The sequence below is a fragment of the Lynx canadensis genome, chromosome B4 (assembly GCF_007474595.2).
Source record: "Lynx canadensis isolate LIC74 chromosome B4, mLynCan4.pri.v2, whole genome shotgun sequence".
NCBI lineage: Eukaryota > Metazoa > Chordata > Mammalia > Carnivora > Felidae > Lynx > Lynx canadensis.
The window spans coordinates 80488030-80560118 of NC_044309.1; the positions used below are offsets into that span (position 1 = coordinate 80488030).

Consider the following 72089-nt stretch of genomic DNA (forward strand, 5'->3'; position numbering starts at 1 on the left):
GGGAGGAAGGGGTTTCAAATAATTTTCTTCCTTAGATAAGACCTGGAAAATTGGTTGTCTGGGATTGATCACCCCTTTCCACTGCCAGTCCGTCTTGTATATGTCAAGTATATGTTACTTTGAGAACATTTCTCAGTTGCCATGAATCCCTCAAGTTATGAATTCATAGCCCTTTGGATTCTATGGAGAATTCTTGTTCGTTCCTTCCCTTCCACTATGTTCATCTGTTTTGTTTCTTAAATTCCACATAGAGTGAAATCATATGATATTTGTCTTTCTCTGATTGACTTATTTCACTTAGCATAATACACTCTAGTTCCATTCACATTGTTGCAAATGGCAAGAATTCATTCTTTTTGATTGCCAAGTAATATTCCACCTTATATACATATACAATGTATATTGTATATATACAATGTATATATTCCATTGTGTGTGTACACACACACACACACACACACACACACACATATACAACATCTATTTTATACATTTGTCAGTCCATCGACATTTGAGTTCTTTCTATAATCTGGCTGGTTTTTAAATTTTTTTTTTTAATTTACATTCAAATAAGTTAGCATATAGTGCAACAATGATTTCAGGAGTACATTCCTTAATGCCCCTTACCCATTTAGCCCATCCCCTCTCCCACAATCCTTCCAGTAACCTTATGTTTATTCTCCATACTTAAGAGTCTCTTATGTTTTGTCCTCCTCCCTGTTTTTATATTATTTTGTTTCCCTTCCCTTGTGTTCATCTGTTCTGTATCTTAAAGTCCTCATATGAGTGAAGCCATATGATATTTATCGTTCTCTGACTGACTAATTTCGCTTAGCATAATACCCTCTAGTTCCATCCACATAGTTGCGAATGGCAAGATTTCATTCTTTTTTATTGAATCTGGCTGTTTTTGATAGTGCTACTCTAAATATTGGGGTGCATGTGCCCTTCGAGTCAACACTTTTGTATCTTTTGGATAAACACCTAGTAGTGCAATTGCTGGGTCATAGGGCAATTCTATTTTTTATTTTTTGAGGGACCTCCATTCTGTTTTCCAGAGTGGCTGCACCAGCTTGCATTCCCACCAGCATTCCCTTTCTCTGCATCTCCACCAGTATCTTTTGTTTCCTGAGTTGTTAATTATAGCCATTCTGACAGGTGTGAGGTGGTATCTCATTGTGGTTTTGATTTGTATTTCCCTGATGATGATGCCATCTGGATGACATCTGGATGTCTTCTTTGGAAAAGTGTCTATTCATGTCTTTTGCCCATTTCCTACCTTGATTGTTTGTTTTTTGGGGATTGAGTTTGATAAGTTCTTTATAGATTTGGAGTACTAACCCTTTATCCAATATGTCATTTGGAAATATCCTCTCCCATTCCGTCAGTTGCCTTTTAGTTTTGTTGATTGTTTCCTTTGCTCTACGGAAACTTTCCATCTTGATGAGATCCCAATAGTTCATTTTTGCTTTTGTTTTTCTTGTCTCCAGAGACATGTCCAGCAAGAAGTTACTTCGGCCAAGGTCAAAGAGGTTGTTGCCTGTTTTCTCCTCTAGGATTTTGATCGTTTCCTGTCTTAAATTTAGGTCTTTTATCTATTTTGAATTTATTTTATTTTATTTTATTTTTTTTTCAACGTTTATTTATTTTTGGGACAGAGAGAGACAGAGCATGAACGGGGGAGGGGCAGAGAGAGAGGGAGACACAGAATCGGAAACAGGCTCCAGGCTCCGAGCCATCAGCCCAGAGCCCGACGCGGGGCTCGAACTCACGGACCGGGAGATCGTGACCTGGCTGAAGTCGGACGCTTAACCGACTGCGCCACCCAGGCGCCCCTTGAATTTATTTTTGTGTATTCTGTAAGAAAGTGGTCCAGGTTCATTCTTCTGCATGTCACTGACCAGTTTTCCCAACACTGTTTGCAGAGACTGTCTTTTTTCCATTGGTTATTCTTTCCTGCTTTGTTGAAGATTAGTTGGCCATACATTTGTGGGTCCATTTCTGGGTTCTCTATTCTATCTCACTGATCTATGAGTCTGTTTTTGTGCCAGTACCATACTGTCTTGATGACTTCAGCTTTGTAATACAGTTTGAAGTCTGGAATTGTGGTGCTTCCAGCTTTGGTGTTCTTTTTCAACATTACTTTGGCTATTCAGGGTCTTTTGTGGTTCCATACAAATTTTAGAATTGTTTGTTCTAGCTCTGTGAAGAATGCTGGTACTATTTTGATAGGGATTGCATTGAATATGTAATTTGTTTTGGGTGGTATAGATGTTTTAACAATATTAATTCTACTAATCCATGAGCATGGAATGTTTTTTCCATTTCTTTGTGTCTTCTTCAATTTCTTTTTTTTTTTATTTTTTTTAATTTTTTTTTATTTTTTATTTTTTATATATATGAAATTTATTGACAACTAGGTTTCCATACAACACCCAGTGCTCATCCCAAAAGGTGCCCTCCTCAATACCCATCACCCACCCTCCCCTCCCTCCCACCCCCCATCAACCCTCAGTTTGTTCTCAGTTTTTTTTTTTAAATTTTTTTTTTCAACGTTTATTTATTTTTCTTGGGACAGAGAGAGACAGAGCATGAACGGGGGAGGGGCAGAGAGAGAGGGAGACACAGAATTGGAAACAGGCTCCAGGCTCTGAGCCATCAGCCCAGAGCCCGACGCGGGGCTCGAACTCACAGACCGCGAGATCGTGACCTGGCTGAAGTCGGACGCTTAACCGACTGCGCCACCCAGGCGCCCCTGTTCTCAGTTTTTAAGAGTCTCTTATGCTTTGGCTCTCTCCCACTCTAACCTCTTTTTTTTTTTTTTTCCTTCCCCTCCCCCATGGGTTCTTGTTTAGTTTCTCAGGATCCACATAAGAGTGAAACCATGTGGTATCTGTCTTTCTCTGTATGGCTTATTTCACTTAGCATTACACTCTCCAGTTCCATCCACGTTGCTACAAAAGGCCATATTTCATTTTTTCTCATTGCCACGTAGTATTCCATTGTGTATATATACCACAATTTCTTTATCCATTCATCAGTTGATGGACATTTAGGCTCTTTCCATAATTTGGCTATTGTTGAGAGTGCTGCTATAAACATTGGGGTACAAGTGCCCCTATGCATCAGTACTCCTGTATCCCTTGGGTAAATTCCTAGCAGTGCTATTGCTGGGTCATAGGGTAGGTCTATTTTTAATTTTCTGAGGAACCTCCACACTGCTTTCCAGAGCGGCTGCACCAATTTGCATTCCCACCAACAGTGCAAGAGGGTTCCCGTTTCTCCACATCCTCTCCAGCATCTATAGTCTCCTGATTTGTTCATTTTGGCCACTCTGACTGGCGTGAGGTGATACCTGAGTGTGGTTTTGATTTGTATTTCCCTGATAAGGAGCGACGCTGAACATCTTTTCATGTGCCTGTTGGCCATCTGGATGTCTTCTTTAGAGAAGTGTCTATTCATGTTTTCTGCCCATTTCTTCACTGGGTTATTTGTTTTTCGGGTGTGGAGTTTGGTGAGCTCTTTATAGATTTTAGATACTAGCCCTTTGTCTGATATGTCATTTGCAAATATCTTTTCCCATTCCGTTGGTTGCCTTTTAGTTTTGTTGGTTGTTTCCTTTGCTGTGCAGAAGCTTTTTATCTTCATAAGGTCCCAGTAATTCACTTTTGCTTTTAATTCCCTTGCCTTTGGGGATGTGTCAAGTAAGAGATTGCTACGGCTGAGGTCAGAGAGGTCTTTTCCTGCTTTCTCCTCTAAGGTTTTGATGGTTTCCTGTCTCACATTTAGGTCCTTTATCCATTTTGAGTTTATTTTTGTAAATGGTGTGAGAAAGTGGTCTAGTTTCAACCTTCTGCATGTTGCTGTCCAGTTCTCCCAGCACCATTTGTTAAAGAGGCTGTCTTTTTTCCATTGGATGTTCTTTCCTGCTTTGTCAAAGATGAGTTGGCTGTACGTTTGTGGGTCTAGTTCTGGGGTTTCTATTCTATTCCATTGGTCTGTGTGTCTGTTTTTGTGCCAATACCATGCTGTCTTGATGATGACAGCTTTGTAGTAGAGGCTAAAGTCTGGGATTGTGATGCCTCCTGCTTTGGTCTTCTTCTTCAAAATTCCTTTGGCTATTCGGGGCCTTTTGTGGTTCCATATGAATTTTAGGATTGCTTGTTCTAATTTCGAGAAGAATGCTGGTGCAATTTTGATTGGGATTGCATTGAATGTGTAGATAGCTTTGGGTAGTATTGACATTTTGACAATATTTATTTTTCCAATCCATGAGCAGGGAATGTCTTTCCATTTCTTTAAATCTTCTTCAATTACCTTCATAAGCTTTCTATAGTTTTCAGCATACAGATCCTTTACATCTTTGGTTAGATTTATTCCTAGGTATTTTATGCTTCTTGGTGCAATTGTGAATGGGATCAGTTTCTTTATTTGTCTTTCTGTTGCTTCATTGTTAGTGTATAAGAATGCAATTGATTTCTGTACATTGATTTTGTATCCTGCAACTTTGCTGAATTCATGTATCAGTTCTAGCAGACTTTTGGTGGAGTCTATCGGATTTTCCATGTATAATATCATGTCATCTGCAAAAAACGAAAGCTTGACTTCATCTTTGCCAATTTTGATGCCTTTGATTTCCTTTTGTTGTCTGATTGCTGATGCTAGAACTTCCAGCACTATGTTAAACAACAGCGGTGAGAGTGGGCATCCCTGTCGTGTTCCTGATCTCAGGGAAAAAGCTCTCAGTTTTTCCCCGTTGAGGATGATGTTAGCTGTGGGCTTTTCATAAATGGCTTTGATGATCTTTAAGTATGTTCCTTCTATCCCGACTTTCTCAAGGGTTTTTATTAAGAAAGGGTGCTGGATTTTGTCAAAGGCCTTTTCTGCATCGATTGACAGGATCATATGGTTCTTCTCTTTTTTTTTGTTAATGTGATGTATCACGTTGATTGATTTGCAAATGTTGAACCAGCCCTGCATCCCAGGAATGAATCCCACTTGATCATGGTGAATAATTCTTTTTATATGCTGTTGAATTCGATTTGCTAGTATCTTATTGAGAATTTTTGCATCCATATTCATCAGGGATATTGGCCTGTAGTTCTCTTTTTTTACTGGGTCTCTGTCTGGTTTAGGAATCAAAGTAATACTGGCTTCATAGAAGGAGTCTGGAAGTTTTCCTTCCCTTTCTATTTCTTGGAATAGCTTGAGAAGGATAGGTATTATCTCTGCTTTAAATGTCTGGTAGAACTCCCCTGGGAAGCCATCTGGTCCTGGACTCTTATTTGTTGGGAGATTTTTGATAACCGATTCAATTTCTTCGCTGGTTATGGGTCTGTTCAAGCTTTCTATTTCCTCCTGATTGAGTTTTGGAAGAGTGTGGGTGTTCAGGAATGTGTCCATTTCTTCCAGGTTGTCCAATTTGTTGGCATATAATTTTTCATAGTATTCCCTGATAATTGTTTGTATCTCTGAGGGATTGGTTGTAATAATTCCATTTTCATTCATGATTTTATCTATTTGGGTCATCTCCCTTTTCTTTTTGAGAAGCCTGGCTAGAGGTTTGTCAATTTTGTTTATTTTTTCAAAAAACCAACTCTTGGTTTCGTTGATCTGCTCTACAGTTTTTTTAGATTCTATATTGTTTATTTCTGCTCTGATCTTTATTATTTCTCTTCTTCTGCTGGGTTTAGGCTGCCTTTGCTGTTCTGCTTCTATTTCCTTTAAGTGTGCTGTTAGGTTTTGTATTTGGGATTTTTCTTGTTTCTTGAGATAGGCCTGGATTGCAATGTATTTTCCTCTCAGGACTGCCTTCGCTGCGTCCCAAAGCGTTTGGATTGTTGTGTTTTCATTTTCATTTGTTTCCATATATTTTTTGATTTCTTCTCTAATTGCCTGGTTGACCCACTCATTCGTTAGTAGGGTGTTCTTTAACCTCCATGCTTTTGGAGGTTTTCCAGACTTTTTCCTGTGGTTGATTTCAAGCTTCACAGCATTGTGGTCTGAAAGTATGCATGGTATAATTTCAATTCTTGTAAACTTATGAAGGGCTGTTTTGTGACCCAGTATATGATCTATCTTGGAGAATGTTCCATGTGCACTCGAGAAGAAAGTATATTCTGTTGCTTTGGGATGCAGAGTTCTAAATATATCTGTCAAGTCCATCTGATGCAATGTCTCATTCAGGGCCCTTGTTTCTTTATTGACCGTGTGTCTAGATGATCTATCCATTTCTGTAAGTGGGGTGTTAAAGTCCCCAGCAATTACCACATTCTTATCAATAAGGTTGCTTCTGTTTATGAGTAATTGTTTTATATATTTGGGGGCTCCGGTATTCGGCGCATAGACATTTATAATTGTTAGCTCTTCCTGATGGATAGACCCTGTAACTATTATATAATGTCCTTCTTCATCTCTTGTTACAGCCTTTAATTTAAAGTCTAGTTTGTCTGATATAAGTATGGCTACTCCAGCTTCCTTTTGGCTTCCAGTAGCATGATAAATAGTTCTCCATCCCCTCACTCTGAATCTAAAGGTGTCCTCAGGTCTAAAATGAGTCTCTTGTAGACAGCAAATAGATGGGTCTTGTTTTTTTATCCATTCTGATACCCTATGTCTTTTGGTTGGCGCATTTAATCCGTTTACATTCAGTGTTATTATAGAAAGATACGGGTTTAGAGTCATTGTGATGTCTGTATGTTTTATGCTTGTAGTGATGTCTCTGGTACTTTGTCTCACAGGGTCCCCCTTAGGGTCTCTTGTAGGGCTGGTTTAGTGGTGACAAATTCCTTCAGTTTTTGTTTGTTTGGGAAGACCTTTATCTCTCCTTCTATTCTAAATGACAGACTTGCTGGATAAAGGATTCTCGGCTGCATATTTTTGCTGTCTAGCACCCTGAAAATCTCGTGCCAATTCTTTCTGGCCTGCCAAGTTTCAAAAGAGAGATCAGTCACGAGTCTTATAGGTCTCCCTTTATATGTGAGGGCACGTTTACCCCTTGCTGCTTTCAGAATTTTCTCTTTATCCTTGTATTTTGCCAGTTTCACTATGATATGTCGTGCAGAAGATCGATTCAAGTTACGTCTGAAGGGAGTTCTCTGTGCCTCTTGGATTTCAATGCCTTTTTCCTTCCCCAGTTCAGGGAAGTTCTCAGCTATAATTTCTTCAAGTACCCCTTCAGCACCTTTCCCTCTCTCTTCCTCCTCTGGGATACCAATTATGCGTATATTATTTCTTTTTAGTGTATCACTTAGTTCTCTAATTTTCCCCTCATACTCCTGGATTTTTTTATCTCTCTTTTTCTCAGCTTCCTCTTTTTCCATAACTTTATCTTCTAGTTCACCTATTCTCTCCTCTGCCTCTTCCATCCGAGCTGTGGTGGTTTGCATTTTGTTTTGCATTTCCTTTAAAGCGTTTTTCAGCTCCTCGTGACTGTTCCTTAGTCCCTTGATCTCTGTAGCAAGAGATTCTCTGCTGTCCTGTATACTGTTTTCCAGCCCAGCGATTAATTTTATGACTATTATTCTAAATTCACTTTCTGTTATATTATTTAAATCCTTTTTGATCAGCTCATTAGCTGGAGATTCTTCTGAGGGGAATTCTTCCGCTTGGTCATTTTGGATAGTCCCTGGTGTGGTGAGGACCTGCAGGGCACTTCCCCTGTGCTGTGGTGTATAACTGGAGTTGGTGGGCGGGGCCGCAGTCAGTCCTGATGTCTGCCCCCAGCCCACCGCTGGGGCCACAGTCAGACTGGTGTGTGCCTTCTCTTCCCCTCTCCTAGGGGCGGGATTCACTGTGGGGTGGCGTGGCCCGTCTGGGCTACTTGCACACTGCCAGGCTTGTGATGCTGGGGATCTGGCGTATTAGCTGGGGTGGGAAGGCAAGGTGCACGGCGGCGGGGGGGGGGCAGGCTTAGCTCGCTTCTCCTTAGGTGATCCACTTCAGGAGGGGCCCTGTGGCAGCCGGAGGGAGTCAGATCCGCTGCAGGAGGTTTGGCTCCGCAGAAGCACAGAGTTGGCTGTTTGTGCGGAGCGAGCAATTTCCCTGGCCGGAACCGGTTCCCTTTGGGATTTTGGCTGGGGGATGGGCGGGGGAGATGGCGCTGGCGAGCGCCTTTGTTCCCCGCCAAACTGAGCTCTGTCGTCCGGGGGCTCCGCAGCTCACCCTCCCTTTGTCCTCCAGCCTTCCCGCTTTCCGAGCAGAGCTGTTAACTTATGACCTCCCAGACGCTAAGTCGCGCTTGCTGTCGGAACACAGTCCGTCAGGCCCCTCCGCTTTTGCAAGCCGGACTCGGGGGCTCTGCTTGGCTGGCGAGCCGCCCCTCCGCCCCGGCTCCCTCCCGCCAGTCCGTGGAGCGCGCACCGCCTCGCCGCCCTTCCTACCCTCTTCCGTGTGCCTCTCGTCTGCACTTGGGTCCGGTGACTCCGTTCTGCTAATCCTCTGGCGGTTTTCTGGGTTATTTAGGCAGGTGTAGGTGGAATCTAAGTGATCAGCAGGACGCGCGGTGAGCCCAGCGTCCTCCTACGCCGCCATCTTCCCCTCCTCCTCTTCAATTTCTTTGATAAGCCTTCTATAGTTTTCAGTGTACAGATCTTTTACCTCTTTGGTTAGGTTTATTCCTAGGTATCTTAGGGTTTTGGTGCAATTGTAAGTGAGACTGATTCCTTGATTTCTCTCTCTCTCTTTTTTAATGTTTGTTTATTTTAGAGAGAGAGACAGAGAGAGAGAAATGTGAGTGGGGAGGGGCAAAGAGAGAGGGAGACACAGAATCTGAAGCAGGTTCCAGGCTCTGAGCTGTCAGCACAGATCCTGATGTGGGCTTAAGCTCATAGATTACGAGATCATAACATGAGCCAAAGTCAGACGCTTAACCGACTAAGCCACCCAGGCGCTCCCCCCTCTCTCTTTTAAAAGTTTACTTATTTATTTGGAGAGAGAAAGAGAGAATGAGGTAGGAGCAGAAAGAGAAGGAGAGAGAATCCCAACAGTCTCTCCAATGTCAGTGCAAAACCTGTTGTGGGGCTTGAACTCACAAGCCGTGAGATCATGACCTGAGCTGAAATCAAGAGTCCGACACTTAACTGACTGAGCCAGCCAGGGGCCCCTCCTTGATTTCTCTTTTTCTTGCCTCATTATTGGTGTAGAAAAATGCAACTGATTTCTGTACATTGATTTCATATCCTGCGACTTTGCTGAATTCAGGTATTAGTTCTAGCATTTTTTTTGGTCGAGTCTTTTGGGTTTTGCATGGAGAGTATCATGTTGTTGGCGAAGAGCAAAAGTTTGACCTCTTCTTTGCCAATTTGGATGCCTTTCATTTCATTTTGTTGTCTGATTGCTGAGGCTAGGACTTCCAGTACTATGTTGAAAAACAGTGATGATGTGGTAGGGTCCCCTTCCTAAGGAAAGAAAAACAACCCTCAAGGCAACCTGGCTATATGCATAGGTGACAACATGCTTCACGACCTTGTAACATGAGACCATTTAATCAGACTACATGTTTGTGTGTTACCATATATGGGAGACAAAGAAGTAAAAAAATATATTAAAAAAAACTATGCCACGTGTCATTTGGGGCTCAGTTCTTTGGGTATGAACCCAACTGAGTGGTGCTGGCAGGAATAAAGTTGCTTCCTGGAAAAAAAAAAAAAGTCTCAGTGTCACGACTCTCTGTGTGAGAATCCTGCTACAGTGAGACTAGACATCCCTGTCATATTCCTCACCTTAGGGGGAAAGATTTCAGTTTTTCCCTATTGAAGATGATATTAGCTGTGGGTCTTTCTTATATGGCTTTTATGGTGTTGAGGTATGTTCCTTCTATTCCTACTTCAGGGTCTTTATCAAGAAAGGATGCTGTATTTTGTCAGAGGCTTTTTCTGCATCAATTGAGAGGATCATATGGTTCTTATATTTTCTCTTATTAAAGTGGTGTATCACATTGATTGATTTGACCTTGCAGCCCAGGAATAAATCCCACTTGATTGTGATGAATATTTCTTTTAATGTATTGTTGGATTCATTTGCTCATACCTTGTTGAGAATTTTTGCATCCATGTTCACTGGGGAAATTGGTCTGTAATTCTCCTTTTTAGTGAAGTTTGTCTGGTTTTGGAATCAAGGTAATTCCAGCCTCATAGAATGAGTTTGGAGGGTTTCCTTCCATTTCTTTCATTTGAAACATTTTCAAATTTTTTTTTTTCAACGTTTATTTATTTTTGGGACAGAGAGAGACAGAGCATGAATGGGGGAGGGTCAGAGAGAGAGGGAGACACAGAATCGGAAACAGGCTCCAGGCTCTGAGCCATCAGCCCAGAGCCTGACGCGGGGCTCGAACTCACGGACCGCGAGATCGTGACCTGGCTGAAGTCGGACGCTTAACCGACTGCGCCACCCAGGCGCCCCATTTGAAACATTTTCAAAAGAATAGGTATTAACTCTGCTCTATATGTTTGGCAGAATTCCCCTGGAAAGCCATCCAGCCCTGGACTCTTGTTTTTTGGGAGAATTTTGATTACTGATAGAATGTCTTTGCTAGTTATGGTCTATTCATATTTTCTATTTTTTCCTGTTTCAGTTTTGGCCGTTTATATGTTTCTAGGAATTTATCCATTTCTTCTAGATTGCCCAATTTGTTGTCATATAATTGCTCATAATATTCTCTTATTATTGTTTGTATTTCATGGTGTTGGTGGTGATCTCTCCTCTTTCATTCATGATTTTATTTATTTGGGCCCTTTCCTTTTTCTTTTTGTTAAATCTGGCTAGGGGTTTGTCAATTTTGTTAATTCTTTCAAAGAAATGGCTCCTAGTTTTGTTGATCTGCTCTAATGTTTTGTTTTGTTGTTTTAATATCAATATCATTGATTTCTGCTCTAATCTTCATTATTTCCCTTCTTCTGCTGGTTTTGGGCTTTATTTCCTGTTATTTTCCCAGCTCTTTTACGTGCAAGGTTAGGTTGTGTATTTGAGACCTTTCTTCCTTCTTTAGGAAGGCCTGGATTGCTGTATAATTCCCTCTGATGACTGCCTTTGCTGCATCCCAGGGTTTTTGGACTGTCATGTTTTCATTTTCATCGACTTCCACGTACTTGTTAATTTCCTCTTTAATTTCTTGGTTAACCCATTCATTCTTTAGTAGGATGTTCTTTAACCTCCATGCATTTGAGGGCTTTCCAATTTGTTTCTTGTGGTTGACTTCAAGCTTCATAGCGTTGCAGTTGGAAAATATGCATGGAATGATCTCAATCTTTTTGTACTTGTTGAGGGCTAATTTGTGACCCAGTATGTGATCTATTCTGGAGAATGTTCTATGTGCTGCTTGTGTAGGATGAATGTGTATTCTGCTGCTTTAGGATGAAATGTTCTGAATATACATGTTAAGTCCATCCAGTCCAGTGTGTCATTCAAGACCATTGTTTCCTTATTGGTTCTGCTTAGATAATCTGTCCATTGCTCCACGTGTGGTCTTGGTTACATTTATTTCCTTTCTCTGGCCCTTTTTTCTTCACAGACAACTAAGCTAGTCCTTTCAAACTGTGACATTCTAGGATGGTCAGGCCTCAATATTCCCAGTGGAAATAGAATATTAACCCCTTCCCTGTTGGGCTCACTGCGTATAATGGCTGGATTGTCCTGATGGGGACTGCCAGTAAGGAGGGGTACAGGAATCTGGGAGCATTACTGAGATTATGGCGCCTTCCCTCCCACTGTAACTGCTGAGCCATGAACTGCCACCCCTCCAATCCATGTTTCCTAAACTGGGCACCCACTCTGTCACCCATCCTTCCCCTTCCACCCACACCTGAGAGATGGGAACTGCAAACTGGCTTGGAGCCTGTGAGCAGTTGTCCAGCTGCGAATGCCCTGGAGCTCTGTCCTATCCACCCCTGTCACTGGCACCTCAGGGACAGTTTGCAGCTGGGGCCTGGGCAGAGGAGGTTGGCTGTCCTTGGTAGCAAATGAGAGGAGGTGGAGTGGGGCAGATGCTGGAGAGAGCTAAGGAGAGAGAGAAGCAGGGGAAGCCTTTGTTCCTCAGGCTAATGATAGAGTCCTACCCAGATAATTCCAATTACTGTCCAAGTTCTTTGGAATCTGCCTTGGAGGGGACCAGGAGGCAAATGCATGGTTTTTTTTCTTTCCTTTGTTGTTGCCTATGCAGATCCATCAGTTACAGACCTGAGGAGGTTATCTTGTCCATACCCAGCCCCAGATGGCAAGCACCTCCCACCGACTGCACTTTCTAGAATCTTTCTGTTACACAATTCCTATAGGGAATCCGGCAAAGCTGAGTGTGGGGATGGCCTCTTTCTGCAGCCCCAGTCCATTTCCTCAATAAGATGTTGTCAGATATACTGTCTCTTAGGCTTTTTTAAATGAAGTAAACTCAGATCCTTCTGTTATCTCTCGTGACCAAGATGGCCTTAACATTCTCCTCAGTGTAACTGCAGTTTGGAGAGTTTTTTTTCCTCTGACTCTAGGCCCTCACTTCTGTTTTCTTATAGCATTTACTTTAGAAAGCTTGTTACTGTAAATCCTTCTCTGACCCTTTGAGATATAAATCTTCTCCCAGCCTCATTTCAATTTTATAACCCAGGAAAGTCTTTCTTAGGACCTGAGATACTTCAAGGAAGATAGTGCCCCTTTCTCCCAAGTTCTGTGGAAGGCTGGAACCTAACTTCAGCAGGGCCCCTAGCTCCAAGTTGTCACAAAGATGCCAGAAAGTTTACTTTTCCATTATATAAGGCCAACCAGCAAATAAAGATGTTCTAAAAACCCTCCATCCCAGCTCTTAAACTCTCTGGCCCCTTGTTTCCACCTAGCTCGACAACCAGACTTGGTCAATGCTCTGTGCGTTCTCAAAATCAACCTCTGTTGACTCATCACATCCAGTATGATTTTTTTCTACTTTGACACTCATGGTTATACTTTCCCTCAAATATCTCCCTTCTGGTCTTTGCTGACTTGCAGTTTATTAGGCAACTGAGTAATACATTATTGGAAGTGTGTGTGTGTGTGTGTGTGTGTGTGTGTGTTACCACTTCTACTCTACTAGAATTTTCTTGGGGGAGGAACAGGCCTAAAATGCCCTGTACCACACACCACCTCAAAGAGCACTGTAGGTCTTCAAGTCCTGTTTGTTGACAAAATATTTTCCTTCCAACACAAACCACAACTGTTAATTCTCTTTAAAAATATGCCAAAGTTAAAAAAAAATATTTTTATTGGTCTTTTGTTTTCCGCCAGCAGAAAATACTGTGATTGTTTTGCAATGACCAAGAGGAGGAACCCTGAATCCCACCCATGTTTTTTTTTTCTTATGAAGATATGAAACTAGAGATAGAGGGAGGAATTTGGGATAAGAGGATGTTCTTCAGGTGAGACTTCAAAGGAAAAAAAAAAAACAGGACTCTGGTGTTGTGGAAGATTTTCTGGAACTTAATTGGGAACACATGGGGATGTGTAGAGGCTCAGAGGGAACCTTACTGCTGGGTGCACCAAGGCTTCAGAGCTGAAAGGTGGGATTTCTCCTTTTTCATCACTTTGAGTCCTTTGAGAGCATTCCTGTAGCAATCCTTGTGTCCTAAACTCGACCACTGTTAAATCCTGTAACTGCCTTAGGCAGTGTCAAAGCATGGGGGAAAATTACATTTTTGTCCAGTTTACCACTGCCTGTCTTGTGTTTTCTCATGCCCACATGGTAGAGAAACCAATGCACAGAGAAATGAAGTGATGTGCCTCAGGTCCTTCTCTGTGCGTGCAGTTTATGACAACATCAGGGCATAGATTCCAAGTCTCGAGGTCTGATCTTTCCAGTGGACCACGATGCTTTTCTCCTACCGAGTTCAGGGGTTTGTAGGGTCAGGGAGCAGGAGCTGGACATTGGGGTAGTACAACCTCTTGTGAGAAGAGGTGGGAATTAGGCTCTTCTATGAGGTCACTGCTATCAGACCATGTATGGTTGTGGTGGTGGAAAAAGCCTGCAGTGGGAATAAAAAGAAAGACATCATGCATTTTTGAGTCAGCCCTGGATGCTGGGGTTGGTAGAAGCTTTTCTATCCCACCTGTTGAAATGTTTCTCACTACTGCAAGTCATATTTAAAGTCATTAGCAGCAGCAGCAGCAGCAGCAGCAGCAGCAGCAGCAAAGAAACCCTCATGTAACTGGGATTTTCTTGTGTGCCCCTCATGAAGTGAGATTCCTAGAAGTGTTCACTTTTTTTTTTTTAATGTTTATTTATTTTTGAGAGACAGAGAGACAGAGAGAGAGTGGGAGACACAGAATCCGAAGCAGGCTCCAGGCTCTGGGCTGTCAGCACAGAGCCCGACGCGGGTCTCAAACTCATGGACCCGGAGATCATGACCTGAGCCAAAGTCAGATGTTTAACCGACCGAGCCACCCAGGCACCCCACTTTATTTTTGTTTTTTAAAGTTAAGTTTTCAAAAGCACTTTGGATCTCAACTGATTCCAAATTTCCAGTGACCCCACATTGTCAATCTCTCTTCCTTCCTGAACCAGAGCCTCTCCCACCCTATTGATTCTTTTCCTTCGCAAATATATATGCTTAAACCTTTCCCATCCTAGAAAAAACAAGACATTCCTTAGAATCTCTTTATTTGCATAATTTCTTATTCACTTTTCACAATCATACTTTAAAGCCCTGCCACACGAATAAAAATACATCCGTCATTATGTGGTTGCAAATCCAATGATATCTTTGCATTCTCCTTCCTTCTGGATATTTTATGATGTATGTTACTGAAGACTACACCCTCCTTCCTGAAACAAACTTCCCTTGGCTACTATCTGACACTTTCTTTTTTTAATCCATGTGGCTATTCCTTTATGAACATCCGCTGTTTGATCAATTTTTCCTTTTCTTTTTCTTTTTCTTTTTTTTTTTTTTTTTAGACACAGCATGCATGGTTGCGTGAGTTCACAAGTGGGGGAAGGGAAGAAGGAGAGAGAGAGAATCTTAAGCATGGAGCCCATCTCAGGACTAGATCCGACGACTCTGAGATCATGATCTGAACTGAAATCAAGAGTCGGTCGCTTAACTGACTGAGCCACTTACACACCATTAGATCAACTTTTAAATACTAATGTTTCTAAAGGTTCCTTTTTCACTTCAACTTCTGACTCTGCAAACTTTCCCTAGGTGAACTATTATTTCTCATGCCTTCCTTCACCTATTACAAGTAAGCCTCGAATTCCAAAAAAAATGTTATCCTCAAATTCATATATCCAGCTGCCTTATGGACCTCTCTATTTTAGTATTTAAGAACTACTGCCAACTCATCATATCCAGATCTTAACTCATCGAATTATTCTAGACTTGAAAATAGACAAACAAGATTACCAGACGTACTTTCAGTACAGTGTTATCCTTGAGTTTTGTTTTGTTTTGTTTTATTGGCTATTTCACTACTCTGTGAGGGCAGAGGTTATCTCACAAATGTATGCCAAGTAGAGATGCAAATAATTTCTTTCGAGTGTAACCAATAACCTCAAAGATGAGAATTTATGGTCTGGTTGTGTATTAACCAGTTGTGTAGCTAACTCGGGTTACCTAGTTTTAAAAGAACTAGCTTCTCAAATAGTCTTTGGACCAGTTCAAACACATTATTAATAGGAATTCTTATTAATTAATGAGTTGAATAAAATCTTTGAATGTGTTTACCTTATTTATATTAACACAAAAACCATTATTTTGTGTTTTTGAAAATTATCCTTTAAAATATTTGCCTTCCATCTTGCTCCTTCTACTGTATTTTGTTCTCTTTTTAAAAATGTTTTTATTTTTATTTTTGAGACAGAGAGAGACAGAGCATGAGCAGGGGAGGGGCAGAGAGAGGGGGAGACACAGAATCTGAAGCAGGCTCCAGGTTCTGAGCTGTCAGCACAGAGCGCGACAAGGGGCTCGAACTCACAGAGTGTGAGATCATGACCTGAGCCGAAGTCGGACGCTTAACCGACTGAGCCACCCAGGCGCCCCTACTGTATTTTGTTCTTAATAAAAGTACATTAATATTCACTTAATCCCTCAAGAAGAAACTTGGAAATTTCCCTATGTTTTTTTTTTCTTTTCCTTCCCCTTCCCCCCAAACACAAGTCTGACTGGTTCTCAGTTTAGCCATTGGGCATATTAAATATCTGAAGTCCCACTCTTATTCCCCTCCATTCCTTGCATGCTCATCTAATTTCTGGTTGTCCCATTTCCCCTCAGTCTTTTGTGGTAAGCTTTCAAATGATTTTTCTTTCTCCGTTGGCTCCCTATTCCACCCATCTCCCATGTCTCTGCCAGAATGATCTTTCTAAAAGATAAATCTAATTGTGTCACTTCTTTTGTAAATTTTTAAGTGGCTCCTCATCTTTCGAGATGAAATCAAAACACTTAATATAATATTGAAGACCTTTGTTTCATAATGTAATTTCTACTTATCTTTCTTATTCTTCATTTTGATCTCCCACATACCCCTTTCTCTCAATTTGCACAAGGTGTAGTTTCTGAAGATGTTATGATATTCCATTTCTCTTTGCCTTTGAATATGTGTATCTCTCTACCTGGTATATCAATGTTCTGTCGCTTCTTCTTCTACTTCCCCCCACTATTCTTGCCTTGTTTGACCTTTTACTCATGTGTCTAGATTCACCTGGATATGTCATCCTCTGGGAAGTTCATGTTTCTACGCCTCTGCGGCATTTAATGAAGTTATATAAATGTGCTTCTTGATTTTCCTGTCATGTCTTTTGCTGAACTGTGAGCATTCCCGCTTAATCTGTATGGCATTCCCTTGCCGGTGAGTTTATAAGAAGGCAGGCAAACTCCAGTAGTCACAAAGGTGGTGAGGGCACTGGTGCTTAGTGCAAAGGATTAGGGCACATAGTTAATGATAATCAGATTCAAGTACATGCAGTGAGGCTCGCTCTGATCCACCTTGGTAGTCCGAACTCCTGCACACTCAGGGCAGTGTGTTCTGATGAGAAGAGCACTGATTTGGGAGTCAGGAGATCTGAGTTTTTTAACTAACGAGTTATGTGATCTTGCTAAGCAATTTTTTTTCTCATCTAGCCTAAATGATTAAAAGACTTACATGAGGTAATATCTCTGAAAGTGCTGTATTTGTCATGAAAGTCCCTTTCTACCTGAAGAGCTGGGTAAGGCGCTGTGGATGAAGATCAGGCCTCTGCTCAGCACGTCTCTAGGAACAATGTTTGCATGGCAGGCCACATGAATGTTGACACCTGAAGTTGTGTGGCTCGACAGCTTTGGCTACAGCCTTGGAAATCCACCGAAACATTGGAAATGTAACTCAGAAAATGGACATTAAGTAACACAAGGGGAGATGATCCAGTCCAGGTGAAGGGAAGGCCAAAGGAGAGGAAAGATATGAACACAGGTATAATGGCAAATACGAATTAAAAATAAAAGGCTTAATTTTCCCTCTTGTGGAAGCCCCCTCCCCTTTTCTGAAAGTGGGTTTCTTTAGAAAACTTGTAAGTTCTTTCTGCCTTTGAAATGTATGTAAATCTCTAAATAAGCCTCTTGCCACATTTGTGACCCTGAAATGTCTTTCTCAAGGATGACAGAAGCCTTTGCTTTGAAATGTAATAATCATCCAAGACTCTCGCCCTATCTCTGGGTCCCCATGAGAGACCAGGAGTCTACCGTAGATGCCCGGCTCCCACCTGCGCAACTACCTCTGTCGTAAAGATACGAGAAGTTTTAGTAGTCCTTTGGATAAAGGCAATTAGCTGACAGAGCTGGCCACACCAGTTCCAAGGTGTATTGTATGTATGTAAGGGCCTTTATCTGCCTGCCTTTGGAAGAGGGTGGGATTTCTTCCTGTCTCTGCAATCTCTTTAGTGGATGGCCTCTGACACACACACACATCATATTAAAAAAAAAAAAAAAAAAACTATTTTCTTTTTCTTATACCTTTCTGGAGAGGTTTTCTGGGATGGCAGAAGATTTTGTCTTTAATTATATTTCCCCAATAGATGCAAAAAAACCTTGGTAAGAACTGTTAGTGAGGCAGAAAAATAATCGTCACGTGCTCCTGGTGCCCTGTTGCTTTCCTCTCTGCCTCTCCCTATCCCTCCCTACACCACCTGTCCGATAGCGGCTCTTCAAAATTTATTTTGGTATAAAAGTAACCATGCCCGGTGTGACCATCTATAAAATGGGGAACAATAAAACGGCTATGTCATAGGATTAAGTGATTTAACTCCCACATAGTGCTAAGGCTTAGGCCTGACATGTAGTAAGCACTATATGTAAACATTTGTTGTTAATATTGTCACATGGGAAAATCTTACATCAAAGTGCAAGTCTGTAGCTACCTGTCTCATATCAGTCCCCTAAATATCAACAGACAGCTTTGGATTACCTGACATTTGGGATGATCTAAGACTAGTTTCCTTCTTTATCCGATGCTCTGCGTGGTCTCCCCACCCAATCCTGCCTGTCTTCTCCCACTGCCACCAGGAGAGCTGCCCATAAAGTGCAACCCCCACCTCCAGGTATGATCCCTTTGCAGATAGAATATATTTGAGCCTGTGCCCCCCCCCCCCCCACCTCAGATCTGGCTCTGCCTTTTATAAATGTGATAGAGGTCAACAGCTTAAATTTCTGGAACAGGGCACAAATGGAAAGGGCTATGCATTCGGAAGTCTTCAGTGTGGTGCAAATTATGAGGCATGATGAGGGTCATCCTTTCCTAGGATCTGGGAGGAAGATTAAGACTTCTTCTCTGACAGAGACTAAGTGAAAGCTGATAGCTGGGGACAAGATCCTTTTTTAAGGTGTCCTTGGGCTACCTACAGAAAAGCACTCACCTTATGTAGATGAATTAGAAAAAAAAGGAACTCTGCTTAGAAGATAAAGACCTTTGAGATTTTGGATGGTAAGCACAGGAGAGCTGGATTTCCACCCCCGCTTGCCTCTTTGAGTATTTTTGTGCATTGTGAGGACTGTACAACTGGACTCAATGTCTGGCTGGGGGCTGCTATCCTTTCCTACCCAGGCTCACACCCCTCTCATGCCTGATGACGAGTAGTAGGTGAACACGAAGCTTGATACGGAGCTCCTGGGAGATCATTCGTCCTTGGGAGAGATAATTACAGGTCCTGGAGGCAGACTAGCTCTGCCTTAGAAGGTGGTGAGTGAACTTCCCCCTTCCATATTTATCACACAGTCTTTAATCTTGGCACTCCTGAGGTGCTTTCACAGGTATTGCCCCCTTCTTGTGATGTCTTAAAGGATGATAGAGGAGTGAATAGAGAGAGATAATTCATAGCTTTGTGAAAAGACGATGAAACAAATTTATGGAACGTCCAAAAGATTTGGGAACCACCGTGGCCTGCTTGCCAAAGACTGTGTCAGTGAAGCAGAGATCTCGGAGTCTTCTAGGAAATCATAGAAGGGCAACCTGCAAAATCATTTCCTCAACTACTCGAGAGAGTTAAGTACATTTAATTCCTAAAGTTGCTGTGTTTCACTGAATCTGAGAAACCATCTTTTGCAAGACTCCTTTATTTTATATTTCACTAAGGAGGAATAAAAAATAGACATCGGCACTGCCAGTTGTAAGACCCATTCTATTTCAGAGATATTAAAATGTGGAAAAATGCAGGCCTTAGAATAAGGGAAATACATCATTTCTAACCACATATCCCTGGCAGAAAACAGAATCTGATTCCTTATCTAAAATTTACAACTCCTAACAATACTTTTTCCCTGTAGGACAGTTTTGGGAAGGAACCGGTGTCCTGGGTGTTGTAGGTACTGCCCAGAAAGTATAACATTATAGAACCTGCACACGGCCTGCTTTGCTGGACATCTTGGCATTTTCTTGTGTGAGGCTGACATCTGCTGGACAAATAACACTTGCGCAAAGCTTTGTATTTCAGAGTAAATTAAGTCAGTGGCAAAGAAACCTAGCTGTGGAGCACAAACTCCACAGTTTCTATTTTAATGTGGTAAGTCTAGCAGTTAATTTCCTTTTCAAATTTGTATGCTGTGGCTGAGTCTGAGTTAGCTATAGAATGAAAACTTACCCCCAGTGTATCTTTAATATGTGAGGATTAAGCCCTTTAATGAAAGCAGTTATTTTTTTGTTTGTTTTAATATTTTTTTTAATGTTTATTCACTTTTTGAGAGACAGAGACAGAGTGTGAGCAGGGTTGGGGCAGAGAGATAGGGAGACACAGATTTCGAAGCAGGCTCCAGGCTCTGAGCTGTCAGCACAGAGCCCGACAGGGAGGCTTGAGCTCACAGACCGTGAGATCATGACCTGAGCCGAAGTCAGGCGCTCAACCGACTGAGCCACCCAGGCGCCCCATGAAAGCAGTTATTCTTAATCCTCACGGTGCACTGAGATCATCGTGATGGACCGTTTGTAAAGATGGCATGACAACCCTCCCATCCACATGGTTTTTTGCAATGTGATCTTGCCGCTCCTATTAAAAAATAGAGTCTGGGGATGCCTGGGTGGCTCAGTTGGTTAAGCGTCTGACTTCGGCTCATGTCATGATCTTGTGGTTCATGCGTTTGAGACCTATGTTGAGCTCTGTGCTGACAGCTCAGAGTCTGGAGCCTGCTTTGGATTCTGTGTCTCCCTCTCTCTCTCCATCCTACCCACTCACACTCTGTCTCCCTCTGTCTCTCAAAAATGAATAAAAATGTAAAAAAAAAAAAAAAGTCTGTTTTTCCTTCCCTTTGAATTCAGTTTGATCTTGTGACTTGATTTGACCAATAACATGTGGTAAAGGGGACGTTGTGAAACTTGCAACATACCCGTAAATAGAAGCATTGGAATTTCAGTTTTTGATGACTTTAGGAATTCAGCAAAATAGGAAAGACAAGCTAGACTATCAAAGAAAGACACACCACATGGAGAGGGCTCCCTTTGACAGTCAACACTAAGGTTCCAGACATGTGGGGGAGTCCATTTTTGACCTTCCAATCCAGCCCAGCCAAATAGTCCAAAACAGCCGCATAAATGAGCCCAGATGAGACAAACAGGGGAATCTTCCAGTAAACCCACAAAATAGTGAGAAATAAGAAACATTTTCTTTAAGCCACTACCTTTTAGATGGTTTGCTATGCAGCAATAGGAAAGCTTTAAAAGAAGAATAAACGATGCCCAAGCCCAAACCTTAGAGATTTGCATTTAACTCTATTGGTTGGAGTCCAGGAAATAGCAATTAAAAAAAACCTTGTAGGACTGAGAATCACTGATCTAAATATTTTATGCCCATGATTGCCTTTTCTAAAATCAGCAACACCATTGTTGTTCTAATATGTTACACTGCCTTCACGAACACTCTATAAGGGGTTGAAACTCTACATAAATGTCCAGTCCATACACACACACACACAATTATACATTAGTCTCCTCTTATGTAGGATAAAATTAAAGTTAAGTGATTTTTACAAGATCATTGAGTAAGTATAGAATGGGTCATTTGACTCCATATCCTAAACTTCTCCCAACTATATATAATATATTGCTGCCTTCTGATATTTACTTCTTTTGTGAGTGGCTACTGTATACATACAATTTATATATCTGGAGATGAAAGTAATGAGTAAGAGAGAAAGAAAAGCAACTAGGGCTCTACAATCACAGAAAGTTAGAAGAGCTAGAAGTGTAAAGATCTCTGTGATTCTGGACAAGTAACACAGTAAATTTAGAGTACTGACCCAAAATGACTATTGGGCAAGGAAGCGCAGTCAATAGTACTAAGAGATTCAAAATGGAAGGAACTCTAAGCAAGACTCATTGACTTAATTCAAGAAGGATTTCAAGTCCTGCTATCTTAGAAAATTTTTTCCTGATGCCGTCTTCTCTATGGTCCTAGGGGATAGGTGGTAAAGACTACAGGAGCCTCACTTATACTTAGTTTAAATAATGAATCTTTAGCCAAAGCGTTCAAAGGGATACCTCTGACACAGTCAATACTCAAACTCGCATTGAAAGGAAAGACATTTTAGCTGCAATAACCACCTATGTGAGATTTGTTATCCTTCTTTGACAAGGGAAGGAGAACTATGGACATCAGACCTACTGGAAGGAGCTCAGAGTTTAGGGGAACATAGCTGCGAGATACACGGGGTCTTCCCCATGTGGTGATGTGGGCTGATTAGAATGTAGCCCTAAGCAGGAGCCAGGACGTAGCTCTTTATGGTTAAAAACTCCGGCAATGCTTCTCAAACTTCAGCATGCAAATAAACCACCTAAGGGTCTTGATAAAACTGTGATTCCTGAGATCTGGGGTGGGGTCTGAGATTCTACATTTCTAACAAAATCCCAAGTGATGCTATAGGGCTGCCAGTCTGCAGGCTACGTTTGGAATATGAAGGTTATACAGAATTTACCCCAGAACAGTTCTCAGACTGTGATTATAAGACCAGTGGCATCAGCATCACCTGGGAACTTGTTAGAAATGCAAATTCTTGGGCACTGTCCAGGGCTACTCAATCAGAAACTCTGGGATTTGGGCCCAGACATCTGTAGTTCAACAAGCCCTCCAGGTGATTCTGATGCTGAAGTCTGAGAAACACTGAACTAAAGAAGTATCTAACCAGCCATAATAGAATCACCTGAGGGGCTTAAAAACAAAAGGTCAGGCACTGGTTTCCATGCCACGTCAATTAAATCAGAATCACAGGATGTGAGACCCTTCGTCATGGGTATTTAAAAAAATTTTCCTGGGCAATCACAATATGCAGCCAGGTCTGAGAATCACTGCCTGAGGGAGGGCGGGAGGGAAAGAGAGAGAGAGAGAGGAGGGAGAGACCCACTTACTGCCTGAGTCTTTGCCGGCACATCTGGTACAGGTGGGGGTGTCTGGGACTGTTGGGCCGGCAGCTCTCTTCGTCCTCACTATGGCTTTGCACCTGTAACCAAGATCCCAGCAGAACCCAGAGCCAGTGGGGAAAGGTGTTGGATGGCAGGTGGCCATAGGGGAAAGAGGCTGAGTGTACTTGAGAGACTTGGATTCTTCTGTCTTGGCAGGAATGTGGTAGTGAGGAACGAAGGAGCTGAGGTGCAACTCTATGTCCAGTGAGAGGTGACATACATGCAAACGATATTACAAATCATCACAGTTTCTCTTTGTGACGAGGGTCTGAGAACTTTCCCAAGAGAGCTCAGCATTTGATGGCAGTACTGTCTATAGTCCCAGGCAAGAGAGGTCTTAGGTTTTTGAGAGTCCACAGGATGAAGAGTTGGTCGACCTACATGATATGCCCACCTGGATCTTGCACTACCCCTTCTAGAACATGTTCCGGTTACAAAGGATGCCCAGATATTGTGCTCAGATGGCTTCAAGGCTTCTTCAGGGAATTGCACTGGTTTTGCCTGATATCTGTTGTCTTAAAAGGTTAACCTCTGGACTAACGTATGCACTCCTAGGCATGAGTGATGACCAGCGGATGGCTATTTTTGTGAGTAGAGGCTGTGTAGCTTTTGGATATGCAGGCTGGGGTGCTCACACATCTATAAGCAAAGTCTTTGTGGTTTAGGACAGATCTGGGCGTGGGAAGAGAAGGTGACAGTCCAAGGACTAGGGAGTGGCTCTGCCCACACTGCTGTGTTCTAGCACAGAAGTCCGAAGAGTCTGAGAATTTAAATTTGAACCTGGACTTCCAGGTCTTTATGGTTACATATTTATTGATGTAGAAGAGAACATACTTTATTTCATAGTGTTTAGCTTAGTGTATAATCGACCTCTATGAATACTCTTGTGCTGATCCCACAAATGATAGACAGGTGTGCTTGATGAGAAACTTCAGTGAAGATCAGATCAGATGAGGAATTAGAAAAGTTCTCGAAACCTGGATGCTCTTAAGAAATCACACCTATTAATCCTTCTCCATTAACCTACTCCCAAAAGTTTCTGAATGTAGTTCAAGAATTGGGATATCTGGCGAGGACAGGGAGCCTGGATTCCCTTTACCCAATGGCAAGAATACAAAGCCTTTCTCTGCCGGCCTCTCTCCTGCCCCCAACCCTCTCATGTCCTCCAAGTCACAAGTGTCCTGCAGCTGCTGGGTTAGAGATGGGTGCAGTGCTGGGCGCTCTTGGCTCTGCTGGATGATGGACAAGTCCAACGACTTAACCATCCTGCTCATGGGATTCTCCTGAAACAGGCTCTTTCTTGCTCTGCTCTTTCTTTTCCAGAAAGTTGCATCCTTGGCTAAATGGACTTCCTTACTGGTGGCCTGTAGACCCCACAGCTCTCTCTTCACCTGTGCAGGGTCTGTGCTCCACTGTAGATCTGCTTTGGGCAAAGAATGTGTGCAACAGGTTGCCTCTGGGTTCGAATCCAGAGTTTGTGATGGTGTTTGCATTGTGGATATCCCCTGCTGTGTTTCCTCTTTATGGCAAAGGGCACATGGACCAGAAGAAGTGGGCAGCTTTGTGTCCCTGGTGGGAGGAACAGCATCTTCCTCTGAGCCTGGCCCAAACCCAAGGTCTTGTTGGAAGACCAGTTTATCTCCTCTCACTCTGTCCATCACTTCCCATACCACTTGGTCCAAACTGTTCTTTTTTGTGATATTATGGGGTGCTGATAGCCGATCTCGGGGACATGTATACAGGCACATCTTGGAGATGGCTTTCCGGAGGCGGTCTCTGGGTGAGAGAGGTTCAGGTTGTGGAGCCCGAATCTTGATGGATGGCACATCAGGGTTGCAGTTCCAGAACATGTGGGATGGTGTGAACTTTTGGACAGGTGTCTTAGACACATAGGAGTAGAGACAGAAGAAGGCATCAGCAGTGACGGCCAGTGTTTGCACCTGCTTAAACCTGCCTGGGCACAAGGGTTAAAGATGGTGAATCTGGGGGTCATCAGTAAATTATCCCTTGTATATCTTCCTTCAATAGCCTTCCCAAGGCTCAAAATTCAGAAAGAAGATGCCATATTTCCCAGCAGTGTTTCTCCCATTTAGATTTCTCACACCCAGGATCCCCCTTCTTCACTTTCTTGACTTCTTGATTCACCATCCTGAATAGATGATTTCCTTCAGCCCAAAAATTAATTCTGTATGGGATGAGGAGCTTTTCTGCATCCTGATTTAACATATCCTTTCTGATGTCAGTATATTCTAAACAATGGCTTCTAGTACTGTTTGCATTAGATGACAAACATAACAAAAAAGGACAAAATCAACATCATTTTCTTAGTAACAAAACTTCAGGGTTCTAGAAGGCTTCTGGACAGCGACAAATTTGAAGAATGGCAATTATTAGCCAGTGGACTAGGGTACAGAAATTTAGATGGACTATATCATTTTTTTTTAAAAGTAAACGCTACACCCAATGTGGGGCTCCTATTCATGGACTATACCATTTTATTAGACCTTGCTTCACAAAGTGTGGTCCCTGGTCCAGAAGCATGGGCACTGCTTAGGAACCCATTATAAATGTAGAATCTCAGACTGTATCTCACGCATTTTAATAATCTCCTTTGGTAATTCATGTGCACATCCGTGTTTGAAAAGCACTGTGATAAACTATACGTCTATTACGGTGTAAAACTTCCAAAAGGCAAGGATCATGTTCCTCTTCTCTAGTCTGTTCTTCCAGAATTTAACATCTAATTATGTACTTGGCACTTAAAATAAATTCAATAAATTATCCTCTAATTTTAGTGTGCATAAGAATCATCTAAGGTTGTGAAAATACTCCAACTCAAAATCATTGTTGCAGCAGGTCGAACTCAGGAATGTAATTTTACCAAGATTATTTCAAGTTGAATCTGATGCAAAGACTCTGAAACAACACTGTCAGAAACACAATCATGTTGAGGATGTCACAGAATATAATTTGAAACATAATCTAACATATAGAGTCAAATAGAGGGGCACCTGGGTGGCTTAGCTGGTTAAGCGTCTGACTCTTGATTTTGGATCAGGTCATGATTTCATGGTTTGTGAGACTGAGTTCCATGCCAGGCTCCTTTCTGACAGAACAGAGCCTGCTTGGGATTCTCTCTCTCTCTCTCTCTCTCTCTCTCTCTCTCTCTCTGCCCCATCCCTGCTTGTGCTTGCTGTATCTCTCTCTCTCTCTCAAAATAAATAAATAAACATTAAAAAAAGAATCAAATAGAGTCTTTTATCCCTCATCCAGCTAGAGAAGTCCTCTCATATCTTTCCTTAGTATGGAATCAGGACAATTTAAATAATTGTTACCCTGGATGTGGTCTAAGGATTACACATAAGAATCCTGTGTGCTTGTTTAAAATAAATACTCCTGAGCCTCTCCCTCTGTGGAAAAAAAAAAAAGCCTATGAATATGAATGTTTTATAAAGTCTCTGGACAATCTAACATACTTTGAGAACAATTGCCCTAAAGGGAAGTGATTTTAATACAGTGGCTATAAATGAGGAACGTTCTATTGTTCCAACTGATGAGAACAATTGCCCTAAAGGGAAGTGATTTTAATACAGTGGCTATAAATGAGGCATGTTCTATTGTTCCAACTGATGAGAACAATTGCCCTAAAGGGAAGTGATTTTAATCCAGTGGCTATAAATGAGGAACATTCTATCATTCCAACTGAGAAATAAAAATGGGGATAAGAGGTAAAAACATTGTTCTCATTTGATTCAGCTAAAGGAGAGAAGGCCTAAGAAAGTAGTAGTGATATGAAGTGTCTTCAAGACTATTTCTTTAAGAGGGAGAGGCATACATCAAAATTCTCCACATTGAAAACAGCAGCAAGGAAACAGACACAAGAAACAAAGGGTCGGTGAAACTGACCAAGAGGAAGTAGCATCTAGAGCCACTGTTGTGAATGGCGGCGAAGTAGAGTGGGCCTATGGTAACACTCACTGGCCAGCATGAGGCAAGGGTCCTCCGTCTCAACCCTCCGCACCTGGGCCTTCAGGAAGAGTTGGAAATCAATGCCTTTGGCCTGAGAAGGGGTAGTGAAAAATCGGGCAGGAATCCGAGAACTGTCCTTGTGGTCCTCTTGGCCAAAGCCCAGACTGAAGAGGATGTCTTCTGCATCTTCTTGCACCTTGTCCAGAATCTCAGAGATGCTGAAAGGAGGGAGGTTGGGTAAATAGGGGCAACTCTGAGTTTCAAGGTCATCCAGAGTATCTAATAAAAGACTTACATATCTTCCTGATCCTTTCTCTAGCTTCCATTTTGACTTTGAGAAAAGCTTTCCCTTCCGTGAACCTACATTTTTGGTCTGAACATGGGAATTACAATCCAGCCCTGGTTTAAAAATCCAATTAGACTCTATCATAGTACTTTAAACATCACAGATGAATGAAAATTTGCTATGAGAGGGATATAAAAAGTTGAAAACATCATAGATTTAAAGAAATCTTATGGTTATGGGTTATTAATCAGTCAGTTCCCACCTGCACATACTATGATTTCGCTGGCTTTTGCCAAATGCTTTGTGGCTTGCTACTCAACTTACCCTGATGGTTGTGTGGGACAACGAGGCACTGAGTGTGTAAGAAACACAAAACTCATTTTATTCTTACCCTGAGGTAAAAATTAACCAATGTTCAAAACCTGATTTTGTAGCACTATTTTTTTCAGGACAGAAACCCTGCATTACAGAAGATCAAGCTCTCTCTGTCTCTCTCAGTGTGGCACTAACATGTCTCTACATCCAAAGCTGTGTACCACCAAGCTGGTGACACTAGAGCTCAATAACTATGCATTCCACATGAATAAGTCATGGGGATGAAAAGTACAGGATAGGGGATATAGTCGGTAATATTGTAACAACATTGTTATGGTGACAGGTGGTTACCACACTTATCCTATCTTATACAATGTAATGTGTAGAAGTGTTGAATCACTATGTTACACACATGAAACTAATATAATATTGTATGTATGTCAAGCATATTTCAGTAAAAAAGTACAGATATCTGAGTCTCCAGAGATTCTGACTCAACTGAAGTGGGATGTGGCCAGGGTAGAGGCTTAGTGAGGACAAATCACTAAAGATAGGCACATGGCTAATAAATCTGAGAACTGGGTCTCAAGTTCAAACCTTGACACCAAATTCCAAACACTTGTTATCACACTGCTTTGTTTTTCATAACTTTCCACCTTAAAGTTGTTTGTGTTTGTCTTTTGTTCACCCTACTTGACTGGAGCTCCTGGGGGCAAGCACTTTGCTTCACTTTTTCAAATTTCACATAGTCATTGCCCCATCTGCATAAGGGGATACAAAATTGCCTGAGTGAATCAATATTTAATTGCTTCATTCAATCAACAAATCAATCAATCAATGCATTTACCGTAAACAATTGCTGTAAGTCTAGGAACTGTGGTGATACCCATACTACACCTCCTGGGGTACAAGTTCACCTCTGTTTGACACAGCATTCCAGCTCTGAGCCATGGATTCCTCTGCACTGCCCCCTGCCCGTTGTTCTTGAAGCAAATGTGGACATACTTCTCAAGTACGTGACTGCATAAAATCTCCAGTAAGGTATCCAAGAAAAAATGGGCAAGGGTTCTTGGTTCCATTCTCTTCTGCCTCTCCTCTTCCCCACTCGTACAACCCTGCCAAACCTGGTATCTACCTTGAACTAGTCTTGTTGGTCCCACTGGTCATGCTGCTGGAAGCCAAACTGCAGCCAAGATCCAGTAGCTGGAAGGGCCGGGCTGTCTCCAGGAGACTCCTGCAGGGATAAGAGCTGATGTCACATGACTCTTGTCAGCAGTCTACATCCTGGTTCCAAGACGTGCTCTGCTGGGCATATTTACCCCCCTGCTGTGTATCTTCTACCGTCTACTGCACAAACTCAATCTAGGGCCTCATTCCTGGTTGGAAAATCTCACTCTCTATGGTGACCCTTTAGCTCTTTGTGTTTGATCTCTTTGACTCTGACACCTACCCTAGTTCAGTAGCTCCTGACAGAGACATCATTCAGTCTGGGTGACCCTAGCACTTACCTGGAGAAGACTTTGCCATGGGCGGCCAGCAGTGTGGCTGGGCAAGGAACAAAAAGGCAAAAAGAAAGTTAGAAGGGAAAATGAAAATCACCTATGCTGCCTCTCTGAACTTAAAACTCAGCCCCCTCCATTCCTCTCTGCCACTACTACAGGCTTGCTGAACCCCATGAACTCTGCTCTTCATGGGAGTATCTAAAGATCATCAAACATAGACCTGGAAGGGGGGCAGACATGGCAGAGAACAAGTGGCCCTAAGCCTCTGAACTTATAAAAACGATGACTGGTGTCTAGGCCAGAGTTTCTCTGTCCTGAGGAGGGTAACATCATTCAGCCTTCTAGGCTAGTGTTCCTGCCCCACAGTGTGAGCCTCTACAGGTCCCGGGAGACACCGGTACATTGCAATACCTCCCTCCTTTATTTAAACCGTCATCTTCTTGCAGGCAATCTCTCTCTTATATCCAGTATTTAGTCTGCTTTACGCTTCCTATACAGATTCAGTGATGTCTGGGCAGCCAATGTTACGGTGATTTTATACGTAATCTTCCCAGGAGCCAAATGAAAGCCCTCATGATGGACTGGTAGGCATCATGTGAGGTTGGTGAGGAAGTATGTCTGGACACATGATGCTTTATGAGTTTTACCTTATGTCGTAACGAGACTGCTTTTTTCCTACAGATAAGACCCCAGTGAATGGGTTTCTTTTTTCCACAGTTCTCCCTTTGCATTCTACCCTTTCATTTCTTAAGTATCTAATGTATAACCTCTTCTTTGATTCCAACATCAGAGAGCTGTGCCACTTACCCTCTGCTCCTAGGGTCAAATCATCTTCAAAGCTGGTTCCATGGCTGAGGCACCCTGTGGAATAAGGCAAATGTCACAGAAAACACGCTTACACACACATGCACACACACACACACACATTTATATACACGAACATCTATAAACACATAATCACATCAGACACCACATGTTTGCAAAACTCCCCCCAGCTATACATACACTACTTCAGAAATCACATTTATATTTTGATTTAGAAAGACTGAAACAATCACCTGTAATTAGCCTGTCTCCTATATCACATAGTCATGTACACAATCCTCTGTCAGGTAGTGAGCACATGGAGGTGGGTACTCACACTTACACACATAAACACACACATCTTATAAAGCTCTTTTCCTGTAACGGTGGTTGGTAGCTGAACAACCACTAACAGAAGATAATCTTTGAGTACTAGTCAGCCTGTCAGCTGAGCCAATGCTTACTCTATCTTTTGGACCTCGTAGACTGCCTTGTGACTACTAAGAGGTGTTTTATAGACAGTTAAAAGGCAGTCAGCATTCTTATACGTGCATATGTGTGTGCATGTATATATACTCTCTCTCTCTCTCTCTCTCACATACACACACACACACACACACACACACACAGCCATATCACTGTCCAGATAGAAGAATAATAGAAGAAAGAAGAGAGCCTATACTCACCACTGTAGCCTGACTGTCCTGTTTCCTCAAAAAACCCTTCTTCAGAGTACCTGAGGAGCACAAATGAGGGTTGAAGTCACTACATTTTCCAAGGTGCTTTTCCTCAAATAAGTCTCACAAGTTCACATAATTTTCCAATGCGAACCAGCAGTACGTAACTGCCTTTATGTTGAAGAAAGCTAAGACAGAGTGGCTATTTGACAAATTCGTAGAAGTCGTCAGGGGAAGTGGGACGAGGGTGCACTGTATTTTAGATTGTGCTGCTATTGTACTGACCACTCCGTCCAAAGTCAGCTCAGAAAGCGACAAGTCTGCAGTTGCTAGGTAAAACAGGAAAGAAAAAACAGAGAAACAAAACCAGAGAAATACATTTATAGTAGCAGTGCTTAGGGGTGCCATAATTTCCACATGACAGATACAAGTGATGATAGTTTTCGACTTGTAGGAAGAGGTCAACTTGACTCCCCACACCCTCTTCCTTCTCTCTGAGCCATGATCATATCTCTCAGGAAGCAGCAGAAACTGCGTTTTGGTTAGAGATTCTGATTTTACATTTTGAGGTATGATCTTATCAAACATTTACCATACCACAAGAGGAACAGACAGAAATCAGCATACTTGCTAGTGAGAAACAACTCAGTTTTACCAACCAGGAAGAATTCTGTGTCTGAAACAGGTGATTGCATTCCTGCTTCCTGGCTGCTGTTCTGTTCTCAGATATTACATAAGAGGATGTGGATACCTAGATATGTCCGCTTCCAAGGACTAATATGTTGTGAGTTTTACAGCATTCATTTTCCTGAAAGTTTTTAAACGGGAAGTTGCACATGATGCTTTGAGTCTAACCTCAGTATGTAATCACTCAGTGAAATGTTTAATTACTCATTAATGGTAATGAGTTTACTAACTGAACACCCACAGATCAAGTTGTGTTTAAGTTTTGCAAAATAAATCACTGCATATATAGACATCTTTTTTTTTTAAATTTTTTTTTTCAACGTTTATTTATTTTTGGGACAGAGAGAGACAGAGCATGAACGGGGGAGGGGCAGAGAGAGAGGGAGACACAGAATCAGAAACAGGCTCCAGGCTCTGAGCCATCAGCCCAGAGCCCGACGCGGGGCTCGAACTCACGGACCGTGAGATCGTGACCTGGCTGAAGTCGGACGCTTAACCGACTGCGCCACCCAGGCGCCCCAATATATATAGACATCTTTTATTGGCACCTTCATTTCAATAGTGAAAAATCAGTCATGTTTTCCAAAATCTGTATTTTTACGTCTTCATGAAAAAAAAACCTGCACATCAAGGTACATTATAAAATAATGTAACATACAAGCTAATTAAGGATGGTTAACTCTCATATGATATCACTCATACGTGAAATTTAAGAAACAAAACAGATGAACATAAGGGAAGGGAAGGAAAAATAAGATAAAAGTCAAACCGTAAGAGACTCTTAAATACAGAGAACACACTGAGGGTTGCTGGAAGGCTAGTGGGGGGCGGGATGGGCTAAATGGGTGGTGGGCATTAAGGAAGGGACTTGTTGGGATGAGCACTGGGTATTATTTGTAAGTGATGAACCACTAAATTCTACTCCTGAAACCTACACCACACGATATGTTAACTAACTTGAATTAAAATTAAAAAAAAAAAAAAAAAAAAGAATGGGTAACTCTATAAATGTGCTTCTCTTCCTAACAGATGACACAAAAATATATTTTAATATAATATTATGAACATATATGTTAGTATATACACTATTAAAAATATCAGTATAAATTTATATTTACTATTACTACTAAAGAACCACAACATATAAAGTCAACTATTAGAATAGTGAGGTTGACTATTGCATTTAATGCTTGTGATGTAGCTACATGTAATGCAAGTATCAAAGGCCTCCAGAACTGGGAGACACCAAATCTTTATTGTAAAATGGACAAATCGTATGATAAATTAGTGCTTCACAACGACAAAAAAGAATGAACATTTAACAGGAGACCTACCCTCAACAAACTTCGAAGCACACAATACTGCATTGTTAACAATACTGCACTGTTAATATAGGCACTACGTTGTGTAGAGCTCTAAGACTCACTCATCTAGTGTAACTGAAACTTATACCTGTTGAGCTGTACTACAGTTATATTAAAAAGAAAAATTCAATTGATACGTATGCTATACTTCAATAAAATTTACTTTAAAAAATACCGCAGGTAAAATTTCTGGGGTGTCCAAGCAAAACTCAGTGCTATTCACTAAATACGAGGTTTTGTTGGGTGTTCAGCCTACATGTCTCTTCTCTGGTTGTGCCCTGGCAGGCGTGTTCATATTCTCTATATGAGGACCAGCCCAGGATGAGCTTTGGGACAGTAGGCTGTGTGTAGGTGGAATCTACTACAGAAGTACGGACATGAGTCTGGATCTACTGATTGACCTGAAGATGACTGAAAGCTTCATGGCCATCACCCAAGTACCAGGCCTTTCATGTATTAATGCTTAGGACATAAAACCCATGACTAGGAACTAGATCCGTAGCTGCTCCTCTCTGTCTTCCACTGAAAGATCCCTTTGCATCATCTCAAGTCTGAAATAGCAGAGCCAAGGTACTGCTTGTCTTGTATAGCGAGTTCCTAAGCAAAATTAGGAGGGAGGATAGGACTGTGAAAAGAAGGATGTGACTCTTTTTAGCTTCTTCCAGCAATTTCCATAGATCTTGCCTGTGAGATTTAAGCTCAAGTCCACACAGATGATTTCTGGGCTCCCAACCCTACCTCTCATGATGCACAAGCAACACACTCATATCCTAGAAACCCCCCTGGGAGCTTTAAGAGGAGAAAGAAAAAGGAGAGGCATAGTTTGTGAAGATATACATGATCTAGACCTGCAGCAGAATGGTCTGCCATTGGATTCAATACACTGAGAGACACTGACACTAAATTACCCAGGAAGTTGGCAGGTTTTCTTGGAGAGCCTGCCCGAAAACAAAACCGTGTTGCTATCGGAGAATGTTTATTTGGCACTGGAAAGAAAATGGAAACCATAGAGCCTTGAAATAAAATTTGAGAAGTGCATCCAAGCACCTGTCAACAGAGTGGACAGGTATCCGGTGAATGTGGGCTCTTTGTTCATCTTGTCTCATCTGTGGTCTTGGCAGCCTAAGAATTGAACACTGTGGTGACTCAGAAAGTCATATCTGGAATGCATTTTCCCTATCTTCTTCAATGTCTGTTACCAAAATCAAGTGTTCTCTTGCTACCATCAATCATCATCAACCTTTAATTTTTCTAATTATCTCATATAACTAAAAAGTATTACATTTGTATTAGGGAGGATTCAAAAATAGACATAATTGGAAATATTTTATAAACCTAATAATTCCCCCTTCAGAGACAAATTTAGTTTTTTTTAAGTTTATTTATTTATATTGAGAGAGAGAGAGAGAGAGAGAGAGAGAGAGAGACAGAGGCAGAGAGAGGAGAGAGAGAGAACCCCAAGCAGGCTCTGCACTCTTGGCACAGAGCCCAGTGTGGGGCTTGAACTCATAAACCGTGAGATCATGAGCTGAATCGAAATCAAGAGTTGAATGCTTAACTAAGTCACCCAGGCACCCTGACAAATGTGTATTAAGAGAATTTCCTGTGGGCTTTTTAAAGTTTCACTATTAAATTTTTTTCAACACATCAAAAGGTAAAGAAAAATGACAGATACCCTTGCACTTGCCCCCCTACTTTCACACCTGTAAGCATTCTGTCATATTTGTTCCTGAACTCTCTTAATAAAAATAAAAATATAATATTAAAAATATAACTACAGCCTCATTTTACTCCCATTCCTTCCCAGAGGTGGCCACTATCCTCGAGTTGGCATGTATCCCTTCTGCACACACTTTTCTGAGAAATAAAGAGATTTAGACAGACAGATGCTAAGTATATAGGCAGGTCTATTTTGTGAAATTTTCAAGTAGCACAAAGCCACTCCTTTATAAACCTCACCGCTCACGTATTATTACAGAGCATAAAGCATTTGTGCATATACTATATCATTTAAATCTCACAATAAATGTTGAAACTTTATTATTCTAGGTCTCTACTTTCTAGGCAAGGAGTCTGAAATAGAAGGAGTGTTGATTGTTTTCTTACAGGTGGTTCCACAGATAGTTAGCACAACGTTTGGCTCAAATCCTGGAGCCTTTTTACCCACCAGACTATTTTTTCAGCCCATGTTTTGTTTAGGGTTTATTTTTGTAAAATATGGGGGGGGGAACGTAATTTCTGGAGTTTACAATCTTGTGTTTCTGTGAACTTATTCTTTTCAGCTGGAAGGTAGTATGTTTTGAGTCAAGGAGCATATTTTTAAACTACTTGGCCCCCTCGGAGGACATTTAGACGATCAGACATTATCAGCAAATATGCTGTCAACAATTATTGATGAATTTAAATTGACTCAAGAATAGTTCATGATAGACCAGGAGCTGACTGGTTCTCCAGTAGGTACCAGGTGAGGCGTTCTAAATCCTAGGACAGTTGTGATGCACCAAAAAGTGCCAGCACTCCTATTACCACCACCCCTTCAACTTTCTGAACTTTGAGGACCTTTTACTGACATTGAAGTCAATGAATTGTCAACCGGATTAGGACAAGAAGGACAATATGTTTTGTAAGCCACGAAAACACAAAATAAATCCTTCCTGGCATTACCTTCCGGGGCAGAATTGAAATAAATAACCTTAGATGATTCATTTCCTAGCAAATAAGCAAGGATGGGTTTATTGATATGTTAACAGGTCCCCAGACTTTATACATTGAAGGCCATATAAAGTTTGAAACATTCCTGAAGGGGAACTAAGGAGCTGCATTCTCAGCATCATCACACAGAGGATCAGGATTAAGTAGGGCATAGAAGCTTTCCCTCTGGGTAGACTGAGCCTACTTAATAATAGGGTTAGGGTTAGGGTAAGGGTTAGGGTTAGGGTTAGGGTTAGGGTTAGGGTTAGGTACTGATGAGGTGTGGGGTCTCGTATTTTACTGTTTCTGAGGAGAGAGATACTGTATTTTGCCCTGAAGTACCTTCTCCAGTTCTGGTTTCAATGACTGGGGTAAACCCACAGCCTATCTTCCTGCGTTCTGCAGTAGAAATTAACACAGTGATGAATTCCTATGATGATAAGAACAATGAGGTTTCTGAGAAATATCATACGATTTCACTCATATGTGGAATTTAGGAAACAAAACAGTTGAACCTAGGGGAAGGGAAGGAAAAATAAGATAAAAAGAGAGGGAGTCAAACCATATGAGACTCTTAAATACAGAGAACAAACTGAGGGTTGCTGGAGGGCTGGTGGGTGGGGGTATGGGCTAGATGGGTGATGGGCATTAAGGAGGGCATTTGTTGAGATGAGCACTGGGTGTGATATGTAAGTGATGAATCACTGGGTTCTACTCCAGAAACCAATACTGCACTGCATGCGAACTAACTTGATTTTAAATAAGTTAAAAAAAAAAAAAAAAAAGGACAATTGGGTTTCTAACTCCTGTTTTGTTATACAGTGTCAGACTTCAGTCTGAAGAAGAAGCAATGGAGGAGGGATCTGAAAAGCCCGGACAGTGCCCATAACTGCAGATGTCCATCAGTCTGGACTCTAGACCGCATCCAGTCTGGATTTCCAGGCCTCCGCTCCTAACTTAGTCTCAGCCCAGAGCTGTGCTTCATTCATGGCCCACTCCCCACATTCGCCCCAAACCCTTGCAATCCACACTCCCACCCCCGCCATTTCCACCTCACATCTAACCATGAAGCCCAGTCAAACCCAGTTCCCTGTCTCTGAGCTCCCAAGAGTCAGGGCCTGTTCGCAGATTTAGCCATCCACCCCACTCACTGCCACCGCCCGTCTGGCACTTACCCGCAGTCCTGTAGCCAGTCTTCAATCTTACTGATCGGAGTCCCTGGAAATAGCAGAGAGCAGATCGCCGTGAGAGCTAAAGGAGGCCAGGCTTCCTCCCTGCAACTCAGCCTGTTCTGCAAGTTTGTCCTTATGTAAGCCGTACCATGACCCCTTTCCCCCCACAAAGCTTTTCTGTAAGAGATGAGAGATTTCTCCCATGTATAAAAATAGTGGGTGTTTCTTCTCTCTCTGCTTCCCGCCCCCTTCTGCCTGGATTGTGGAAAATGCCCAGGATGGCAGGCCCACGGCTCCCTTTTCCTCAAGGTTTGGGAACAGGGGTGGATTCTTCTCTAACAAAATTTAAAAAATAATAATAATAAATAGAAAAAGACAACACAAAATCAGAATTTTGTCCTTACACTTTTGTTTTCTGCCAAATAAGCAAGGATGGATTTATTTATATAAAAGTTTTTTTTTTTTTTTTTTTTTTTAACTCTTAGGTCTACAGTCTCATTTGAACCTCTGAGAAGCTGTGACAGGCACGTAGAAAACGTACTGCCACGACTTGAGGTATGACCACTTCAATCAGACAAACACGCTTTTGAGAGGTAAGTGACTAGCCAAAGGTCACACAGCTCCCTAGCAGCGGAGTTGAAGTCAGAGTCCCAGCATCCACTTGAGTGTAACCTTGTTGCACAGACAAAATAAAAATGCCCCAAAGCATTCAAGAGAACCCTGACCTCAGGCCCTTATAGCCCGGGATGATGCAACAATGTGCTTTCTTGTTCCTCATCTTATGCCTATCTCTCTCTCTCTCCCACAATCTATATCTTGTATCATTTCACTCTTCTTCCTTTAAACTCATTAAACCCATCAAAATGAGCCTCCCTGAAGGCCTAGCCTCACCCAGGAAACCACTGCCCACGCTCTGCAGACCTGTGCCCGTGGGCACATTTTCCCCAGCACCAGGCGATGTGGAAGTCTATTTGTGGTCTAACTGCCTCTTACCTTCCTGGAAAACGTCATCCAGGCTGGAAGGCTCAGGATCTGAGACATCTTGCAGGACAGCCCCGGCCTCCTCTTCCAAGACCTGGGTCTGCCAGTGGCGGCTCTGCCGGAGCCAGGCCCGCCGCTTCTCCCAGGACGTGGGGCTCAGCACAGAGCCCTCCATGGCCCTGGCTCAGACTTCAGGGCCTCCCGCCACGTAATGCTGTTCTTCTGAGAGCTGAAACACAGTGACAGCCCCCTCATCGTCCGTTCAGAAGCCACCCCAGGGTTGCCCCACAACTCCCCAGCTCTGCATCAAGGAGCATGACCTCTGTGCCCATCCAGGAAGAGGGAGGAGATGTCCAGCCCTTCCTCTGTCTTCCAAAAGAAAAAAAAAATGTTCTGAAATATACCAGGGCAAGTCTTTCAAGTCAGCAAATCTGGCAATTTCGAACATCTTACCATGTAAAGGACATTGAGAAAGTTCTTCTAACTTAAAAGAACTGCTACTTCTCATGAAAGTTGACATACTATATTAAAAAACAACTTTTGGGGGCATGTAGGTGGCTCAGTCAGTTGAGTGTCTGACTCTTAATTTTGGCTCACGTCATAATCCCAGGGTCGTGGGATCTGTGCTGAGTGAGGAGCTTGGTTAAGATTCTCTCTCTCTCTCTCTCTCTCTCTCTCTCTCTCTCTCCCCCTCTGCCCCTCTCCCCTGCTGGAATGCGTGCTCTCTGTGCAAGACAAAACAAAACAAAACAAAACAAAACAAAACAAAACAAAACAAAACAAACTTTCTCTAATCCTTAATGATGTTGCCTCTCAGAAGCTTCCATTAAAATTAGAATATCTTTAGGGGTGCCTGGGTGGCTCAGTCGGTTGGGCATCTGACTTTGGCTCAAGTCATGATCTCACGGTTTGTGAGTTCGAGCCCCGCATCGGGCTCTGTGCTGACAGCTCACGTTCTGTGTCTCCTCCTCTCTCTGCCCCTCCCCCACTTGCACTCTCTCTCTGTCTCTCAAAAATAGATAAATGTTAAAAAAATTAGAATATCTTTACATTTGCAATGTATACAATTCACTTTATTTGATCTTCATAGAGATGCATGAAGAATTTCCAGGTCTGAAAGGTTAAACAACTTTTTCTAAGGTGCTACAGCCAAGATGTCACTCCAACTACAGTCATTCTGAGTTTGTTGTTTGTTTTGTTTCGTTTCCTGTTTTATGTATTAGGGATCCGCATAAGATTTCTCTTGGAAAAGAATTCCCATAATACAAACAACAAGGAGATGTGGCCTTATGCAATTAGCAGTCACAACCTCCAGGATCATTACTTTTTGATTTGTCAACCTGGGTTTCTCCATAGCTATGAGTTAACGCCTTGGTTCATCAATGCATTTATATATTTTTTGCTTTTTTCTTTGTTTTTAGTTTTTATTTTAGAGAGGCGGGTGGGGGAGGGAGAGGGAGAGAGAATACTAAGCAGGCTCCACGCTGACGTGGGGCTCAGCCCCACAACTGTTGAGACCATGACCTGAGCCAAAATCGAATCAGAGGCTCAACCGACTGAGCCATCCAGGTGCCCCAATGCATTTATATTTCATTTAACACTGCCCACTCAACCTGTCTTGTGTTCCTCCCAAAGATGCATTCTGATGGCACTAGCCACTTATTCAAAGAGGAAGAAGGAGGGGAAAAAAATCACTCAGCTGTCCAAATAGAGCTTACAAAGCCTTGAGGCTGATGTACCTAGAGGTACATTCACTGGCTTATACTCTGTCCTGCCTCTTCCCTCCTGCTACTCTCACTCAGCCCGTACAGTGAACAAGTAGAAGTGGGACCGGAGCTCTTCGGGGTCTCATCCGTCTACTCCCCAGAGCTGCCATCAACAGCTTCATCTTCATCGTTGTGCTTTTAATTGTTAGAGCAAGGGAGGGGTGCCTGGGTGGTTCAGTCCATTGAGTGTCCAACTTTGGCTCAGGTCATGACCTCATGGTCCGTGAGTTCCAGCCCCACGTCAGTCTCTGTGCTGACAGCTCAGAGCCTGGAGCCTGCTTGGGATTCTGTGTCTCCCTCTCTCTCTGCCCCTCCCCCGTTCATGCTCTGTCTCTCTCTGTCCCAAAAATAAATAAACGTTGAAAAAAAAAATTAAAAAAAAAAAATTTTTTTTTTAATTGTTGGAGCAAAGGAAAACAACAGAAAAAGAATAAGAAGAATGCCAGTTTCCTTAGACTTCTTATTCTTCAAGGACTTAAAAACAAGATCATTAGGGAGGTATTCAACAATTTAGGCCCTAAAACAGCTATTTTTGAGAAGAACATCCGGAACATAAGATGCCTTCCTAGGGCAATGAAATTGTTTTGGATGCCTCTGCTTGCTACAGACAAAACATATCCAGAGACAAAGAATACATAGTTACTGTTGTCTGAGCTAAATTCTTTCACTTCTGTGTCCAGCCCAACAGCAAAAATAACCTCCAAGGAGAGACAGCAGCCAGCACTTTGAGAAGTTGTTAACCCAGAGCACCCGGCTCTTCATCCACTGTTTGTGCCTTTTAAGGCAAATTAAATGAATAAATTAAGCTTGTGACGCAGAGAAGCCACAAAGAGGCGGTGCAGAAAAAAACTTGTCCTTTAGACAGAGATGCTGTGAGGTGATAAAAAGGAGGATGAAATTACCACTAGGAAGAACTGAGGAAAAGAGTCTAAAAAGCTTTGACTGGGGTTTATTTACCAAGTTCTTCACCTTCAAAATATTGAATAGGTTGGTGTTAGTTGGTCCAAAGAAGAAAACATCAAAGGCTGACTTGCCTACTGTCTTTAATTCCCAGAGTAAATGGACCTCATCTCAAACACAAGAATTCTTCAGCTCACAAAGGAGAGGTTTTTTTTGGCGATGAGGAGGATTTAAAAGGAAGGCAGCAGGGCAGGAAAAAAGGAGGGGAGGAAGAAGTGAAGAAAGGAAGAAAGAAAGGAAAGAGGGAAGGAAGGAAGGAGGGAAGGGAAGAGGGAAAGAGGGAGGGAGGGAAGGAGAAGAAGGAGGGAGGAGAGGAAAGAGGGAGGGGGGAGAAAAAGGAGGGAAGGAAAGAAGGAAAGAAAGAATATATGACTCCCACACTTTACTCTGCCACTTGCTAGTGGTATGACCTTGGAAATTTCAGTCCATTTCTCTGTTCTCAGTTGCTCAACTGGGACATTATGCTCTAAAATTTGATGCTTTTCATACCATAAATTTGTGATGTGTCGTTTTACAGTTAAACCCCTATAAGGCCAGCAGAGTGTCCGAATCTCACCAATGGAGATGGTAGATAGATGCCTCTACTTGGGTTTCAACATCTTCTGCGATAGGAATTCTATCCTACGTTCCTCCACATCTTGGAAAATATATTACACGCATATAGGCTAAGTTCCTCTTTGCCTCCTGAAAATGCTTATCTCCTTTTAAACCCTACACTTTTCTCATGTTCTTTCCCCTCTCCATCTTCCTCTTCCTCAGCCTTTGACATACTTCACTTGCAAAGCCCACTCTTAACCAACCTTCTTCATGAAGTCAGACCCGGCTTCTATAGCCTACAATAGTCACCTTCACGGATTTCCTTCCCTGCCCATTTTTTCTTCTTAGTCCTTATCACTAACATAGTTGATATTTTATTTGTTAATCCTATTTATTGTTTGCTCTTCTGACTGGAATATAAACTCCACAAGGACAGAGATTTTGTCTGGGTTGTTCACTGCTGTATCCCTAATGCATAAAACCGAGAGGAATTCATTGTAGTTGCTTAGGAAATACTTATTCTCTAAACGAATGAATGTTCAGTACGTGACTATTCCCCAAAGGAGCCCATTGCTTTACAGATTCATCATAACCTAAGAGACCTATGTAGGGAGATCAGCTTCCAAAGGGTTAGCAGTGAATTTATAACTGTGTGCTACTAAGCATGTAACAATGTTTCCATCTTCAAGTTGGGAGAAAAGTGATGAATTTGAGAGTCTAAGACTTGTTTCTGTTCTAGGAGCTCCTATAATTATGAAAAGAAGTTGTAATTTCTTAACTATTCCTTTCTGTTTTAAGTTTATTATTATTATTATTTTTAGTAATCTCTACACCTAATGTGGGTCTCGAACTCCTGACCATGAGATTAAGGGTCCCATGCTCTTCCGACTGAGCCAGCCAGGCACCCCTTCTTAACTATTCCTATTTGCTCTTCTGTCCTATGCACAAAGGTTTTAGTCAGTGTAAATACCTACGGGAGAAAGCCCATGGAAACAGAATCCGCAATGAATAAGTGTTCCAAAGAAGGGCTTATAAATAAATGACCATTATGGTTACGGCAACAGAAAGGCTAGACAAGTTAAGGTCTCTACCACCCACTGAGAACGACAGCCATTTTTGGAACAATTTGTGCGAGAATGGAATACTTTCTTCACCTGGGGAAGCGACACGGTTTCAAGTCTGAAAGAAAGGATGCGAGCCGTATCTAAGCTAATCTCAACCTTGGCAAACTGGTCATGGGCTCAGAGAATTGAGCAATTTTCCCAATCTCTGCCACAGAGACCTGTTCACGGGTGTTATGTGGGAGCGAGAAGCTCAGCGATGTTATGAGGGAGGGAGGGATAGAACTGTCTGGTTAGCGGTTGCAGGGAGGAAGCTGTGCTGCTGAGAGGTAGGAAACTGAGTATTCTTTGTGGGAATCTGGAGGAAGTGGCACATGATATCAGAGAAGCACATCAGCAGTGACAAGTGTTAGAAAGAATTGAAGGATGGATGGGTGCACGCAGAGGTCGAAATGGCACCTTTGAAGGCCTTGGGACCTCTTGTAAGAGAGGGAAGGGTGTGGAGCTATTTCCTTCAGACAAGTTACACAAACACATACACCCACATGTGCCACAGAGTGTGGTGCAGTGTAAAGAGTGCTGACTGGGAGGAATCGGGAGACGTGGACATTCTTTCAAACTTTTTGCCCGATCCATTGACTTCTGGCAAGCCAATTACATTCTTTCCTTGGGGAGCAGTTTCATCCTCTTGAAAATGAATTGGTGGGATTTGATATTGTGTACATTTACCTTCGAGACCAATGTATACGAATTTATTTGAGTTGGGTTTCAAATACCTGTATGGCTACTATCTGTAAAAGCAAATGCCTTTGTATCATTTTCCCCGTACGCATTAGGAAATGGTCCAGCGGCCTCTGGTGTTACTTGCCACTTGGCAGATTCCTTTTTAAGGTGGCCCTGGCTTATGAGGTTCCTACACTTCCAACTTTCATTGACCCAGGAAAGCGGTGAGTCTTGAGTCTTTGAACGAGGGAGGCTGAGAAGGAACCCAAATGAGCGTGATTCCATCAGGTGTTACTGGCCTTTTTTCAACTTTTCCACTTCTTTTTCTTTGGCTTATGCTGTGTCATCCACAGCATATTCTATCCAGACAAATTCTGTGTACACTTTGAAGGCTGATTCAAGTCATTGCTTCTCTTACCTGCCTCTAGCAACTGCCACATGTGCCTCTATCACGCCCAGCAAGAGGTACATGGTCACCCATCGGTCGTTATGTGTCACTCCTCATCAACCCTCCCCCAAGCCCCAACTCAGACACAGCATCGTACCTTTGCAACAGGAAGAGCTCAGCAAATGCTGTACCTGCAGAGACGTGAGAATCAGACTAGCGCTGAGAAACTACCCTCGTTTAGTAGGTGTTACGGGACAGGTGCTCCTGACTTTCCACAAGGTCCCAAATCCTAATGTATATATATTTTTTATACCTTGTAGAGAAGAGGAAAGAGGCTTGGGGCATAGTCATGCTGATCCTTTGTTGATGGAATGTAGGGGTCACATGGGTTTGACCAAAATTTTGTAACACTTGAATTACCAAATTCTTCTATATTTAAAAAATTATTTTTCCAGAGTGTTCCATTCTAAGTTTCCATTCCTTGGTCAGAGGTTCCTTTTGGAATCTGATTGTTATCTTTCTTGATGCTGGTTTATATTACAAAATTGTACTTAATCTAACTTCTATGAGGAAGGAAGTCCTAGCTTGCTGGTACTTTTCCCTGATGTTCCTACGAACTGCCCGCCCCCTCAACCCAAAAAATTCCACACTACTTCTGTTGCTATTTACCTGAATTACCCCTTAAAAGCCTTATTTCACCCTTCTGCTCTCATTTCCAGCCCTTTGCCCTTTCCTCTTTTCTCCAATTCTCTAAAGGTTCACTCCCCAAATATTTCTCCACAACCTGTCCAATGTTCTGGAATCTGACTACAACAAATAGAGTAGGAGGGAATTCTCTTTGTTCTGAGGATGTTATAGTTAAAAGTAGAAATTTCAGCTGATAGGATGGAAATTAGACAAAAGAAGATTCAGGAAATAAGAGCTTTGAAATGAATATCTTCTAATGAAAATCATCAACAGAAGCAGAAAGTTTAGTATCAGGAGAAAACCTTTGTAGTTCTGTCATTATTACTACACTGAAAACATCATACACCTCAAGTATGTTTTTCTAAGGGATGTAGTCAGATTTGCTATGTGGGTAAGTCAAAGTGATAGGTGCTAATAATAACTGGGATGTGTAGAGTACCTTATATTTATCCGTAAGATCTTCCTGTAAACACTATCACTTAATGAAGACAATCACCTTTGAGCTAATTACTGTTATGTGAAACTCAGGGAGATATGTGACTTACCCAGGGTCATATATTTAGGATCTTGTAATGCTGAGATTTAAACTCAGGTTGGTCTGACTCTAGTTGTGTGGTCTTTCCATTAATTACAGAACAGGAAAATAACCTAATATCACCACCCAAGTATCAGTGGTACATGTAATTTGGGATAAAAGAAAGGAGAAACTATTTTTGTAAATTATCCATTTCACATGCTATATAAACTCTCTACTTTATAGCCCGGTATAGAAGAGACAGTGTAAACCAAAATAAATTCATCCTTGGCTTTGTGACAGTCTTCGTGAAGGAAGTGTTGCTTCATTTGGTTATTAGCATAGTTTTCCTTCTGAACTCCAACTAGATTATGATGCAGTTTTGCTTTTGTCAGGCTTACAGAGTGTTTTAGCAACAAGGGTCCAACTAGGTTCTAGTTGAGGGGAAAAAGGCTGCCTAGAATTGCACATTACTTTCAGATTGTTGTGCCACTCAGAACATTTAACGATGGTTATAGAGCATCACAGGCCAATCAGAGCCAGTGTGGAGAAACTTGTGGGATAGTTGGGTTGGTTATGGGTGCTCAGTGGCTTGAAGCAATTGATATTTATCATAACTTGGTATGGAACTATTTAAATATTAAAAAATTTTTTAACATTTATTCATTATTGAGAGACAGAGAGAGACAGAGCACGAGCACGGGAGGGGCAGAGAGAGAGGGGGAGACACAAAATCCGAAGTAGGCTCCAGGCTCCGAGCTGTCAGCATGGAGCCCGACACGGGGCTCAAACCCACGAGCAAGGAGATCATGACCTGAGCTGAAGTCAGACACTCAACCAACTGAGCCACCCAGGTGCCCCTATTTAAATTTTTTTTTTTTTAATTTTGTTTTGAGAGAGAGCACAAGTGGGGAAGGGGCGGAGAGAGAAGGGGACAGAATATCTGAAGTGGGCTCTGTGCTGGTACCAGCAAGCTTGATGCAGGGCTCGAACTCACCAGCTGTGAAATCATGACCTGAGCCGAAGTGGAACACTCAACCGACTGAGCCATCCAGGCACCCTGGAACTATTGAATATTTTAACAATCATTATGGATCTAACATTTTGTACCTGTTAAATATCAGCTGTTTGCAGGTATCTCAGGGGGTATTTTTAAGGGACCAGTCAGGATGGCCAACTTTTGAGAAGGAAAACTGTAGAAAGAGCAAGAGCCTTGGAATCAGAATAAACCTTGTTGGGAATCACAGTTCTATCTCCCTACTGCATATGTAAATGGTAACTTACCTGTCCCCTCTAAACCTAAGTTTCTTCATAAGTAAAACAGGTAACATACAACTAGTTGAGCTCTAGGGAGCTAATATCAGGTGATGTATGTTAAGTCCCTGATGTATAAGGGAGGTGCTTCATAAAGGATAGCAGTTATCATTATTAATCTTCCCTCAGTCTAAACCGTTCACTAAAGTTGGGACATTTCCAGGAATAAGAAGGAAGAAAGAGTGAGCAACATGATACAGTAGTGTGTGTAAAATCCATATGGTGAAAGAGGGGTGTTGCTGTTAAGCAGAGATGAAACATAAACACTAAGTAGGTCCTTCCTTCTTACTTAATGTCCAAAGGGACCAGAGAGACCATTTAATCCCAGTCAGTCATTTTGAAAAAGAGGAGTGGGGAGGGAGGGAGAGAGGGAGAAAGATAGGGAAACGGAAGGAGACAATGAGACAGGGTGAGAGAGAGAGAGAGAGAGAGAGAGAGAGAGGCTTATCTGAACTCACATAAAATATGATGGTTATAAGTGGGACTCAAAGTTCCCAAGTTCGGAGCCCCAAGCGTACGCTTTTTCCTTTACATCACACAGCCTTCCTCATGCCACTCTGGTTTCCACTCTGGGGCTCCTCCCAGGGACATGTATCAGACAGACCTCTCTTCTCTTCTGTCTGTATCGTGCCTACACCCAACCAGGGCCTATAAACTGGGACTAAGAGTGAAAACAAGCGTGGGAAGAGAGAAGGAGGAAACAGAGTTTCCATGATGAGGCCCACAAGACCTTCTGCATGTCATTCGCGTTTACAGCCAAGATACACACATATCACCCCCATTGCAAAGGCCTGTGGGAAATCCCAGGACAGCCATTTCTCTGTTTGTAGATAGGACAATCTGCACCTCAAACCAGGTTGACTGCACCCCATTCAACACGCCCCCAACCTGCCCTATGCTCTCACATTCCTTCACAGATGGGAAATACATTCCTGATTTCTAGTTCTCTTCCATGCCACCGCAGTTGGGAAGATCTTCAGAGCAAACATTACCCTGAGTATAGCCTTTGAGCATTCAGAGACGTCTGTGGTCTAAAGCAGCAGTTCAATCTATTTCAGGGAAAAGGGGGAATGTTGTTTGACAATTCCAAGAAAAATTCCAATTAATCAATATAACTATTTTACCCTCCTCTTTCACCACCTTTCTCCCCCAAATAATTTCAGCTGAATAAATACTGAAAGAAGACCACCAGAGACTACTTTCTCTCTCCTTCCCTTTCTTCCCTACGTCCACTTCCACAGTGTGAATGAGTTCCATGGAAGGCTTGTCAAGTACCACAGGAAACATTAAAGTTATACGTTTGGAAAAGAGTCATTCGGTGCTCTCAGTGTTGGGAGATACTAATTTTTTTTTCACCTGGATGGGCTCTAAAGCTAGCAGGACTAAGAAACATCTGTTCATCTGTCCTCGTGTGTAGATAGCTCAGTCTAGAGACAGAAGTGAGGGCGAGCAGCTTTCTTGGCACGTCTTTAATTCTTCATCCCTGTTTCCATGGTAATGCAGCTCTTTCCCTCATGGGCTCATTTTTATTCTCCCCTCTTATTTTTCACATATCTACACCCTCTCTTCTCAAAATCTGTGTTTAAGCAATTCTGTGTTAGGCTTGGGTGTGGGCAGGGCACAAAGCACAGTGGGTACCAGAATACCCACTTCGATTTTGCCCTGCAGGTGGAAAACAGTTGTCAATTATCAAGTGGCAATAAATGTCTGATCTTTTCTCCTTACTGTAGCCTAGAGTGGGCCCACGAGTCATGATCTAAGCTGAGACCAAACCTCCTCTCCATTCTCCACTAGAATGCGAGTCATAAACCCTGAGCTAAAAATGACTGTTCTGATTCCTGTGGCCACTATGTAATGTTTAATCCCAAGGCTCCATCCCCCTTTCAGGGGCCAGGGAGTTCTGATGAAAGGTTATTAAGATGGCTTTAAACTCCCTGGGGTGTCCATGAATAAGAAATCATTTGTTAGATCTCTTTCTATCCCTCTTGTTACACCTTCTGCTTGTTAACCCCGATAGTATTCTAGTAGAGAGAGAGAGAGAGAGAGAATAAACCCGGCCTACCTTCCTCCTAATAATGCATCCTGTTACAGGATAATCATGCCAGATCTTTGGCTCCAATCACTCAAGCCTAACAACCCTTAAGTCTGTAAGTTTGGACACACAAGTTGAAAGCCTCCAACCTCCAACCTCCAACCTCCTATCCTCGGCCTCCCACATTACTGTCTAAAAAGTCCCCTTGCCTAGACAGGCAGTCATTTGTGATAGACAGAGTCACCAGTACTCATAAATCCTCATGATCTTATCAAACCATTTCTGTGGGGCTCTTTTCTCTTGTCCTCGTTCTGTGTTGGGGACCCGCCTCTTCTCCACCCACTGGAAAGTGCAGGAGCACAGTGGGGGCCTGGGAAAACCCCAGTGCAAGGATCTTTCCACTCCTCTACCTTCCCCCAAACTCATGTAGGGAGTGACATGCTCAGCCTGGCTGCCTATAAGACGAAGGGTGCTGGAGGATCACAGACCACCCCCCATCCCAGATGAGGTAAGTCATGGAGCACAGACCCCCCCATCCCAGATGAGGTAAGTCATTAAGTGGTCAACATATCCACAGATCCATCTCTGAGATGGACAGTCTGGAAAACAACCCTCACAGGTGGTTATCTTTCTAGAACCTTCCCATTGAATTGGCCTGGCATTGTCCGATGGTGTGAATTCTCCCTCGTATCTAATCCCCGTATATCTTGCTACAGTTTATCTCTTCACCAGCTTTCTTCTGCAGCTTCTGAGGAAAGTAGTCACATCTGCAAAAGCAACATTGATTTCAGCTAGAGATTCCCACTTGTTCACCGTTATGGAAGCTGGAATGGAACCTACAGGGAAGTTGAGAAACTCTTCCCCTTGAGAACCTTTCAAAGTTAGGATCAGATTGGAATTACAGCACAAGGGAGTACAGCAGGACACAGAGAGGGACTTCCCAGGTGAGAAAGGTAAAAAAATTCTTAAATATTACTTCAGGCCATCAGAAGAACCCATGTTTTGTGACCCGACACAGAGTACCTTTCTGGGAATAGGAGGAAGGAAAAAAAAAAAAAAAGGGACCATTTTGTTCCGCGAGGTAGTGATGAATTTTTTAAGGTTGAAGTCGAGAATGTGGGAAATTTGCTCCTGACTTTTCCCTTTTCTTGGCAACGTGATTTCTCTCCTACCTGCTTCCTATCTCCCAGCACCATCCCAAATCAGTATCATCTTAAAATTGAGGTGGAAATTATACTCACCTGTCTGCTGGTAGAGAGCAGCGTGTGAGGCGAAGCGGTTGTCAAAGCCCGGCCAAGCCCTTCCCAGGTATGGGGACCTGAGTGAGGACAGTGACAAAGTATCATATTGCATGTTGTACCTTTCTCTCTGTCCTCATGAAATTGCTGTTGCCAGCTCAGAAAGGGGAAGCGGAAATGAGAAAACACACACACACACACACACACACACACACACACAGTCCCCGCCTCCTACCCCAGCCACATCCTTTGCTCTAGCTCTGGAGACTGAAGAACAAAAGATCTGAAGTCACTGAGCTCGCCACTAAGGAGCCCTTCTTGTCTGAGTGCTGCCTTGCTCTTTCCAAAACAAGAGATCTTTTCCTGTTAAGGGAAAGGCACAGCCTATTTAATAACATGTGCATGGGAGTCTTCCTACCACGTAACTGGAATCTCATGACTGTGATAAAGCTTGCTGTCCCCAGGAGGAGGAGTGTCTGAAAGTTCGCTCATACGTATCTCAGAGAAAATGCTCACAGCCCTATAACACACTTGAGACCGCTCTAAGCCAAAATCGATCGGTTTGCGTAACTCTTTCACACTCTGGTAAATTCTCTAGAAGCTAGTTTTCAAATACTGCATGCCATCGTAGGCAACTTCTTTTGGGGTTGGCTTCTTAGCCTTTTGCTTTTATGTTCAAATCCCTTTAAAGTTTTTCTTTCTTTTCTTTCCTACTTTTTTTTTTTTTTATAAAGAAATGATTGCTTTCCCAAGGAATTTTTAAAGGTGAAGTTTTATTTTTTTTTAAATTTTTTTTTTTTTCAACGTTTATTTATTTTTGGGACAGAGAGAGACAGAGCATGAACGGGGGAGGGGCAGAGAGAGAGGGAGACACAGAATCGGAAACAGGCTCCAGGCTCTGAGCCATCAGCCCAGAGCCTGACGCGGGGCTCGAACTCACGGACCGCGAGATCGTGACCTGGCTGAAGTCGGACGCCCAACCGACTGCGCCACCCAGGCGCCCCTAAAGGTGAAGTTTTAAAACTCTGTCACATCCCAGAGATGTCTCCAGTTCATTGGCTTTCAGTTCCAAGAAGCTTTCTTAAACTCTGAGCAGTTTTCCTCCATCCCCAATCGCTGCCACCCTGGACTAACATTCAGCATCGTGGACCAGCCCTCGCTCCACTTCTCCAACCTCTGCCAAGACTGCTTCCTCTCTCTTCGCTTGATGTCTACCGTTCCAGCCATCTCCCATCCCTCTTACCCAACTGTTTCCTTCCTTGTAGCATTTACTTACAAATATTTATCACAATACCCTTGTACGAGGCATATCTTGAATGTACTAAGTGTGACTGATTTTCACATATCTGTTCTCTTCTTTCTTTCATTTCCCCATTCTCTTCTTTCTTTCATTTCCCCATTCTCTTCTTTCAAATTTTATGGCTGTCACCACAGGTTCATCTCTTTTTACCGTGTTCCTAAACTCCATTTCCAATTGCGAAGAGGACAACTCTTTGGCTATCCGCAGTATAGCTATAGTGTGGTGGGAAGAAGCCGAAATAAAATTCTTGATCATCAAATTAAGTTCTCTAAACATTATTTTCTTCAAGGGTAATATGAGTAAAATAATAATTCTCTCTGTTTCTCTTTCAAATACACACATACACAAACACACACATACACAAACACATTTTTTTTTACATGTAGGGATGAAAATGTCAAATACATTTTCCAGTACGATAGTAGGGTGCTTTTTGAGAATTCCTTCAAGGTCAACAAGTAAAAAAAAAACAAACCCAAACTCAGCATTCCCTTGGTCTCTTTATCACTATTCTACACTACTAACTACAAAAACTAAACCAGTGGAAGCTTTTAAAAAAATTTTTTTAATGTTTATTTATTTTTGAGAGAGAGAGAGAGACAGAATGTGAGCAGGGGAGGGGCAGGGAGAGAGGGAGACACAGAATCCGAAGCAGGCTCCAGGCTCCGAGCTGTCAGCACAGAGCTCGACGCCGGGCTCGAACTCATGAGCTGTGAGATCATGACCTGAGCCGAAGTCGGAAGCTTAACTGACTGAGCCACCCAGGTGCCCCATAAACCAGTGGAAGTTCAGGGAGGTGAGTGATGGGTATTGAGGAGGGCACCTGTTGGGATGAGCACTGGGTGTTGTATGGAAACCAATTTGACAATAAATTTCATATTTAAAAAAAAATTCTTTTTAACCCTGTTTCTGAAATGCAATTTTTTCCTTAACAGTTGGGGTACTTCTACAGGCAGTTCATAAATATGGAAGGGCATTTTAATTTTCAGAGTGACCGTCAAGCTGCTCCTGGTTTTCAGTGTCTGAGGGCCAAAGATGCTAAATGTCTTTAAAGGTACAGGACTTTCCCGCATAAGGAACAATTGATTGTCCCGGCAAAAATGTTTGCATTCTGATACACACTGGTCGTGTCACGGTTAGGAGAGCAAGCTTTGGTATCAGACTCCGGCACTAGGGGTCTTTGCACTCCCGCACACATTAATGAAGGCCTCAACTTCCTTGTCTGCAAAATGCAGACAACGTTCCTTAAAGGAGGGGTTGCAAAGCTATAGGAATAAAGGAACATAGGGTATTGACCCAGCACAAATGCTCAAGTTGCAGCTATGTTTTCCTAGGTCTTTAATACCGTTTTCACTCTATTCAGCAAGCCGTATGTCTGTATACATCAACATCGCTTCATTTCTTAAATAAACCATTTCTCAAGCCAATTTCTAGAGATTTTTTTTTGTTAATTAAAAAAAGAAGATTGCTATTTTGTGTGATTTTTTAAAGAACATTTTCTTTTTCATCAGCGGTGGCTGGAAGCCACGGGATTCCTAGGAAGAGCAGGAAGTGCGGACATGATGGCCTTCTTTCTCAGATGTTGGCTAATTCCCTTTCCCTCTCTCTCTTTCTCTCTCTCTCTCTCTCTCATCTACTCTTCCTCCGTCCTTTGCAAACATGAAGTGCCCGAGTATCTCTGACACTGTAACATGCTTTGATCATGTATCACACGTGCATCCTGAAAACCAATTGCTCTTTGGGTGCTACATGCAGTCCAGGACTTCAGGGTCTTTTTAAATGACGTTTTGCTCGTTCCGCCCTTGATTAAAAATAAAAACCCTTATACTAAATGAAGCGACCACTTAATGCCTATGCAATTCAGCAGATTAGCGCCTCATTGCATGGCCAGTTTGTCACTCTGGGTGCTCTCCCTCCTGCGTTAAGGGATTCAGTATATAAACACTGAGACTGGGAATAGAAGGGACCCTCAACTTTAACACTAGCTGTATGATTGTTACTTAATTTCACTGACATCAATTTTCCTTTTGTGAAAAATATGGAAATATGTCAAGGATTCTCTTGCCTCTAGAAATCTACGATATCTATCCACACGAGTGTTCTTTTCTCTCATATGATCACATGCGGTTAATTGTGGAAAATGAAAATATTAAATGACAGACTTTTGGTAAGAAATCATTATAGGGGCACCTGGGTGGCTCAGTCGGTTGAGAGTCTGACTTTTGATTTCGGCTCAGGTCACCATCCCTGCCCATGATCCAAGCCCGTGTCAGGCTCTACACTGAGCATGGAACCTACTTAAAATTCCTTTTCTCTCTCTCTTTCTCTCCTCCTCTGCCCCTCTCCCCAACTTGAATACCCTCTCTCTCTGAAATTAAAAAAAGGGGGGTGCCTGGGTGGCTCAGTCAGTTGAGCATCTGACTTTGGCTGAGGTCATGATCCCTGGGTCAGTGGGTTCAAGCCCCGCATCAGGCTCTGTGCTGACATCTCAGAGCCTGGAGCCTGCTTGGGATTCTGTGTCTCCCACGCTCTCTGCCCCTCCCCCACTCGTGCTCTGTCCCTCTCTCTCTCTCTCTCTCTCAAAAAAGAAAAAAAAGTTAAAAAAATTCTTTAAAATTAAAAACAAGAAGTTATTGTAAAAGTAATAGAGAATACATTAAAAAACAACTCTTGTCCGTTGAAAAGCCAAGTAAAAATTGCTCATGAATGATATCCTCCAGATAGCAGTGGTAAGCCAGAACAGTTTCTGAACACCGATGCACCCCTCAAACAGCCAAACTGGAGCTGGGAGTGAGTTCTGAAGCTGCCGAATTGAGAGCTCAGCTGGCAGGGTGCCCAGCCAGACCCAGGACAGAGCCAGGAAGGCTGCTCAGAGAGGTTGTCCCATGACAGAGAAGCTGTGGCTCGCAGCCCCTCCTCCCAGGCCCAGATGCAAGTGACCTGCTTCCATTTCAGTCCTCAGCTTTCTCCTTTCTCAGATGTGTGGCTTTGCAAACGCCCATTCTTCACTGAGTCAAATGCCCATTCTTCACTGAGTCCCATTCCTTCAAATTGCTGATGGGGGAGTTAGAGTGAGTTTGTCTCTTTGCCATAGCAAAGGCTCAAAAGTGGGGACAGTGGATGGAATCTTAGGGGAGAAAGCGATGGTTCAACTAATCAAGGGTTTTCTAAACTTTCTTCAGACACAAAAGGGTCCACCAGGCCAGGGTCATCGTCTCCTTCTCTTTGCTTCTATGTTCTGGGAGTTAAGGGTTCCAATAAATGGGCTTTGCTAACTTTTCTAACACACCCATCCTCCTGAATCACTCAACTCAATTGCAGGAAAGTCCTTCATTCTGTCTTGCTCTATCTTCCTTGTTTATAAGTCCTGCAGAATGGGAGAACAATCTGTTACAGGCCTCTGTAGAGTATATTCCTTCAGAGATCTGAAATTATAACTCTACTCATACTGGGTAGTGCCAGAAATAAGCTAGATCCAGGAGGATATGAAAAGAGACAATATAAAATGCTATCCATTAGAGTGCTTACTTCCAGGCTAATCTAATAATTTGGGGAAACACGTGGTTAACAAAGACAAACTTGACTGTAAGGCACACCTCCTTGAAGTTTTTAATAAGTGATGGAAATGTGACTCTCCTAGAAGGAGAGAGAGTTTGTAGTTCCCAAATATAATATATATATATTGTAGTTCCCAAATATATAATATATATATATTGTAGTTCCCAAATATATAATATATATATTACATACATGTTTATTTTTTGAGGAGCACCCCAAGGAAATTATTTTGGGGAAAGTTGTCCACTACAGCCACTACAGTTCTGTCTTCTCTAGATTAAATAGTGACACTCACGTGTTTCATCATACTCAGATGGTTTGAGCTCAAGATTGTTTGACTGTCTGGTGAGCTATGTTCTATCTTTCTTCTGATCAAGCCTGTTTAATTTAGAAGCACAGGGCCTCACTGGGTTTCAAGTGTGACTCACATAGTGAATACTCAGTGTTTTACAAGCCTGTTGAGAAGGACAGATCCTGGGACCCATAATATAGAGTGTAAGAGCAGTGGAGGGGGAAGGATCTGGGGATGTACTAGGATGAGAGTCAGGGTTCTTTTGGGGCTAGGTCAGACCCATGCACTTGAGGGAAAAAAAATGTGGAATAATTTTCATCTTGGTCTCCCTTTCTAGAAGAAAAGAGGGCTTCTAGTAGGGTTCCTGTCTATACCAGGTACCTGGTACAAAGCAGACACTCATGACGATGATATCATTGGTGGTGGGAAAATAAAGAGGGGATGACAGAAAAGCAATATAATGTTTTTTGAGTCAAATAGCATTTAAGGTGGGCTGAACCCTGAAGAAATTATGGGATAAGTGCTAGGAGGTTAGTGACCTCATGGATTTGAGGAACTTAAAACTGGGGTCTTTGTGTCCAGCACTCTAAAATCTTTAAAGGGATAGGCATTAAAAGCCACAACAGCAGGTAGAATTTGGGGGTTGCTGGAGATTTGGTGTAAGGGGAAAAAATGTAGGGTGAGTGTGGGGTCAGGGGCAGAAGTAGAGCATGAGCACTTGGGTTATAGTGAGATGGGGTAGGCGGTTAATAGATTGGAGGGAGGGTGGCTCTTTCTTAAGCCTGTGTCCTTCTCTCATCTGTATAAAAGGGAAGCCCTGAAGCTCTGAGGCCATCCCACCAAAGTCTAACAGTTCCCCAGCCACAGTGGACTAGAGAGTGGAGCAGACATAGGGGAAGGAGAGGGTGTGGAGTAGAACCCAGTGATGGACTGGGGAAGAACAACCCAGGAATTCTGGAAAGACATTGTACCCTTGCATCAGTGTTTTGTCAGTTGATCACAGGAAGTGGGATAACCGTCATCTGCTGATCAGAGGGAGAGCTACAGGAGGGGGAAATGGCATGTATGTTAACCCCAGCCCCTGGTCTGTGTAGGAGTCTTGGCACCAAGGAGAGAACCCTTTGTTAGGTTTAGAGAAAAGGAGGAAGAGGTGGAGAAGAAAGGGACACTGAACTAGAGGGAAGAGAATCCGAAAGGAACAGGTTCACACTGAAGAGAAAGTGAAAGTGAAGTATAACCACCCCAAATGCTGTGGTCTACCTCACAGGAGGAAACATGGCCTCCTTCCCTGGGGCAGCAACTCCTAACAGGACCGTCCTTCTCTTCCCTCCCACCTCTGGAGTCCCCTCCTGCTCTTACCCACGTGGAGCTAGCAGCTTGCCAGGCTGACCTTAGAAGGTAGAAGTACATGAGGTGGGGCCTCAGTCCTCACCTGGATGGCTCAGTCAATTAAGCGTCCTACTGTCCAACTCTTGGTTTTGGCTCAGGTCATGATCTCATGGTTCTTGAGTTTGAGTCCCAGCCTCGGGCTCTGTACTGACAGTGCAGAGCCTGCTTGGGATTCTCCCTCTCTCTCTCTCTCTCTCTCTCTCTCTCTCTGCCCCTCCCCTGCTTGCGTGCTCTCTCTCTCTCTCTCAAAAATAAAAAATAAACTTAAAAAAAAAAAAGAAGTACATGAGAGGATGAGCATGAAAGATTTAGACCACTCAAAGTGTTCTTTGATTCCCTGTTATAGTTTTTGCCATGCTCATAATGAACTTGTTTCTTCTTGACCTACATTTGGTAAAGAAGTCAGGAGTCAACAAATCTGTCTTGTAGGCTTTGCTCTGCATCTTTCCTGGATTTCATGCTCCTTAACCACAAAATGAAAACGTGAAAATAAATGGTTTCTACAGTATACTATTTTGTTTCTAATTATAATAGCTATCATTTATTGAGTGAATATTCTGTGAAAAACAATAAACAGATCTTAACTCTAGTCTCAAACAAACCGTAAAGTGGATTTTATAACCCTCAGATGAACTGAATGAGGCTCCACGGAGAATGTGTCCTGACTTCCCTACAAACTGGCTGACGGAATTCTTCAAGCGAATGTATTCCTAATGACCACCAGGTGGCAGCCTACACCCAGTCTCTGAATTCCTCCTGTGGTCCTCCCCGTGGTATCTGAGACTAGCCCATTGCTGGGAAGGTTGACTTAACCCAGACTTAGGAATTAACCCAGCAGACTGGATGGATTTAGGGGCTATTGAGGGTTTCTTCCTTAATATTGGGTAATTTTTATTAAGGCTGTCCAGGGTTGGATAGGATTTCAAACGTTCAAGGAGTAAAAAGAAGTCTGTGCTGGCAGAGAGATCTGAGCGAGCATGAATAGCAAGGTAGAAAATACAGGGTTTGTTTGGGAAAAATCAAGCGGCTCAAGGTGGCTACATGTGAGTTGTATGACAAAGAATGAATGGAACAGAAGACTGTTCAGTCAGTTTTAGGTGACATGTAAGAAATCCTTGAATGTCACGTTTCTGGGTTTGAATTTTGTTTTATTTTGTGAACTACTCTTTTGGAATCATTTCAAATTTATGGAAGAAGAGTAAAGAGAACTCTGGTGCACCCGTCCCTTTGATTTACAAGGGTTAATATTTTTGCTTTATCACACTGCCTAGTTTTCTGAACTTTTTGCGAGTAATTGGCAGATGTTATGCCCCCTTACCCTGACCTGAAAACAATGATTTCTCACGACCATGGCACAATGATCAAAGTCAGGAAATTTAAGATGGATACAATATTATTATCTAATCTACAGACTTAGTTCAGATTTCGTTATTCTCCTAATAATGTGTAGAATCACAAAGTGCACTTAATTTCCGTGTCTCTTGTCTCCTCTAATTGGGAACTGTTCCTCAGCTTTCCTTTCTCTTTCACGACACTGACATTTAAACAGGATAGTCCTTCTCTTTTGTAGAGCATCTCTCAATTTGGTTTGCTTGCAGTTTCATGCGACTAAATTCGGGTGAGACGATTTCGTCAGGAGTCTGTATGTGCCTTGTATCCTCAGCACATCACATCGGGAAGCACACGGTATCAGTTTTCCCATTATTGGTAACATAAGATGCTACTTTCTGGGTTTTTTTTTTAATTGCAAAATTATAACGTTTTAAAATTATGAAGTCCTCCTAACTATTTGAGGACTACGTAAACACCCTATTCGTGATCAAAGCTCTCACCTCCTAGCTTTAGTATTTCATTTTCTTAACAGGGGAGTGTCAGAAAGATATCAAAACTATATTGAGTGCGGCAAGATGTAAGCAGAAGCATGCTTAGAAATCTCATTCTGGAAGCTGTGTTTATGCGTGCGTGCGTGTGTGTGTGTGTGCGCGTGCGTGCGATTTTACTGTAACTCCTGTGCATCATACTCCTTCTGCCTGAAACTCTGGTACTGGAGTCCTAACCCGCTTCAGGAAAAAACCTTTATGCTCGAGTCTAGCACATCACAATCTTGGTAGATTTGGGGGACAGGCAAAAAAAAGACACCTTTCCTCCAGGCCAGTACAGCCAGGTCTCAGAGCATGCGCCTTGGTTGTATTTGGTCCCTTGGGGAGGCACTTTTATGCAAGGTCCAGCCCACACAGCCCTAGCGCAGGGCCCTACAGCCTTGGCTTGGATGTGGGAAACATTGGAATCTGGGAGAGGACAGCCACGTATCAAGCTCTCACTACCCGTCCTATCCATCCCCTTGCTGAACCTCATGGCAACCCTTCAAGGCAGAGAATCTTATCCCCAATAGACAGACGAAGAAAATGAGCTCTAGCGGTGTCAGTAGGAGGCCTGGTGGGTCTCATTCTGAGACTTCTGCTGCTCTGTAACTCCCCTCGCTGTGGTGGCAATACTAAGGGCAACCCTTGTCATCGTCTCAGTAGCTGACATAACCGCGTCTTCACAGGCCTTTCCTCCCCTGCTCCCAACTTTGTGAGAAACACAGAGCAGATACCATTTGTCTCATTTTGTAGATGAAGATTTGCCCACACGATGAGGGGCAAAACCAAGCTTTTTTGACCTTCGGCCCAAAGCTCTTTCTAATGATAGCATGTGCCCTCTTTTGAGGAGGCCGGGAGGGGAGGATTTTGGAGAGTAAAAGAGGGGACATAGGGAATAAAAGCTATACAAGTGGAGGATGTCAGGGGTAGGGAGATCTGTGAAATCAAGACGTCTTTTCTGGCTTCTTGGACATGGACTGTGGAGCCGCCCCACGGCGCCCGCAGGCTTCAGGATACAGGACCCATCTGCGCCCTTTCCGGCTCCTTCTGCCAGAACCCAGGAGATTGGCAGGGGCCCTAGAGAAGCCCCACTCCTGGGTGCAGGGCAGATGCTGAGCAGCTGAGCAAGCAGGACAGGCAGGCAGGGAGGGCCATCTCCTCTGGCTAACCCTGTTGTCCAGACACCCTGGGAGCAGAGCCTCCCTCCCTTCCTCCTTTGGGAGGAGGAAGCTGGCTGTTCTCCCTTCTTACTCCCAGTGGCTTTCAAGGCCCTGGAGGGAGGTCTTTGCCTAGGAAAAAAGAGAGCTGAAAGAGTAATGGAACCAAAAGAAAATGAAGAACCAGGCCTCTCTGTGCCCTCTCCCCATTTTCTTTATAAGACCAGAGGACCCTAGGACACGACAGAACAGTTTTGCAGGTCCTCACAAGGTAGTGGAAAAGGCTAAAAGCCACAGGAAAAGTTAACTCTGAGATCCCTGCTACAGCTGTAGGTCTCCCTATTCCCTCAAACAACAGGCTGAAATGTGATTTGTACGGGCTGAGGCTTGAAATTAAGGAAGATTTCTATGGATCTTTGAAGTTTCAGGTCACTTCTTGGGGTGGATAGGCCTCACAGCTCCATCATGGACACAGAGGGAAGGATGGTGATGAGGTTTTTTGGGTGATGGGGGTGGGGTTCGGACCTGACGGCCAAGAAGGAATTCTTGAAGACGTCTTTGGTGCAAAAAGGTGATTTTATTAAAGTACTGGGACAGAACCCGTGGGCAGAAAGAGCGGCACTGGGGTTGTGAAGAAAGGCTGGTTATATACTTTGGAGGTGGGGGAACTAAAGTCAAACAGGAGGTCTCTCGAGGGACTGTGATATGCTAAAGAGGACTCTTAAGATACCTGAGGCCTTGCAGTTGTCAAGCTAAGGTTGTTTTTCTCTGTGGCAAAGCATTATTAACATTAGGAGGGTAGGAGGTTCCAGGAGAAATGTTGTACTCCGTATTTGCCTCAGGTATTTGTCAACGGGCTGCAGGTTATAAGGAAATTTAACTTTACCTGCCATTTCCTTCTTGCCTTTGTTCCCCACATCACTATGGAGGGGAGGGTGATGCTAGGGGCTCCAGGAAACGGAGTCCATAGGTTTCTGGAGATTAGGCTATTGATAAGATTGTCTATTTCTTGTAATTTACTAAGACGTTTGTAAACTGATGGAGACTCTTGTCCTGCAGGACTGTGATCTTTATCAGTTAACCATTTGTTTTCTTTCCTTTCCTTTGTTCTTGGGCAGCCAGGAGTGCCTGAGGAATATCACACACATCCCACCTGGGGCGGAGGGCAGGTCAGGCTGCCCCACACTCCCTCATCCGAGGCAATGACGCCTGAAGGACGAGTGTGGCTCACAGTGAGACACGGATTAAGAGAGTGGGCTGTCCGGATGTGAACCCCTGCCCTGTCATCAGTCAGCCACTTGCATTTGGGCAAGTGCTGGAATCCGGAAGCCTACGTCTCCTCACATGATATGGGACAGTGAGAGACATTTGGGACCTCCAAATGCCGTAGGTGTGAAATGAGAGGGCGTATCACCCAGTGCACACCAAGTGAGCAAAGAATTAAGCGGTTACTATCACATTCTTATTTCCACTGACCAAAGCATTGGGTTGAGGATGAGGAAAACGGCTTTTGTTTCTACTTCTCTAATACATCCCGTTCTTATCCTGGCAGATGATATCTTCCTCTTTCCCCCGTAAGTCCTCTGCGCAGAAAGGCAGTATTGTGGGAGAGCCAAATTCTATTTCCAATTGTGATAGTAACTCACAACTGATGTTAGTTTGTAGCTGGTTAGCAGCATAGAATCCAGAGTCAGACAGGCCTGATTTCTATTGTGCCTTCAACACTTACTAGCTGTGTGGCTGTGGGCATCTTATTCAACTTCTCTGAGCCTCGGTTTCCTCAATTGTTCAGTGGGGATTATAATACCAAGTACCTTGTGGAGCTTTATACAGACTACGTAGTAAAGTATAAACTGCTTAACCCACAGCCCAGCACAAAGTTAACTCCCTAGAAGTAAAATTAGTAGCTGGTCCCTTTTTGCTATGAATGACATTCCCTAAGAAGTATACTTTTAATAACATTTCTTTTGCCAAAGGCAAAAGGGAGGTAATGAGTGTGCAGATTTAAAATCTTTACTCTGCTTAACCCATTTAGACGAGCCCACTGAAAAAGTATCTAAGGGTTTGTCCAGAACTCAGCCCTAACCTGCTCCAACATCCCCCTCCCATCTGTCCCCTCCAAGGTAACCAAGGCCATCCATCAACTTTCAGACTCACCTTTGTCATGCAGAGTGGACTAGCCCCTAGCTACAAAGCCCTGTCCCCCCAACACACCAACACTAACACATACACACATACACACACACACACACATCCTGCACACCACACACATAATTTCTCAAAAGCCAAATTAAAGTTGCCATCCATCCACTGACAGAAGCCTATTTCCTATTCCCTTCTCTCAGGGGAATCCTCACTCCCCCTTGACATCACCCTCCCCTCCCCCCCATCCTGGACGCGGGCACAAATGGGGGTCACCATCCCACCTCACCTCCCCTTCTCTATTGCTCCGTAATTATATTCTCCGCCTCCCAGTGTCATGCTAATACAGGCTCCTGGCACAGCTGCCCAGATTAAATTAGAGCCCAAACCAGCAGGCTGACTAATTATATTTTCTGGCCTGGAATTCTCTTCCCCCACCTTTGGGGTACTGGGCCAGTGAAGAGCAAATGAGCACCGCCAATATTTGCTGAGGATATTTGCCTCTTCTTGCCTGGATGGTTTTGTCCTCCCCAGCCAATCTGGGCCCCTTGAATTAGATTAGACTAGAATGAGAGAAGAGAGTTTTACTCAAAGGGGCCTTCCTAAATCCCATCCACTCTGCTGCCTACCTCCACTGTGCCTGGCCACCGTCATTGGGCCAAGAGAGAGAGAAGGGTATGGAACTCGTTCTCAGGAATGAGATTCTACTGTTATCTTTGCTGCTCCTTCCATCCTGCCCAACTCCAAGGTCTTTCCTGCGAATATGCTTTGCCGCTTGTCCTGCCACGATTGCTGCCAATGCTTTGAGTTCTGAGTTCTGTCGCATGTGGGAAAGAATGCTAGTCCCCTTACAGAGTACTGTTTTGTAGCCTAGGTTCCAGTGCTTTTCTACCCTTATTCATGCCTGCAACCTAAGAACAGTTGTGATTTTCTTAGGGCAAAGTTTACCTGGCCTTCATTTCTTTATTCCACCAACATGCCTCCTAGTGAGATGGATGTTAAAGAATGTAAAGACATAATTTCTGTTTTGAAGGAGAGGAGGGCCTCATGATTGGTTTAAATATATGTAGATGTGCAGATAGGTCCTTTAAGAGATATGTGAGGGTGCAGTTCCCGTGCAAGAGGCTTGGGATAGGAATCAGAAAAAGCATTATTAAAAAGGTCACTGGAGTGAAGTTTTGAAAAATTGCTCAGAAACTACAACAGGACAGGAATTCTGGGCAGGGAGATAAGGGATCTCAAGGGAAGAAAGGTATAACAGATTTGTGACCTGCAAGCATATGGGATAAGACAAAAAGGAGTAGCTAGAAGGATGAGTCTTAGGAGGTAGAGGAATGTTTTATCTCTGGATCTTTCTGGGCCCCAAATTCATGCCTTCTTTACTCTGGGAGAACAACTCTCCTCTCAAAGACCTGAGCTGCTCTAGTTAGGGCCCCTTCCTTTGCATTAACTTTCCTCTTCAAATTGGCTTGCAATAATCCCTCCCACACATAACTGTCCCATTCTTGATGACCATTTCCTTTCGAGGTGCATTTAAAGAAGAAGCTAAGATTTCCAAAGATATAAATGGAAAAATTCTGGCAGTGGGGTTGCTAAAAGGAAAAGAAAAGAAAAGAACAAAACAAAACAAAACAAAACCCTTGGACTGGATCTCCATGTTTCCCCCTAGAGTCACCAGTCTCCTTTTCCTCTTCATTCATTTATTTCCTGATTCAGCACATATGCTTTTAGTCCTCTTCTGTATGGAGCACTATTCTAGACGTGGCCTGGCATGGACAAATAAGAGAGTCCTTCCCCTTGAGGAATTCAGTCTAGAGGAAAATAGGCTAATGTTAAAAAGAAGGTATCACGAGAGCGTGGAGGAGGAGGAACACTATATTGGTTTCCTGGGGATGCTGTAAACAAATACTAAAAACTGGGTGACTTAACACAACAGAATTTATTGTCTTACAGCTCTGGAGGCTAGAAGGCCAATCTTGAGATGTCGGTCAGGCGATGCTCCCCCTGAGTGAGGAGGGGAATTTGTTTTCCCCCTTCTTACCTTTTGGTGGTTTGCTAGCAATCTTTGACATTCCTATATATTCCTTGGCCTATATAGGCATCTTTGCCATCCTCTGTGTTCACATGACATTCTCCCTGTATGTCTCTGTCTTCACATGGTCTTCTCCTATTGACACTAGTCATACTGGATAGGGCCCCACCCCATTCCAGTATGACCTCATTTTAACTTCACTGATGACCTATTCTCTAACAAGATCACATTCTGAGGCACTAGGGGTGAAGATGTCAATGCATCTTTTTTGAAGGGAACACAGTCAGCTTGCATCAGATACCTAACTCTTCCCAGGTGTATCAAGAATTTTCCTAGAGATGAGAATGATTGAAGTAAGTTTCGCTCCCAGAAAATCAAATAAGGATTAACCAAAAGAGTGATTTGGGGAAAGATATTCTTCGGGAAGAAATAGCATTGGAAGAGGGATGAAGCCATTAAAAGGGCATGAGCAGACCAGAGGAGTGTGAGGGAGTTCCTGTAGCTACAGAATGAAATATTGAGAAACAAAGCAGTGAATGACGGGCTTGAGAAGTGTGCTTGGATCACAACGTGATGGGGATACTTATAAGACGTGAATACTTTATCCTGGTGCCCACCAGATGCTGTGTGTTACCTGTGGACTTTGGCTTACTGCCCTGCCCACAGAAAAATGGGAGCCTGAGCTGCTAGTAAGTGGGATTTGAGAAAACGAAAGTGATGGATGTCTCTTCCTCAGTGGTTGAAACAGCCTTCATACTGCCTTCCTACAGGCACGGCCATCATTTCTGGACTTCCCAATGAGATATAAACCCCACAGGAAAGAGACTCTGTCCTGTTCATCTCCGTACTCGCAGCTTTTTGCACAATAGCTGATACAACGGGCATGCTGGATTTAGATGGGTGGAAGGAATGGGTAGATAGAAAGGTATGTTAAATGCATCAAAACTTTGAGCAGGCCCCTTTGGCCAAGTGATGCGCCTAGGCTCATGCCATTTACCCTTCTTGGTGTCCACTCCTCTCTGCTATCTTTAAAGTTGTTTCAGGGAGGGTCTTGTAGATTATAAGGCAAGACTCACAGCAATCTTTAATAATCCATGTTTACTATCGGGCTATGTGGATTACGAAGTAAAGAAGCATGAGAGTGCGTGGCAGCAGCCTAATCATTCTGAGTCCCAGGAATACCGGGGTCTCAGTGATGCACAGGGAGGGACACTGAGATAATTAAGGGCACAGTTGAGCTTTCTTACCTCACTGTCTGGGAACCCTAAGTTGGCACTTCCCAGGAGAGGATCTGATGAGGGCTTCTCACCCACATCCGAAATGCCGTTTTTCTACTGGGTGTTGCCCCAGGCCCCTTCAGAGGGGATTGGCCTTCCTCACATTTAACCTCCCCAAGGTCTGCCTCTGACCGTGGGTCCACTCAACTCCATTGTTAGGTTTCAATTTTTAGATAAAGGCTGAATGATAACTTTAGGAAGGATGAACCACTTATTCTCAGAAAGGCACATGAGCCAAGCAGGCACTTGTTTGTAAGCCCCTTCTTTAGAATAATCAATTGACTGTATCAGAATGAGGTCATCTGGGTCTGAAACTCCACAGCCCCTGAGGATTCTGCCACCCCCTCGGCATGTGCCTTGTATGGGCTTCTTCACATTTTATCTGCTGCCTTTCATACTTTTCCTCACACATGAGCCTTATCTCCCCAATCACTCTGGGTGATCAAAAGATTAGGAACTTTTCAGTCAGGCAAATGTGGTTTGGAGTCCTGCTATGACACTTAATAGGCACGCACATCATTTGGTTATTTACTTTCCTCTTAATTTCTAATCATTAACTGCAAAAGTGAAATAAAGTCTCTTCACAACTTATTTTGAATATAGTGTCAGTCAGGGTTCTCCAGAGAAACCAACCAGTAGGAGATCTATCTATCTATCTATCTATCTGTCTATCTATCTATCTATCTATCATATCTATCTTCTATTGTCTATCATCTGTCTATCTATCTATCTATCTATCTATCTATCATCTATCTATCGTGAGAATTGGCTCATTTCACCTCGTATTCTACATCTTACTTTCCTATTTTAAGCCATTCTGTTTTCTCTTTTTGTATTCTAAACTAACTCTCTGGATGGATTCTTTAACATCTCACTTCACTATTTTCTCTTGGGATGCCCAGTTACACTTGATAACACATTTAGTGGAATTGCTTGTACAGTGTTTTAAGTATCCTAACGTCCAAAGGTCCTTGAGGTCTGGAACAAAATATTTGTTTTGAGTAAAGAATTTTTTAACAAGGACCTCGCACTGGAGAAAAGAAATAGTCTTTCTCTCATAGCAGGAGGAGTCTAAGGCAGGTTGAAACCAAGGTAGAACATTCTGACTTTAAACATCAGGAGAGTATTCCTGAGAAGCACCTGTGAAATGAAATTTTCGAGTTTCTACTTAAGCATAAATCATATCATGTAATTGCAAAGAAACTTGTCGTTTCAATTCTCCACCAGTGCCTGGAACAGGGTCTGGCAATCATATGGTCTTAGTAGACATTTACGCAATGAGGTCAGGTGGTCCCACAAGCAGTGCAGGATTCTAGAGATAACGTCTTATGGTTCCTTTTTTAAAAATATTTTATTTAAAAAAATTTATCTATTTGTTTTTGAGAAAGAGCAAGTGAGCAAGGGGCAGAGAGAGAAAGAGAGAGAGAGAGAGAGAGAGAGGGAGAGAGAGAACAAGCCCAGAGCCTGAAGTGAGGCTCTAGCTTACCAAAAGTGGGGCTCAAACTCACAAACCCTGAGATCATGACCTAAGCTGAAGTCAGATACTTAACTGACTGAGCCACTCAGGCGCCATGATCTCTCCTGGTTCTGGTCAACAAATGTAATGAATGTGCTGTGTTGTGTGCTGCAGAGATTTAATTGAAAAGGAGGACAAGTTTTTCTTTTCTTTTTTTTTAATTTTTATTTGAGAGACAGAGTGTGTGTGTGCGTGCATGTGAGTGGGGGAGAGGGGCGGAGAGAAAGAGCGAGAGAGTGAGAGAAAGAGAGAGAGAGAGAGAGAGAGAGAGAGAGAGAGAGAATCTTAAGCAGGCTCCACTGTCAGTGCAGAGTCTGATCCTGGATCAGGACCTGAGCCCAAATCAAGAGTGGAATGTTCAGCCGACCGAGCCACCCAGGCACCCCACTAATAACTCATTTTAAAGTTGTAAAATATACATTTTTTATAATAAAAAACACAGAAAAGAAAAGTCAAACATAGCTTATTGCTTAAACGATAATGATTGTTAAAAATCTGCTGTATTTCTTTCTTGCTTTTTTTTTCTTGAATATTCAAAAATGCTGTATTCCTCAAAAACTCTGCCAATAAGTTGTTTATAGGACTGAGTTTAGTTTCTTGCTTTCCACAGCAAGGGAGATCACTATGTTGTCAGCGTCCAGGGAGTATGGGTTTTTTTTTGTTTTTGTTTTGTTTTTTGGAGGCACAAAGGGGTCTTGTAAGATAGAAGTATAGTTTAAGAAGCTTTTTCCAATGTGAGGAATAAAGATAATTGGATAAAGATAATAGAATAATTTAGGATTGAGAAAGAAGGCAAAACAAGGATTATGGGATGAGAATTTTAAAGAGTCTTGGGGCGCCTGGGTGGCTCAGTTCATTAAACGTCCAATTTCAGCTCAGGTCATGATCTCACAGTTCGTGAGTTCGAGCCCTGCATCAGACTCTGTGCTGATAGCTCAGACCCTGAAGCCTGCTTCAGATTCTGTGTCAACCTTTCTCTATGCCCCTCCCCCATATTCTCTCTCTCAAAAATAAATAAACATTAAAACAAATAAAAAAAAGAGTCATGATAGTAAACAGTCATTTGATATACTGTCATTCAATGTTCATTGAGAATTTTTTTTTCAGCAAAATTCCTGAAATAAACAGTAAAGTTATTTGAAAGCTTTTTCCTTCTGGGCAAAACTTTTGGAATACGGAAGCCAGGTTAATGTAGACAGAAGTTGCATAAATATAGAAAAGCTTCAGTTCTTGAGGGTTGATGGGGGGTGGGAGGGAGCAGAGGGTGGGTGATGGGTATTGAGGAGGGCACCTGTTGGGATGAGCACTGGGTGTTGTACGGAAACCAATTTGACAATAAATTTCGTATCAAAAAAAGAAGAAAAGCTTCAGTTCTTAGTATACATTATAGGTAATTGAGATCACATTGTATACAAAATTTTATATATTATGTTCTTTTTATGTACTTTATGCCATTTTTCTATGTCGTGGAAATCTGCTGTAAGCACCCAGGAAAAGCAGCAAAGTTTTATCTCATGAACTCACCTAACTTGAATTAATTATTCTATTGAGCCTGTTTCAGTTATTTCCTACGTTAATTCATCTAAATAACACAGGGATGAATTCACTTATGCATGAGGATATTTCTGGTTTGGGACTGTTTCCTTTGGCTAGGTCATTTGAGGTGAAATTATGGAATCCAAGGAGTTAGTCACATCTTAACACTAAAGTGGCTATAAGTGGTTTTGGTTTTGTTTTGGTTGTTTCCAGACAAGCTGCAGTCACTAAGTCAAATCCTCTCAGTGGATAACCCCATTCAAGCCACTCTCCCTATGGGTATTCTTCTTCTTCTTCTTCTTCTTCTTCTTCTTCTTCTTCTTCTTCTTCTGCCATGCACAAAATAACTCAGACTTTCTGCCCAAGGGACTTAAAACTAAGGCAGATATTGAGAGCTCTCTGCAAATATGAGTTTGCTATTATTCTCTATGCTCCAAACTGTCACAATCTTAAAAGCGGGTACTATCATGCCACCCATCTCACAGAAAACAAGTTATTGAATTGTCAACCCCAGCCAAAAATCGGTGGGTTTTCCTTAGCACTCACAAACAGAACAAAACACCCTAGGGTTTTCACCTTAAACGAATAAACTCCTGCAAGTTTACTTGCTCGCAGTATATAAAATAGATTACTGTGGTGCTTTAAAGAAAAATGCAGTAAATGCCCAGTTGCCATTTGGTGCTGAGTTAATGGGAATACATCTGTCTCAAGGCATAGCTCAAATTCCACCTCCTGCTGGATTCCCTGAGCCAGGAGATGATATTCCTAGCACATTATTTTGCACTTGTCATCATTTTCCTCGATTAAAGTTATTTGTATATGTGAATAGCCTCCATTAGACTATGGATCCTTGGCGTGTTTCCTATTTTATTCATGTTTGTGTCTTCAGTACCTCGCAGGATTTGAACAGATAGATATTTGTTAAATGGGAAATAATTTTGGATTATCTGCAGTTTGGGATTTTCTGCACCATTGCCCCCTACCGTCTGTGCGCCTAATCCTGAATTGACTGAGGACCCAATATAGTGTTAGATCAGCAAGTCTTAATTATATGACATCAAGCATCCCAGGAGGGAAGGAGGCGCAAAAGGACTTCACCGGACTGTACTTTCTCACTGACTCCAGCGGTTTCAAAGGTTTTCCTTGCAAGGGCGGCAGGGATCAAGTTGAGTGCGGGGGCGGGCGAGGGGGCGGGGGAGACAGTAGGAGAAGGAAAACCAACAAGTGAGGGCTGAAGTGGGAAGAAGTGGGGTAAAGGAAGTTTGCCTAAATCTTCCACGGCTCTCTTAGAAATTGCCCGCGGGAAAGGGAGGGGAGGGAGGGCCGGTGGCTGGGGGCCAGGGAGGGATGGCGAAAGGCTGACAGATGGAGTGCTCCCTCTGAGGGCTCTCTAAGGACCGACCGTTGCAAAGCCACACAATGTACAGAAGTAAATCAAATTGAGGAACATGTGCGCTAAAGGAAGGGGGAAGATGGGGGGGGGCAGGTCTCACAGTAGGGTGGGGGTGAAGAGAGTGGGATGGAGCCCCCTCAGAGCCAGAACGGGAGAGAGCAGAGGGAGTTAGGGAGAGAAAAAGGAAAAGAAGGTCCCATCTTGGGAGGCTGGCATTTTTCTGGAACAGTTAGGAAGTAAGGGGAAACAGGGACAGGGAGGGTCTGAGAGCCGGAATTCCCAAAGGTCTCAGGGAACTTGGAAGAGCATTTCAATCACTCTCAAATCTAGGCAAGACTAAATTCTCAATACTAGCGATAAATAACTGTCTGGGGCCAGGGGAGCAATATTTAGGGAAAGACTTCTCTGGCACTCAAGAATAGTAAGTGGCAACTGTCCCCAAGAATTATTACAAGAGTTTCCTAGAAGACAGTACAGCGGTTTTATCCTGGCCCCAGCTGGTACCCACGGAAAATATTCAGCCTTGAGTCAGCCTTTAAAGACCTTAAATCCCTTCTAGCCTGGGGGAATAAACGGATCCCACCCTTAAAGCTGGATTTGAGCTTCTAACTACCGGCTTCAGCTGGGTGAAGGCAGGAGTGGGGGCTGAATGTCAAGAGCTAGCCTGGGGGTATTTTTTCGTGGGGTCACGGGATGGGTTAGAGTGAGGTTTTGTCTTTGTCTTTGCTTTTTAACCTCTTCTCCCTCACCTTACCTTCCCCAGTTCTCATTTTAATCATCTTTTACTCTTAAAGCCCTGCTCTGCAATATCTCCACACCCCTCCAACTCCCTTGATCACCATCCTTTTGAGCCTGGGGAAGGAGTGACAGCTTTTTTCCCTTTAAGAGTGGAGTAAACTAAAATCAACTTACGGTCCAGGAACAGGTAAGTCCAGAAATTCAGTGCAGAGTGTGAGTACGATGATCATACAGAGTACATTAAAGCTGGGATTTCTTTGAAGTGAAAGGGGGTCAAAAAATAATTAATGGACATTAACTGATCTAAAATGGGTGCAAACTGACTATGCTAAGCAAACCAGAACTTATGGTCACCTTGAACATGAAGAATTGGCATGTAACACAATAGATGTGTGTTGTCTCCGTGTGAGTGTGTGCGCATGTGTGTGTTTGGGAGAAAGGGTGGGGATGTGGAGACTGTTCAGCCTGCCCGAGAGAATCCCTTTCTGTGGTAACTACCTGGAACCATTACTTTCCTTTAGTTAACCAATGTGACTCTGTCGAGGAGGTGCGAACATTAACTTACTCAGTTTTCATTCAAAACTATCTTCTCAGTGCTTAAGGATTAAAAGAATAGAATAACAATCAGAATAAATAAAAGGGACATACCAATAAGCAGTATAGCATTCATTTCCTGGATGTGTGATCTTGGGCAAGTCCCTTGTCCTTTGTGTTTTGTTTGCTGATATATCCCCGGTGTTAATTGCACATAGGAAGCAGTCAAATATTTATTGAATGCATGGATTAATGGACCTCATTCTCCTCATCTGTTGAAAAAAGGTGATAATAATAGTGCCCATTCCAAAGAGTTGTTGCTGCAATTAAATGAAGTCATGTTGGTAAAGCTCTCAGTTCAATGTAAAAATTCACGGAATGCTGGCTGTAAGCATTTCTAAAAGAGATGATATATGCAGATTACTGCTGCAGCAACTGTAGGGTATAGACACATTGCAAATGTCAGTTTCCTGCTTTATCCCTACCCTTTCCCCACACTATAATTCTGGTATCTTCAAATACTCACCTTTGAGCCCCAGAGGACCCGCATGGCTTTATATTCTCTGTGTTGCCTGATTCCCTGCCTTCCTGACTCAGACCAGGAATTAAAATGTCTGGAAATGAAAGCAGTTCTAGCTGAGAGAATGGGTGAGCAGGAAGAAGGGGAAAATGAGAAATTCAACCAGACCTCTGTGGTTGAAAAATCATTTATTGCAGGAACAGAACACCAGAGTTTGGGAACCGGACTATGTGGATATTTCATGTATTCTTTTGGTATTGTTGTTCTTTTAAAATTAGTGGGAGAAAGGGAAAACCCCACCTGGAAGATAAGTCTCAGGCTAGTAAACAGTATATGACTTGCCACAATGGTCTTTCAGCACTCTGCTTGGCTCAAATCCTGAAAGGTTTCCTGTTTTATTTCCACAAGAGAGGTCATCCTCTCTGCTCTGGATTCATAAAATACTGTCGCAGAGCATGAGATCTCGGGTAGAGTGGGGCTCAGACCAGATGAATGGGGAGTAGCTCTCCTATCGTAGAAGCTTCTAGGTACCACCATGAAACCATCTCTTCATATTACATTATCGGCAGTAGAGGTAAAAAGTCTCCTGAAACTGAATCTCAGCAAGTGTGTTATGGGCAAAATATGATTCTACTGAACATATCCCGGACAGTAGGGAACCAGATGTGGATGCCATCTTGCTAGCTGTTCCCAGCAGGCATTGTGAATCATTTTACTTTCAGCAACCCTGCTGGGGCAATAGATTTTAGATGAGTTAACTATCAGTTACCTGCTTTAGGAAGGCAGTATCATGTCGTAGAGATAGATTACTTGTATCCAAATTCCAGGACCATCATATAGGACACCATCACTCCCTGCGTGGCCTTCGGCAAGTGCTTTAACCTTTTTGTATTGTATCAATTTCTCTGTAAAACAGAAGATGTTACTACTACCTACCTACCTACCTCATAAATCTGTTGTGATGATAAAATAAATTAATACATGAAAAGCACTTAAAACAACATCTAACATATAGTATATGTTCTATAAGGATTAGCTATAATTATTACGGTAAGTAATTTGTTTCTCCTCATTGGCTTCTACCTCACTCCATTCCTGAATGCTTAGAAGTGATGTGATCAGAGCACTGGCCTAATGCAGTAGACCACTGAGAGCTTCCGGGCATGCAAGGAGACTTCTGCCATGACAGTGTAGTGCCCACTTGGAGTAGTGGAGCTTTGGCTGTGATGGGAGAGTGCCAAGGGCAGTGCTGTTTGGTCCTCCCAGAAGACTTGGTTTGATTTATCTCTTTATCCTAATCTGCTTCCAGTGGTATAAATTCAGGCTGGATTCTTAGAAAATCCCTTCTGTTCTCCACCAGATATTTCTCAGGGCTTAGGAATCACATAATTGAAGCCTCTGAAATTCAACATAAAGTGTGTTCCTAAGACTTGTCAAATGCTCTTGGGGCATAGGGTTTGGGGCCAGAGTTGGTGGAAGCTAGGGTGGTCTTGTCATGGAAGAGGCATATTGCTGTATACCCAGTGTTTGGGGCCGAGTGGGAGACGGTCAGATCTTTCCCGAAAATAAGGTTGGCTATGCGTGGGAAATAAGATTTTTAAAATAGCATATTAATTATATCTTAATATCAGTTTTACTTTAAAAGATTATATAGGAGTACATTATTCTGTTTTTAAGATATTTTTTTTAAGTAATCTCTACACCCAACATGGGGCTCAGACTCAGAACCCCGAGATCAAGAGTTGCATGCTCTACTGACTGAGTCAGCCAGGTGCTCCTGAATACATTATTCTTGAATGAAAAGAAAATCGTCTCCTTTGATAACTACCTACTCTCAATGTACTTATTCTCAGGAAGGTGACGTCCTGAGGAAAAGACTCACTGTTATCAGTTTGTAGGTGTGTGTGTACAATATCTATTATTTAACATATGTGTACACATTCAAAAAAGTTAAGTGTATCATACGGAACCTAATTTCTACATATAGTTTTACATTTCCTCCCACATATGTTAATACATAAAGTACGGGGGCACCTGGGTGGCTCAGTTGGCTAAGTGTCCTACTTCAGCTCAGGTCATGATGTCACAGTTTTTGAGTTCAAGCCCCACATCAGCCTCTGTACTGACAGCAGAGAGCCTGCTTGGATCTTCTGTCTCCCTCTCTCTCTGCCCCTCCCCCACTCATGCACGTGGGTGCTCTCTCTCTTCCAAAAATAAATACACCTTAAAAAAATTACATAAAATACGTTTCTTGTTAGTGTATATAGGCCAAGTCATGCAAATTAAGTAATATTCTGTTGCTTGGCCAAACC

The 72089-nt window shown here is 42.7% G+C and overlaps 1 protein-coding gene across 2 annotated transcripts; it reads right to left on the reverse strand.

The window, feature by feature from the left end:
• Window positions 1-13908: 13908 nt before the first annotated feature.
• On the reverse strand, window positions 13909-48678 carry TESPA1 (thymocyte expressed, positive selection associated 1). Of its 2 annotated transcripts, XR_003970396.1 has the most exons (10): window positions 48535-48678; window positions 37324-37540; window positions 36334-36376; window positions 30426-30475; window positions 29743-29796; window positions 28942-28978; window positions 28569-28667; window positions 26842-27050; window positions 22810-24817; window positions 13909-13976 (listed from the first exon to the last, which is right to left on the reverse strand). XR_003970396.1 is itself a non-coding variant. In XM_030322834.1 (9 exons), the coding sequence occupies exons 2-9, from the start codon at window positions 37484-37486 to the stop codon at window positions 23868-23870; spliced, it is 1605 nt and encodes a 534-aa protein (XP_030178694.1). In that variant the 5' UTR covers window positions 37487-37540; window positions 48535-48678; the 3' UTR covers window positions 20646-23867. The 2 variants fall into 2 exon arrangements, 1 of the variants encoding a protein (XP_030178694.1); XM_030322834.1 differs by lacking the exon at window positions 13909-13976 and having other exon boundaries at window positions 20646-24817.
• Between the last annotated feature and the right edge of the window lie 23411 nt (window positions 48679-72089).

What these genes read in the sequence shown, in the direction of transcription:
- TESPA1 (XM_030322834.1), bottom strand. Translation starts at nt 37,486, where the DNA reads ATGGAGGGCTCTGTGCTGAGCCCCACGTCCTGGGAGAAGCGGCGGGCC. An exon ending in GACTGGCTACAGGACTGCGG is followed by an intron (nt 30,476 to 36,333) that starts GTAAGTGCCAGA and finishes TGTGCTCCTCAG; the next exon opens with GTACTCTGAAGAAGGGTTTT. An exon ending in ACCAACAAGACTAGTTCAAG is followed by an intron (nt 27,051 to 28,568) that starts GTAGATACCAGG and finishes CCCTCCTTTCAG; the next exon opens with CATCTCTGAGATTCTGGACA.